The sequence below is a fragment of the Ovis canadensis genome, chromosome 12, assembly GCF_042477335.2.
Source record: "Ovis canadensis isolate MfBH-ARS-UI-01 breed Bighorn chromosome 12, ARS-UI_OviCan_v2, whole genome shotgun sequence".
Lineage (NCBI taxonomy): Eukaryota > Metazoa > Chordata > Mammalia > Artiodactyla > Bovidae > Ovis > Ovis canadensis.
In genome coordinates this window covers 81,657,398-81,729,486 of record NC_091256.1, presented here as the reverse complement: position 1 = coordinate 81,729,486, position 72,089 = coordinate 81,657,398, and the positions used below count along the sequence as shown (strand labels likewise).

Here is a 72,089-nt window from a genome sequence, read left to right as displayed (position 1 = left end):
TGAAGTTCTTAGCGTGTTCTTGGCACACAGGAAGCACTCAATGGCATAGTAACTATTAGTATTTTATTACTATTCTCTTGCAACCCACTCCAGTACTCTTGCCTGGAAAATCCCAAGGATGGAGGAGCATGGTAGGCTACAGTCCATGGGGTTGCAAAGAGGCGGACCTGACTGAGCGACTTCACTTTCTGCAAATAAGTTGATACGGTTATATTTCAACACTTATAGGGAAGTATTTTTGTAGCATTCTAGGCATATAGTGAATTCTGTTTGCTTTGATTTTTTGTGGTGCAGCTTGCAGAATCTTAGTTCCACGACCAGGGATTGAACCCAGCCTTGGCAGTGAAAGCACCGAGTCCTAACCACTGGACCGCAAGGGAATTTCCAAGTGGTTTCTTTATGTGCTTGTTTTAAAAACAAACTAAATTGTTTTTTTTTTTAATAAAAAAAAACCTAAAAAACAAAAATACATTGCCTTAAACAACTTTATAATTTAATCTATTAATGGCCTTTCACCTGACTTGGCTGCACTATTACTTCGTGGGTTGGTTTACACAATTCTTTCACATCATATTTAAAGGGAGATATGAAAGATAAAAGGGGTTGTGTTAGGGGAAAAAGTGATTTCTGAGAATTCTGAGACTCTGATCTGATGTATTAAACAACGAAGGGAACCACAGGGCTTATCTACACATCACGTAGACCATTCGAGGAAATATCTGGAGAGTCATACCTTCACAGATAAGGCGTGGTACACTTGGTCACGGTCCCTTTGTTGCCACACCTCATCTTTTTCCTCCTCTGCTTCCCCTCCCTCTGACTCTGACAACAGCTGGGAGGCAGGAGGGGCTCCAGGGCAGATTGTGCAGCCGATCAAGCCCTGTGTTTCAGGAAGGACCATCTCGAGATTGTTGGAAGTTGGAGGTGAGGCAGCCACACATCCATCACCCAGACAGAGAGAACACAATACTGATTTCTGTCTTTGGATTTTTGTTCCTTTTGATTGTGAAAGATGAAAGAAATGAGGACTCATTTTAGTACAGACTATTTCTAGAGAAGCAATCATTTGTCATATCTGAAAAATTCCTAAGCAGAATTCTTGGGTTGGGCTTCTAACAAAGAGAAATCAAAGTAAGTATTAAGATTTGCCTGTAAATGACAGGACTTTCTTAGGGCTCCATCATAGCTTTTGAAGCCAGACAAAGCAATGTCTTACAAGCAGCTAATTCCACAGAAGTCTCAAAACCCTTGAGTGTTACTTTCATCTTCCCTCTGGGAGTCTGGAACCCAGCAGCAGTACAATTTTGCCCCCAAACTTGGGGGCCCCTTTCCTTCTGCTCTCCTTTGTCACCTTGTTGAATTTCTGGCTGCCACTGACGTCTCTGGGAGCCAAAGGCAGATTGCTTGTGGGCAGGGTCTGTGCCTTGTTTACACACGTGTAGCCACACACCTTAGCACGGTGTTTGCATTCACTGAGTATCTGTAGGATAAAAGGAGGTGTGATTATGAAAAGTGATTTTAAAATATTGTTTGGAATGTGATTGGGAAAGCTCACAAGGCTCTGCAAATGGAATGTGTGGGACTTGGCCCCGAGGTGTCCTACAAACTGGTCAGATGGTACTAATATTATCCTACCCACCATTCATTTTCTAATGTCCACACACACCCTCAAAAGATCAGAGGTTGGCAGACATAAGTAGAGTATGATAAATCAGAGAGAATGCATACCCATGCTTATTTGAACCTTTTTCCCACCACGTTCTTTTCAACAGGGAAGGAAATGAAGCAAGATATGCAAGTCAAAGCCTCCTTTCTACTCTTCTTTCCCACCTTCTCCTATGGTGGAGATGCTTAGGTGTTAAATGACTCAAAAGAAAAGGAGCTTCAAATATAGGAACAGGGGACTTCCCTGGCGGTCCAGTGGTTAAGCACGTCCCCTTGCTATGCAGGGGACACAGGTTCCATCCCTGGAGGGGGAACTAAGATCCCATGTGCCTCAGGGCAACTAAGTTCACACATTACAACTAAAGAGTCCATACCCCCCAGTGAAAAAGATCCTGCATGCCACCACTAAGACCCGACACAGCCAAATAAATACATTAAATGAATATTTCTTCTTTAAATGTAGGAACAAAGGAAATCTAACACAAGAAAAGTCACTGAACCAGCTGGTGCTGCAAAGGGCAGTGATGGGAGAACCCAGGGCTATTGGCATGATGCAGGCAGCAAGAGCCTTGAAGGGGTAGGGTAACCCCCCAGTTGCTTCTTGGAGGAACTAAACCTCAGAAGAGTTTGAAGGAACGAAAAGAATGAAATGTCCAAGTCTCAGATACTTACGGACTGGTGAAGGGGAGTCCCATCCAGGTAATGCAAGGGGCAGAGATGGACAGTTAGCTCCAGTGCCATCATGGCAGAAGATGTGGGCCACAGAGGCGTCCTTAAAATCCATGACTAGGTATGAGCCCAAAGCCATGGGCCATTCTCTGAACTGAAGCTAGTCCAGGTGATGATACAGCAGCCTGAGCCTTCGCTAGCGCAGGATCAGCTGGAGCAAGAGAACCAGAGGAGCCAGGTTTTCTTACCCAGGCCACCTGGAAGTCAAGGACTGTAGCCAAAGGAAGAGAGGACCAGAGGGCAAATAAATCTGCTAAATTAAGAGACACTTGTTCCCTGGAAGGAAAGCTATGACAAATCTAGTCAGCTTATTCAAAGGCAGAGACACCACTTGGCCAACCAAGGTCCATATAGTCACAACTGTGGTTTTCCCAGTAGTCATGTATGGATGTGAGAGTTGGACCACAAAGAAGGCTGAGGGCTGAAGAGCTGATGCTTTCGAACTGTGGTGTTGGAGAAGACTCTTGAGAATCCCTTGGACTGCAAGGAGATCCAACCAGTCCACCCTAAAGGAAATCAGTCATGAACATTCACTGGAAGGACTGATGCTGAAGCTGAAGCTCCAGTACTTTGGCCACCTGATTCAAAGAACCAGTTCATTGGAAAAGACCCTGATGCTAGGTAAGATTGAGGGCAGGAGGAGAATGGGCAACAGAGGATGAGATGGTTGGATGGCATCACTGACTCAATGGACGTGAGTCTGAGCAAACTGGGAGACAGTGACGGACAGGGAAACCTGGCGTGCTGCAGTCCATGGGGTCACAAAGCATCAGACACGACAGAGCGACCGAACAGCAAGCACCAGGGAGTCAGTCTGAGGGGTGTGAATGCCTTCCTCTGCTCTGACACTCCCAGGGACACAGAGACTACACTTCAACAGTAGTAGCATGAAGACTCCAGAGTTCAAATTCAGGGGAGTTTCCCAGTGATTTGCCCTTAGGACTTTAAATTCCCCAGCCACCCACTGACTCCCCACCATACTCTGCCTCCTGCATAGTAAGACTATCTTTTAAAGTCATTTAAAAAAGAATATAAATACCACAAGTTATTAATGCCTGTGATTGTGATCTAGAGAAACTGACAAGTTAGAAATTTGCAATGTGAAATCACTCATTCACTTGGCTAATATCAGTAGAGGGTCAACAGGCTACAAACAACTTAAGAGATACATCAATGAATTATAGGAGGACTCCTTGAGCTTGAGGCTTCAAATGAATATAGTATTAATTTCCCCAAATCATTTCATATAAAATACCCAGTAACCTTTTAGTGGTTCTCTAGAAAGATTTTTTTTTTCTTCATTTTTGTACATAGAGACTTGATAATAGAATCTATTTGCAAAACAAATGGTCAGGGGGAGAAAAAAAAAAAAAAACTTCAAAGAAACCAAAACTAAAACTCTCAACTAAAAACAGAATCTTATCTGAAAAATACTGAGATAATGGAACTGAAACAACTGAAAGAAACCCCTGAAGTACAATTTATTTCTTAATTTTCAATGATATGAAGAAGAGAAGATAGTGGTGAAGATAACTCATATTCACTTATATTTGTGTTGCAGTTTTTAAATCATTAAAAATCAAATATATTTTTATGCAAGTATTAAATGTAAATAATTTAAAGAATCAAATCTGCAAAACTTATAGCAAAAAATATCAGTCCCTTGGCCCACTTTTCCCACCTAGATTCATCCACAAAGGTAACCGCTTTCCATTCTCTTAGCTACGTTTTTCTGGCATTTACTGAATAATATCCATCTTGGGCTATCTCTGGAGTCAGCTATTTCAGACACTTTGCATTTATTTTCAGTTGTGACAAAGACTTCACTCCCCAACATTCCTACTTCGTGGTTGATATTCAGATGGTCAGAGTGGAAACCGTCTGAGTTGTTTCAATACTGCAAAGTATGCCTGCTATACTGGTTGGTATAGGAGCTTTCTCAGCATCCCATCCTTGTCACCCTGGATGCTCCAGTTCCTGTCCTGGGAAACCCTGGACTTTCCCAGGACCCAGCAACTGCAGGGGCCTCCAGAGTCCCCACGCTAGTGCTTTGACCACTGTCTGTTCTGACGTCCAGCACTCATGCTGTACTCATTATTAATTGCCAATCCTCTTGCCTTCCCAATATAACTGTCTCAATTTTTTACTTAATTCAGATGTGGGTGCTCATTATTATGTCTGTGTAAGTATCACTGTGTATCCAACTATGATTACGTTTCTTTCCTTGTACAACTTTCTGCTTATTGTGGTGAATAATTTCCTGGTATTTTGACATGTTTCTTTGAACATCCACATACTATAAAAGATCTCCTCTATATAATTTTCCAAGCTGTCAGTTATATTTTCTCCTCCCGATAGTGTCTCTTTTGGAGTCTAATGTGTTCATATTCCAGCCTAACCTGACTGCTCTCTTCTCCAGATCTACTGAACTGTGTCCTGTGGAGTTGAATCTGCCGCTGTTTTGGAGCCTCTCTTTCCTAGACCCATGGGCGTCTTTGGTTTATACTTTGTAGTGGAGCACATGCTCTCGAAGTGTCCCCAGAAAAGATGCTTAGGAGATAATTTTTTTTTTTAAGGTTTTGCATTTCTGAGAATGGTTTTTGGCTAACCTCACACTTGATTATTTGACTGGGTATGGATGCCTAGATTTCAAATCATTTATACCAAGAATTTCCAAATTGTATTGCTTCAAGGACTCTTATTTAGTGATTTGATGCCGTTCCAGTTCCCTTTTCTTTATCATCTTTTCCTCTAGTGGAAGCTTTTAGGAATTTCTCTTTATCTAGCATTTCTCAGTAACCTACCTTGGTAGAGATGAGTTTTTTTTTTCATTCCTTGGGTTGAATACTCAGGTTTTATCTTCTAGAGTCTTGGGATCTGAAAATGGTTTTTTTGTGTGTATTATTCTTCTTTCTTTACTGTCTTTTAAAATTGAGATATACTTCACAAGCCATACAATTCACCCATTTAAAGTATACAGTTCAATGGGTTTTAGTATATTCACCAAAAAACCATCACCACAATCAATTTAGAACATTGTCATCACCCCTGAGAGAAACCTCATACCTATTAGTATCACTCCCCATTCTTCCCACCCTCTCAATCTAGTCCTGGGCAACCACTAATCCATTTTCTGTTTCTATAGACTTGCCTGTTATACCTGTAATACCATTTCATATAAATGGCATCATACCAAAGATAATCTTATAAGTGACTTATCACTTAGCCTGTTTTTAAGTTTCATCCACGCTGTAACATGTACCGTAACTCTTATTGCCAAATAATATTCCATCAAGTGGATGTACCACGTTTTATTTATTCATTTGTCAGTTGATAGACATTCTGTTTGCTACTATAAACAGTCATTCACACATTATTACACAGACATGCCTTTCATTCTCTTAGGTTTTGACCTCAGAATTGAACTGCTGGCTCATATGGTAACTGTATCATCTCTTTGATAATTTTGACTCCTTGGTTTTCTCTGCCCTTCCTTTCTGGAATGGCTATCAACTATCATACCATTCAGGTATGACCTAAATCAAATTCCTTATGATTATACAGTGGAAGTGAGAAATAGATTTAAGGGACTAGATCTGATAGATAGAGTGCCTGAAGAACTATGGACGGAGGTTCGTGACACTGTACAGGAGATAGGGATCAAGACCATCCCCATGGAAAAGACATGCAAAAAGGCAAAATGGCTGTCCGGGGAGGCCTTACAAATAGCTGTGAAAAGAAGAGAAGCAAAAAGCAAAGGAGAAAAGGAAAGATATAAGCATTTGAATGCAGAATTCCAAAGAATAGCAAGGAGAGATAAGAAAGCCTTCCTCAGCGATCAATGCAAAGAAATAGAGGAAAACAACAGAATGGGAAAGACTAGAGATCTCTTCAAGAAAATTAGAGATACAAGGGAACATTTCATGCAAAGATGGGCTTGATAAAGGACAGAAATGGTATGGACCTAACAGAAGCAGAAGATATTAAGAAGAGGTGGCAAGAATACACAGAACTGTACAAAAAAGAGCTTCACGACCCAGAAAATCACAATGGTGTAATCACTCACCTAGAGCCAGACATTCTGGAATGTGAAGTCAAGTGGGCCTTAGAAAGCATCACTATGAACAAAGCTAGTGGAGGTGATGGAATTCCAGTTGAGCCATTTCAAATCCTGGAACATGATGCTGTGAAAGTGCTGCACTCAATATGCCAGCAAGTTTGGAAAACTCAGCAGTGGCCACAGGACTGGAAAAGATCAGTTTTCTTTCCAATCCCAAAGAAAGGCAATGCCAAAGAATGCTCAAACTACTGCACAATTGCACCCATCTCACACCCTAGTAAAGCAATGCTCAAAATTCTCCAAGCCAGGCTTCAGGATACATGAACCGTGAACTTCCACATGTTCAAGCTGGTTTAGAAAAGGCAGAGGAACCAGAGATCAAATTGCCAACATCTGCTGGATCGTGGAAAAAGCAAGAGAGTTCCAGAAAAACATCTGTTTCTGCTTTATGGACTATGCCAAAGCCTTTGACTGTGTGGATCACAATAAACTGTGGAAAATTCTGAAAGAGATGGGAATACCAGACCACCTGACCTGCCTCTTGAGAAACCTATATGCAGGTCAGGAAGCAACAGTTGGAACTGGACATGGAACAACAGACTGGTTTCAAATAGGAAAAGGAGTATGTCAAGGCTGTATATTGTCACCCTGCTTATTTAACTTGTATGCAGAGTACATCATGAAAAACGCTGGGCTGGACGAAGCACAAGCTGGAATCAAGATTGCCAGGAGAAATATCAATAACCTCAGATATGCAGATGACACCACCCTTATGGCAGAAAGTGAAGAAGAACTAAAAAGCCTCTTGATGAAAGTGAAAGAGGAGAGTGAAAATGTTGGCTTAAAGCTCAACATTCAGAAAACGAAGACAATGGCATCCGGTCCCATCACTTCATGGGAAATAGATGGGGAAACAGTGGAAACAATGTCAGACTTTATTTTGGGGGGGCTCCAAAATCACTGCAGATGGTGATTGCAGCCATGAAATTAAAAGACGCTTATTCCTTGGAAGGAAAGTTATGACCAACCTAGATAGCATATTCAAAAGCAGAGACATTACTTTGCCAACAAAGGTCCATCTAGTCAAGGCTATGGTTTTTCCTGTGGTCATGTATGGATGTGAGAGTTGGACTGTGAAGAAAGTTGAGCACCAAAGAATTGATGCTTTTGAACTGTGGTGTTGGAGAAGACTCTTGAGAGTCCTTTGGACTGCAAGATCCAACCAGTCCATTCTAAAGGAGATCAGTCTTGGGTGTTCTTCGGAGACTGATGTTGAAGCTGAAACTCCAATACTTTGGCCACCTCATGGGAAAAGTTGACTCATTGGAAAAGACTCTGATGATGGGAGGGATTAGGGGCAGGAAGAGAAGGGGACAACAGAGGATGAGATGGCTGGATGGTATCACCAACTTGATGGACATGAGTTTGGGTGAACTCCGGGAGTTGCTGATGGATAGGGGGAGGCCTGGCGTGCTGCAATTCACGGGGTCACAAAGAGTCAGAAACAACTGAGCAACTGAACTGAACTGACTAACCAACTAGACCCTCTGGCCCTCTGAATTTATTCTCTTTATTCTTACTTTTCTTCCTAATTTGACATCTCCTAATCTTTTTGTTTTACTTTTGGGAAACACTCATATTATCTTACAGCCCTCATCCTGAATTTATTTCACCATTTACACTTCAACTTTTAATTTTTAAGAACTCTTTCTCATTTACTAAATTCTTTACTGGAGTTTTCTTAATGGAAGCAGTCTCTTCTCTTCTCTGGGAAAGCAGTAATTATTTTGTAACTCTGCCATGTATTTGTCTGGGTTTTTTGTTTGTTTGTTTTGGAATCCTAATTTCCCTTTGGTTTTTGTGTTCTTGTTTTCAGTTAACCAATACGCAGTGAGAAACCGCCATGTGCCCGCAGGCACTAGCTTTGGTACATCCGAACAAAGGTTCTTGCCTTCGTGGGACCTACAGTCTTTTGGTCTCTGCATTTGGAGGCTTCCTTCACATATCCGGTGAATTTCCACTTTTGTGCTTATTATTCTTTAAAATAAAACATATAAAATAAAATGAAGACATTTAAAGTGCATAGCTCAATGAAACTTTACATATGTATACAGCAATATAAGCACCAGTAAGATCAATATACAGAACATTTCTGTCACCCAAAAAGCTTCCCTGTGCCCATTCCCAGTTAGTATCTCCTCTCTCCGCACAGGCAACCACCATAGATTCATTTTGCCTTTTCTGCAATTTCCACAAATGGTATGTACTCTTTCGAGCCTGGCTTCTTTCATGCAATATAATGTCTTTGGGATTTATCCATATTGCAGTGAAGTCCCCTACATATGAACTTTCAAGGATGCAAACGTGTGTTCCATCAATGTCAAGTATGAGTGAAATTGAAGCTCACCCTCCACTTCTTGTCGTGTGGACCCTTCACCTCCACCATCTGCCACCTCTTCTCCCCCCTCCAGTTAGGGACTCTTCTTGCCTGTTCACGCGATGCCAGTCCCGATATGCCAGCTGCTATACTGCACAACAGGACTTTTCTAGGTGCTGTACTGTAAGACTTCAAATGTTTTTTTGTGTTTGTTGTGTTTTTGGTATGAAAGTATTATAAACCTACTACAGAATAGTGCTTTATAACCAATTGCCTTAGTTGGGTACCTAGGCTAACTCTGTTGGTCTTATGAACATATTGGACCTTCGAACTTGCTCTCAAAAGGGAACTTGTTCATGTGTAGGGGACTTACTGTACATGTATCAGTAATTCCAGTTTAAAATTCCTGTGTATTTCATTATGTGTATATGCCACACTTGTTTTTTGACTATTGATGGATATTTGGGTTGCTTCCTGTTCGTTCTTGTTCCACACCGTGCAGGTTGCAGGATCTTAGTTCCCCAACCAGGAATCAAACCTGGGTCCTGGCAGTGAAAAGTGTCAAGTCACAACCACTGAACTGCAAGGGAACTCTATTCATTTCAGAGAGTAAAATATATACAGAAATGTTTCTGGAAGCCCTGTGTGGATGGGTCTTAAGAGACAAAATGGCTCCACAGTAGAGCAATTGGACTGGTCAGCTGGAAATGTGCCTTGGGACCTCCAAGTATCATTGTCTGGAGCTCTTTTCTCTGGGTGGTTTTTCAATTTCTCTAAAGAAGCCCAGCCTAAGACGTGTGAGGCTGCCAGTATTCTGGAACTCCAAGTCTCACCACTCCAGTACGGAACTTCACTTTGCCCATTTTTTGCTCTGGGTTTCACTCTTCTCTCCAGGTCTTTATTTCAGTTTTTCAGAAGACAAACTCCTGTGGCATAATTACCAACAGTGAGTGAAGGGGGTAAGTCACCACCTCATTTTCAGGCTCCTCCATCTCACCTCAGACTCCGTGGTGTCCTCCATTCAACTGCCAAGTGATTCTGGGGGTGGGGGTGGGGCAGAATTGGGTTTCCCTTATCAATGTATCATTCTGCAGACACTTAGGTTTTATATCCCTCTGACTTGCTAATTCATTTCTCTTTCCTCCATACACTTTCCTTCTTCATCTGCTATGGTTTGGGGCAACCTACCTCCCGGTTTCCTCAAAAGATGAGTATGCTTCTCTTTCTTGTTCCTGCTATTTTGGGGTAAATGCCACAAAAGGGGGACCACAGATTCAGTGGACTTTCCACCTCCTTGCCCTTCCTGTGTTGACACTAATGGTGCCTCACCACCAATTCTGGGGAGGACAAAATTCTTAAGAGTTGTTCCTGCTTCTCTTCAGGTTCGCCTGTAGCAAGCCTCTTTAGACAAGACTCTCACAGAAAGACTTACCTGGGGGTCCTCCCGTGCACAGTGCTCCCTCTCAGCCACCTGCCCTGTTGGATTCTCTCACACTGCCGGGAAGCTTCCTCCCTCGAGACTGCTCAAATGTAGCCTCCTCCACAAAGACCTCCATGGCTTCTCACCAAGTTCCCCCACACACATCTCTGTACCATTTGCTGCACTGCATGATCACTGTTCTCACTGGAATATGAGACTCTTGACATTTTATCCCTTGAGTGTTTTCACTTCCTTTTCTGACAAACCAAGTAATAATAACGCTTATGGAATGCTCACTGTGTATACTATGTGCCAAGTACTAAAGACTTTATATTATGAACTCACTTCTCATAACACTGTAAGGTGGGTATTGTCATCCCCATGTTATATATGAGAACACTGTGGTACAGAGGTATCCTGCTCAATTCTATTTAGTAACAGTAGAACAGATACCTGAATCCAGGCGATCTGGCTCAGAAACTATGCTCTGAACCTGACTTTTGAACTACGTAGTGACTACCAGGTATCTGTTGAGTGGATTAATAAACGAATAAATGAAGGTATATAGGGGAAAACGGCCTTCAACAGAAGTCAGACAAACTCCGTTTTACAGATAGCTGCATTCTGAAGCAAAGTAAAAGTTTGATTTCATTGACTTTGTTCTCTATGCAGCCCAAGCCACGAAGGCCCAAGGAAAGAGGTCGAGGAAAAGATATGTTGCCCAGTGTTATGGACTAAAGTTTTAGTCCCCTCAAAATCCATATGCTGAAGCTCTAAAGTGAAAGTCGCTCAGTCATGTCCGATTCTTTGCGACCCCATGGATGAATTCTCCAGGCCAGAATACCGGAGTGGGCAGCCATTCCCTTCTCCAGGGCATCTTCCTAACCCAGGTCTCCTGCATTGCAGGTGGATTCTTTACCGTCTGAGCCACCAGGGAAGCCCATAATCCTGCCCCAAGTGTGGCTGTATTTGGAGACAGGACCTCTAAGGAAGTAATTAAGGTTAAATAAGGTCACAGGTGTAGCTTTCTAACAGGATTAATGTTCTTAAAAGAAAAGAGACCAATACTGCCCCAACCACCAATGTATGCACAAAGGAACAGAAACTGAATTTGCCTTGATCATGGGCTTCAAATCTCCAGAACCGTGAGAAATTAAATTTCTGTTGTTTAAGTCACCCAGTCTGTGGTATTCTGTTACAGCAACTCAAGCTGACTAATACAGTTTCTAATGCCTGATGTTTGGAAAACACAGATATTCCTTCAGTGTTTTCAGGAACTAGCTGCTTTAAATGTCCTCTGTCCCTTGAAACTGGATTTGACCTTCCTGTGTTTTGCTTCTTTGTCTGACTTTGGTTTTTGTTGAAAGGAAATTTAAGACTCCGTCCAATCTGGCCTTCTTTTTACCATAGGTATGTCACTATTTGATTTTCTATTTTTTCCTTCAATATTTCTTGCAACTATTTCCTTCAAGACTTTTTGACTTTTCATCACCTTAGCTAGCCAGTTCTCAGTCTATGCAGAAATTCAATTTATCTTTTTTAAAAAATATGTATTTGGCTGCACCAGGTCTTAGTTGCAGCATGCTGGATCTTTTTAGTTTCAGCATGTGGGATCTAGCTCCCTGACCAGGGATCAAACCTCAGCCCCTTATACTAGGAATACTTGAGTCTTAGCCACTGGACCAGCAGGGAAGTCCCTCAATTTCTCTCCTTAAAAATACTTATCAATAATAAATTACTGATATCAGCCATGTTTACCTTAGTTAATAATGCTAATATATTTTCTTTCCTAATGGTATTTCATTCAGATCTCTGCTATAACTGTGGAGTACCACTGTGAGCCCTCTAAAAGATTTCAAGTTTCAGCTGTTTGTCTGAGGGCTTTAAAAAGAACAAACTTTTTAATTATAGAAATTTCCAGACCCAGGAGTAGAAAGATTATAGCTTCACACAGATCTAACATTATCAAGATTTTTGCCATACTCACTTCTTCTCCTTTTTTCTTGGCTAACATATTGCAAACGAATCTAAGACATCAAGTTATTAAACTCTATGTATCTCAATATGAATCTCTTAAAAGACATTTTTTTTACAGAAATACAATTCAGTTATCTAACCTAGGAGAATTAACAATAATGCTTTTGTTTGCATGCTTTTGAGTGAAACTATTCATAGACCTTTGTACTGATATTATGAAAAAGCATGGCATTAGTATAGCAATATTCTGTAGACTCCAGTTTTACAGTGAAATTTAGTTACGTGCAAGGTGTTGACCTACCATCCAACTAAAGCTGAGCTCCACAAGGCCTGAGACAAGTCTCAAAAATACACAGGATCAAGGCTGCAGTCTTTGTACATTATTTTAATAAAAACACACTATTGCATACAAATATACAGATCTTAAGTTGTAACATTCAAATTCAGAATGCAATAAAGTAGCTTTGTAAGTTTTCTTCACTGAGACAGACTTTCTTATTCATGATAATTAAGACATAATGAACAAGAGAAGTACATTATTTTCCAACCTCGTGATTAGTAAATTCCTCTGTAAAGGAATGAAGGTATACAATCGTTTGTAAGAAAACAGCTGGCAAACTAGATGGCCCTGCCTACATTGTATTAATGTGAATAAGAGAAACAATAAGAGCTAGAGAAACTCTACTTAAATGTTTACGAGTATAGGCAATACTGCTTTCTCAGACTTCTTTCTACCAATGATTATATACTTGATATGTGAACATTCTCAAATGTAAAATATTTCAATATGATCATCTGTATTTCTTCCACAGTGACAATTTGTTTTATGTTTTAATCTGATATATATTTTTGAACTGGATTCATCTACAAAAAATAACGAGAAATCCTGAAATTATTAGTTCCAAGTCAACTTATGTTTAAAACTTAATCTATGAAAAACAAAAGTGTGTGTAAGAAACACCAGCTACATGGCAAGTTTTATTTCTAAGAGAAATTCTTACACAAATCATCTTGTCTTATAAAACAAAACCAAAAAAATTAAAATTAATCCCACAAATTCAAATTAATGGAACTTAGTGTAACAAAGTCAAAGCCAGTCTTGTCATCTGCATGTTAATTTGATAAATCAAACTGCTTTGGGGGAGGTACCCAAGAAAACAACGGTATCTGCTACTGTGCAGAAATGACGACTTTCAGCCCTTAAATAAACTGTTACAGCTCTTTTTTAAACAAAGATGTATATCTGGGAAACGCAGTGGGATATGTTACTTCTGAAATTCCACAAAAGCTGTAAGGCAGCCAAGTGTTGATGGCATTTAAGGACAGTAAAACTTTGTACTCTTAATGACTGTTGACAGGCTTTGTGTCAATATTCAAACAATATGCTTTTCATGGACTACAGATGAAAATATTACATCACACCCCAACATAGCATTACTATACTTGTATTAAGGAATCACTAGTTATCTGCTGTTTTAAACAAAGTCCTGTCCAGGCATTAGGCTGTAATCTAAATGTTGACAGTGCCTAATTTCACCTCTTAAAATGAACAAAAAGGGCTTATGTATCAAGATTAATTCTCTTTGGCTGCAACGGATACCATTTCCTCTGGGGGCAGTCTTTAGTTCGCTTTCTTCTCAGTACCAAGTCAGTAGTCGTCCTAGTAGAAGTCTCGGCTGGTGTGGCTTCTATCTGTGCTATAAAGCTCTCGGCTTTACCATCTGGTTTCCTACAGCAACTGGAAAAGACTTCCTGGTGGACTCTCTGGAGCTGGATAACAGGTTGCATCTTTAACACTTGGGAAAACCCATCTCCTTGTTCAATTAATGCAGGTAAGGACTTAAAAAACAAACAACAGTAATACGTAACGTTAATCTCAGGCTGAAACACAAAAACACAGAGGTAAGTATTTAAGTTGTTCAGGTCAAGCCTTTTTCTAAAACCTTATTTTTAGGTCACATAATTGGCATTACTTTAAAATACCAATTTTAGCTGAGGGATTTTAACAAAAAGCAAAAGCTAAAAAGATGTATTCTATTCCTATTTTATAATGCCTGGTAGTAACATAAAACTCTAGTAAAACAGGAGGTAACAGGGACTTCCCTGGCAGTTCAGTGGTTAGGACTTTGTCCTTCCAATGTAGGAGGTACGGGTTAGGAAGTTAGATTCCTAGCAGGGGAACTAAAGCCTCACAGCAAGGTGAAAAGATTAACACACACACACACACACACACACACACACACACACACACACACACACACACGAGGTTAACAGAATTTCAGAGGTAAAAAATCTAATGTCTGGAATCCTGTATTTTAGGACAGTACGTATTTTAGAAATCTTAGAGGCGGGATCAGCGCGTTTTCCCTATAAAGGCCCAAGGAATAAACATTTTAGGTTGTGAGGGCCTTTACATTTGTCACAAGTATTCTACTCTCCCTTTCTAGTGTTAAGAGGCCATGCACGCATACACGCTCAGTCACAGCCCACTCTTTGTGACCCCTTGGACTGAAGCCCACCAGGTTCCTCTGTCCATGGAATTTTCCAGGCAAAAATACTGGAATGAGTTGCTATTTCCTACTCTAGGGATCTTCTAGAACCAGGGATCAAAACTGTGTCTCCTGCACTGGCAGGCAGATTCTTTACCACCGTGCCACCTGTGAAGCCCCAAAAAGTCCATAGACAATAAGTAAACGAAAGTACATGGCTCAGTTCCAAAACAATTTTATTTACAAAAACAGGTGGCAGGCTGGGTTTTAGCCTGGCCCACCACAGCTCGCCAATGTCTGATTAAGAGCATGCTGTGAGAGAAGTGTGAGTACCAGAAAATCATGGGATCAATACACATCACAAAAGGTTACAGAAAGTAATCAAAACAGAGGAGATTCTGAAGGAGTTTAAAAATAATTTTCATGTACTAGATATCCAAATGGTTTTTGTTTGTGCAAAATACATGTCAAGAACATGGACAATTTTATTATAATAATATTAAAACTCCAAGTTGGATATGCAGTTGATGGAAGAAATTTCCACATACTGAGGTATGAGGAAGCCACTCTGGTTTATACATGATTTAGTTTGAACTGTATGCTAACTCAAACAGCCTGTCTTGTGGCCTGTCAGACATACCTTGTACTTCTGCTTTCACCATTAAAGCAAAGAATGTGCTCATCATCCAGTTACACAAAGGGGGAAGGCATGACCCACTGCAGTCACCCAAGACAGGGAGCCCAGAGGGGAACTCAGGATGGGAAAGCCGAGATGAGCATTCTGTGCTTTGGATACACAGGCTCCCAGATAGTTAAGATGCACATTTAAGGACAGATTTCAGCGACCCCAGATTCTTGCACCTTCCCATACACAGAAAAAAACACTAAAATCATTAACTTGAGACATCTGTTCTTCGCACTTAGCAGTAATCTTTTACCAAGTTGCAATCTTGACATTTCTTCCCCAGCCAAAAAATTCATATAGACTGGCTCCTCCCCTACCCTTTGGAGCAGTCCCATCAAAGCTACTGAGAAGCTCTTTCCTGGGCTATAGCCCTCGGTTTGATTCTAATAAACTTCTTCTGCTATTCTTCTTATATATTATTTATTGATTATTTGCATAAATACAGTATAATACAGTGGTTAAGAGTACATATTCTGGAGCTAAACATCCAGGGTTTAAATCCTGGCACAATGATATGTTTGGGCAATCTGCTTAGCCCCTCTACTTTCCTTATCTGTAAAACAAGGAAGCAGCAGTACTTCTCTCAGAGGGATAGAGTAAGGATTAAATGAGGTAATACAATATATATAAAACAGTTAGATGGGGCCTAATTCATAAATGCTGATTAAATGTTAGTGTTATTATCAAAATTGTTTGATGGATTTCTAACTCTCAGAACTCAAAAAATATAACCAACCTTCAAAGAAAGTTAAGTTAAAGTGTTAATCGTTCAGTTGTGTCCAACTCTTTACAACCCCATGGACTGTAGCCTGCCAGGTTCCTCCATCCATGGAATTCTCCAAGCAAAAATACAGCAGTGGCTAGCCATTCCCTTCTCCAGGGGATCTTCCCAATGCATGGATGGAACCCAGGTCTCCTGCATTGCAGGCAGATTCTTTACTGTTTGGGTCACCAGCGAAGCCCAACCTTTAAAGAAGCCAGGCATAACACTGGCACACAGTAGGTACCTAAAAAATGGTAATCATTCTGAATGTTACAGTCATTTAATAACTTCACTGAAGATCTATTTAAAAGACTACTGAGAATTCCTATTACAACAGACTAACACACATATGAATGCTAAAAGCAAATACCTAGCTACTCATGTTATTCACTTATAATTTAGTAGGCAGTTACCTTCATGGCTTCACTGATCTCCTTAGCTACTGTTTCTCCTCTGCATCTCAAGTTTTCCAACCGAGGGGCTGCAAAGAAACCACCAAACAATATTTTAGGTTTTTAATCTAATACCAAGTCATAAAAGACATGCAGGTGCTATCTGGACAATGATCTGTGAGGACTCTTCACCTTTACTTAACAAGAAAAGCAGAGGTTATTCTATATATAAAACAGAAGATCAGTGAAATAACATACTCTATTTATTTGAATATGACAACAGGGGAGGAAATAATCTTAAAAGAGTGTGGATAATATGCCAATACAAAGTACAGCATGTTGAAATGGTGAAAATTAGGAAGCACAATGTATCTACAAATGAGATGGCCTTATTAAAAGTGTTACATCAAAATAATTCCCTACACTAAAACACTGGAAAGTGTAGGGATTAAATCCAATAGAAAATATTATCTCCTACTTTGAAATTCCACCACAATTCAGATTACATTCAGTAGTTCAGTAATCACATCCATTTAAAAAGAATTCAGAGATCATACAGTCATACTGTTGAAAGGCGATGGGGAATATAGAATGGATAAGACAAAAACAGAAATATGAGAACTATAGAGAAGATGGCGTTTCCCAGGTGGCACAGTGGTAAAGAATCCAACTGCTGATGCAAGAGATGTGAGTTCAATCCCTGGGTCAGGAAGATCCCCTGGAGGAGACAATGGCAACCAACTCCAGTATTCTTGCCTAGAGAATCCTATGGACAGAGGAGCCTGGCGAGCTACAGTCCATGGGGTTCCAAAGAATCAGACACGACTCAGTGACTCAACAGACAGAAGATATGTAGTTGACCTTTGTGGACAGATTCAGAGTAAGAATCAGTGAAGTCTCTCAGTCGTGTCTGACTCTCTGACCCCATGGACAGTAGCCTGGACCAGGCTCCTCCGTCCATGTGATTTTCTAGGCAAGAGTACTGGAGAGGGTTGCCATTTCCTTCTCCAGGGAATCTTCTCGACCCAGGGATCAAACCAAGGTCTCCCGCATTGCAGACAGAACACTCTACTGCCTGAGCCACCAGGGAGTAAGAATAAAGACAAGCAATCTAATTGAGAATTTTAAATTCACATAATTTCTTATCACTATAAAAAAGTTTTTAATATACAATGTGGCAATAATAGAAAGTATTTAAAATAATTTTTATTAATAAAAATGAGATTCCTACATTTTGGGTGCTTCTGTTAATTCAGTAACATTTGGTTCTATTAAAAAGACAAATCTTCCATTACATATTTCCCATTAGCTTTGTTCTACACACTGTACCAAAATCCTTTGCAAATAAAAATGTTGTTGAAAATTTCTAAGTAATTCATCTTTTGAAAAAAGGGAGTATAAAAGTTGTAAGTGGATCTAAAACATTTCATAATCAGACTGATAAAATGCAACTCTAGTTGCAAAGACTTCTTTTTAGTTCAATTTACCTTTCCTGCATATGTAAATTAATAGAGATAGAAAGAATATTTGAAGAAATATGATGATTAAGTCAGAATGGTGGCTACCTCTGAGAGCAGCAGAATATTGACCAGTAAGGAATATACAGAAATTTTTTGGGGTACAGAGTGTCTGTAAAATTGGGAAGCAGAATAAATATGTGTTAGTTACACTTGCAAATAATATAGTCTATATCTTCTTCTTCAAGTTACCTTTTCAAGTAAAATTTAAAGCAACGGATCTAACTGTTAAAATGTAAAAAATGAAATAAATAGGATATTTTCCTGATGTTTCCAGATTTTTGGACAGTGTGACTATATTTACTGTACATATGAACACATAACAGCATATTATTTGAAAAGGTACTTTTTAAAAATAGGTTTATCCTATGTTAAAGAAGTTGTGGTACATATATGCAATGGAATATTACTCAGCCGTAAAAAAAGAACACATTTGAGTCAATTCTAATGAGATGGATGAACCTAGAGCCTATTATACAGAGTGAAGTCAGAAAAATAAATATCGCATATTAATGTATATATATGGAATCTAGAAGAATGATACTACTGAAGAATTTATTTGCAGGGAGCAGTGGAGAAACAGACAGAGAATAGACTTATGTACATGGGGAGAGAGGAGGAGAGGGTGAGAGGTAGGGAGAAAGTAACATGGAAACTTACATTACCATATGTAAAATAGATAGTCAGTGGGAATTTGCTGTATGTCTCAGGAAACTCAAACGGGGGCTCTGTATCAACCTAGAGGGGTGGGATGGGGAGGGAGATGGGAGGGCGGTTCAAGAGGGAGAGGATATATATATATCGATGGCTGATTCAGGTTGAGGTCTGACAGAAAACAACAAAATTCTGTAAGTAATTATCCTTCAATTAAAAAATGAATAAATTAAAAAAATAAATATATTTTAAAAACCCATAAAAATAGGTTTATCCTATGTTTCCCAACTCTGCAGACAATATCTAGATCCAAGTGGCAGTTACATACTTTAATATGTATATATGTATACAAGTTCATCAAGCTGCGCACTATATATTATAGCTCAATATATACAAACATACACATAATGAACGAAATCTCTTTTTCAGCATTTACTCTAGAAAGTTGTCTTCAGTTCAGTCACTCAGCACGTAGTAACACATATAACTTAACAAAAAACTTTCTTCTGCAAACACACACGGATGGACAATAGCTGTTTTCCATCTGTTGCACAAGCAATAACAATGAAAAATGTGCCAAGTAGTTTGGGATTGCATGTAAAATGGAGTTAGGTCCCAGGCTTGGATAACTGCGAACAGATTTTCATACATGAATGTTTGGTGGGACATTCTAAACTTGTGCTGGACTTACACTACGTTTAGCATTCTTGGCCCCTGACTATAAAATGCCAGCTACGCCCTCCCATTAGTGCTGTAACTAAAAATTTCCCCCTATTTTTCAAAGGACCGCTAGGGGGCAGTACGGCCCCCGCAGTAGGAACCATGGTGCTCCTATTTTTCAGAATTTCCTTGGGAACAAGAACCTTATTCTCTTAATCTTGGACTCCCTCCTGCTGAACACAGTGTCTGACTTGTAGAGCAGGTGCTTGAAAAGTATGATGGATGAAGGCTATAACAAAGTTTGCCATGGAGGCACAAAGGTGAGGTCAATCCAACAAGGGAATTGAAAGGAGTAAAAACTTTACAGATGTTATAAAAGCTGTTATAACATAGATGTTATAGACTAAGAAGATTTTGTACTGGGTGGCTGGGGGTGAGTGGAAGGAGGAGGTGGGTGGTAGAGGATGTGCTATACCAAAACAAGAGAATAAATCAAGAAAGAAGAAAACACAGGAACCAGGAAACATGATCCAAAACATAACAGAAGTAAAGGAAATCCCCAGGATGAGGAGGAAAAAACAGATGGAATGAAAGCTCTTCAGCAGGCCTAAAGAGCAAACAGTCCAGATTAGAACAGGAAGACAAAAGGCTCCCAGAGGAAAACCTCCAAGAAAAAAGGAAAGCGTTTTAAAAGTGGATTTGATGGAAGTGTTTACTATATTGAGAAGAATTTTACAGTTCTATTGAAGTGTTTGGGAAAGAATTAGTGAAAGACACATCAGCAAACAAAGTAAACAGAAAAATAAAGCATTCCGAAGCAGGGGGGTAGAAAGATGTTCAAGAAAGAAAATACACTCATAGTATGATTACCTGACTCATACTGAAGAATATTTACATAGTCATAACAATATCAATGCTTAATACTACTGATGATTTTTGACAAAAATGAAAGTGAAGCGGATGAATGTAGATTATTCTTTTGAGAAACTTGGCTATAAAAAGGAGAGTTCAGGTAAAAGAAACAGAAGGAATGGAAGTTTTCCCTACATGTGATCTTCTGATAGCGCATTTCTGTAGTATTATGGGCTGTCATACAATGCCAATCAATCCTATGTATTAACTTTAGCAACTCTGTGACGGAAGCAGGTTTCATCAGCCTCTTTTTTTTTAGATGGGAAAAAAAGGAGCTGTGACAACTGAGAAATGTATTTGAACTAAACAAATAACTGAATAAACACTAAACAGAGTTAGAAACTCACAGCACACACTCTTCTATATTCTATACGTAACTTTCCAAACTACCACTTTGTCAGGAATTATGCTATACTCAAATGAATATAAGTTAACAAACAGTCAAAAATTTTGCTACAGTAAAAATCTCTTAAGATAAAAACAAAAATAAATTATGCCTAGCAAAGAATTTTTAAAAGTCTAGAGTTAAATTTGTTTCAACTATTAACATTTAAGTACTGTTTTGTTTTTAGTTAAGTAAATTAAATTCCTTTCTTTGAAAACTAAGAAGCATCAATAATTTTAGGAATAAAACTAAACACACACAGATTTTAAAAAACCCAAAAAGGGAAAAATAAACACACAAATATGACCACTAAAAATGAAATATGTCATCTGTAAATGTATCAGAAAAGCATTCACCAACATTAACATCTGCTCAGGAATTCAAAATACACAAACTTTTCAATTTCTCACTTAAGGTTATTTTAAATGAATGTTCCACTTGCTGTAACTAGTAAGAGCTTACAGGTACTTGTGATCAACTGTCTCATGTCCAGATGGCTGGTCCTTGCCACACAGGAGATGGATGGGCTTCCTGCAGAAGCATCCTCAAGGGCTCTCTCCATCACCTTAATGGGAACACCTTCATGGCACCATTATTCACTGTCTCATCACAAACAAAGGTATCACTGAACCCAAAGGACTACCTCCAGATTCTATTTAAATGTCACGCAGTAGAACTAATGTGCATCTGAAGTGTGGTTTTCCTAATATTTTTCATCATAAATGTGTAGTATTTCAGCTACACTATATGTTACATGGGGCTTCCCTGGTGGCTTTGTGGTAAAGAATTCTGCAATGCAAGAGACACGGGTTCAACCCCTGGGTTGGGAAGATTCCTCGGAGGAGGGCATGGCAACCCACTTCAGTATTCTTGCCTGGAGAATCCCATGGAAAGAGGGCCCTGGTGGGCTATAGTCCATAGGGTCGCAAAGAGTCAGACGCAGCTGAATGACCGAGCACACACAGGTTTACACAGATCTTTAAAGGGTAGCCTAGAAAGTTATTTGTTTATAATACCATTTGCACATTTTTTCAGGGGGAAATACAGTTCAAATTTCAAAGTTCAGATTAAGTATAAATGTCTGAAATGTAACCATTTGTAAGTGGGTGACTACCTGTAAATATTCTAACAATGGCTTAAGCAAGCTGTCATTATTAGGAAAAAAGAGGAACTGTCTCTAAGTCCTCTGCTTGTAGGGTCAGCAAAAGAACTATCATAAAGTCTACTACAGAGAAACTTAAAATAGATCCTTGTCACTACTACATGTTTTGTGAAGGACAGGAAATAATAAAAAGGGAGCCTAGTCAATTAATTTCAAATAACTTTTTAAAAAAGTTGATGATATGGAAAGAATGATTAGTTTCACTAATAGGATCACAAAAGGTTATAAATGACAAATGAAAACTCATCCTATTGGTAGGGAGTTAATTAGAAGACTGCTGCAAAGATATATATATATAAAAGTTTGCTCTTAAAAATGTGGAAGTTAGGCACCCTTGAGTACACTGCCTTCCCTAGTCACTTGCTTTCTAAAACACAGGGAAATGAAAAAGTGGAAATGAAAGATTGAGTAATCAACCTTGTTTTGCTTTTAGGTCACTGCACTGACTAAACTAGGAAACATGAAATTCCAAAAGCATGCACAAATTCAGAAATTCAGCAAGGAAAAAAAGGCATTAACTGAGTGTTTCCTTTCCATTTCCACTGTATTTTTATGAACATGTATGAGCAAGCATGCATAATATAGGATGTTTGGCTTGTACTAGTTTCTAAAAAGGGTAACTAAAGGCATGAATAAGAACCATGAGTTAAAAAGTAGCATCCCCAGTGAAAAGGAAACCAAAAACTAAGCAGTGATATACGACTTTCTGGAAGATAACACTTTGCCACAATTTTAACCCATCTGTTTAACACACGTGCTAGGCTCCTTGGCCTCTACTCACACCTACACCTCACCAGCTCCTTCAGTACCCAAGAACTGCATCTGTCTTAAGGTACCACATATTTTTAAACTCCTAGCTTGTGTTATCTGGTCTCAGTCAAGACTCTAACCTTCTCCTATAATGCTCTTTCCCTCTATTCCTTCCACTACAGCCTCAGTAGTCCCTTGTTCTATGAATACTCAAGCTCATTCTTAGGAACCTTGTTCTAGCTTTTCTAACTGAAAAGTTCTTCCTCTTGATTGTCACAAGATAAATTCCTTCTTGTTACTTCCTCAGAAAAGTGTTTCCCATCACCTAAACACATCACCCTAGCACTGATGTTATTTATTTTTCTATTTGTTGATACCTGCCTTCCCTCATTAGAATGTAAGCTCCACAGAGCAAGGACCCTGTCTGTATCATTCACCATTACATCCTCCACAATGAGAATAGTTCTGGCATATAGTAGACATTCAATAAAAATGCTGAATGCATGGGTGAATAATAGTCATGTGGTAAGTATTTACTGAGCATGATGCTATATGCTGGTTTCACATAATGCAAACAAAAATGCAAAGTAAAAAGCTCATGAAGCTTTCAGTTTTGTGAGAAAAGGAACAAACAAGCACATGTCGTAACAAATGATATTATGGAAATAAACAAGTATTATGACAGAGAATTGGGGAGAGATTACTTTTACCAGGGTGAGTAGGAAAGATCTCTCTGCGGAGGAAGCATTTAAATAAGAAAAACTGAGAAGATGTCAACCTTAGAAGTACTGGGGGAAGTAAACTCATATACTTATGATCATTTTATCTATGACAAAGGAGGCAAAGATATACACTGAATAAAAGACAGTCTCTTCAACAAGTAGCGCTGGGAAAACTGGACAACTACCTGTAAAATAATTAATTAGAACATTCTCTAACACCATATACAGAAGCAAACTTTGTTAAAATGGATTAAAAATCTAAATGTAAGACTGGATACTGTGAAACTCCCAGAGAAAAACAGGCAGAACACTCTGACAAAAACCATAGCAGTATTTTTTTTTTTGGATTTGTCTCCTAGAGTGATGGAAACGAAACCAAAAATAAACAAATGGGACGTAATTAAACTTAAAAGCTTTTGCACAGCAAAAGAGACCATCAGCAAGACAAAAAGACAATCTGAGGAAAAAATACTTGCAAACTATGTGACTGACAGGATTAATTTACAAAATACACCATCAGCTCATATAGCTCAATAAAAAAATAAATGGGTAGAATACCTAAATAGATATTCCTCCAAAGAAGACATACAGAAGGCCACCAGGCACATGAAAAGATGCTCAACACTGCTAATTATTCAAGAAATGCAAATCAAAACTACAATAAGGTATTACCTCATACCAGTCAGAACAGCCATCATCAGAAAGGCTACAAATGATAAACCCTGGAGAAGGGGTGGAGAAAAGGGAACCCTTCTACACTACTAATTCGAATGTAAACTGATGCACCCACTATGGAGAACAGTATGGGAATTCCTTGGCAATTTCCTGATAGCTCAGTTGGTAAAGAATCCGCCTGCTTCCTGGGTTGGGAAGATCCCCTGGAGAAGCGATAGGATACCCACTCCAGTATTCTTGGGCTTCCCCTTGTGGTTCAGGTTTCAGTGAATCCGCCTGCAATGTGGGAGACCTGGGTTCGATCCCTGGGTTGGGAAGATCCCCTGGAGAAGGGAAAGGCTACCCACTCCAGTATTCTGGCCTGGAGAATTCTATGGACTGTATACTCATGGGGTTGTAAAGAGTTGGACACAAATCAGCAACTTTCACAGCAATTCTTTTAAAAACTAAAAACAGATCTCTCAGCAATTCTACTCCTGGGCATTTATCTGGAGAAAACTGTAATTTGAAAAGACACAGAGCCAACACTATGTTCATAGCAGCACTATTTTCAATAGCCAATCAAGACATGGAAACAAAACTGACAAATGAATCAACAAAGATGATGTGGTACATACACACAGTGGAATACTTCTCAATCACAGCAAAGAATGAGATGCCATTTGCAGCAACACTGATGGACCTAGAGATTATCATACTAAGTGAAGTTAGACAGAGAAAGACAAATATCATACAATATTGCTTATATGTGGAATCTTAAAAAAAATGATACAAATGAACTTACTGACAAAAGAGAAATAGAATCACAGCCATAGAAAACAAATTTATGGTTACCCAAGGGTAAGAGGGATATATCAGGAGTCATGGTTACCCAAGGGTAAGAGGGATATATCAGGAGTCTGAGATTAAAATATACACACTACTGTATATAAAATGGATAACCAACAAGGACCTACTTACTACACATTAATAGCATAGGGAACTCTACTCACTATCTTGTAATAACCTACAATGGAAAAGAAACTAAAAAACGAATAGACATACACACACACATACAGCTGAACCACTTTGCAGAAAGAGAGGGTCTACAGAGGGCTAGAACAAAAAGGAAAGCTTTTGAAATGAATCTGGAAGGGCCAGGTCACATAAAGGAATGCTGAGAAGGTCAAAGTCTATTATGTATTCTTTAAAATTGGGAGACTTTAGGATTTTAAGCAGAGGAATGAAAGTTGATTTGTGTTTTTAAGAGTATCCTAAATTTCTAGTCAAGCTGGTCTTAGAAGTTCATAAACTCCCCACTTTTGTCCAAAGTACCACTGGATAAAGACAGAAAAATTTTAAAGACAAATTCAAAGCATGTACAAAGTAAATTTCTATGAACCAGAAAAAAGTAGAAGAGAAAAAGCTTTTAAGTCAGGCTAAAGTTACAGACCGACTGGAGGGCAGACGGAAGGTAGGCAGTAAGTAACCAGGAATTTGCTACCCACAAGATAAAAAGGTGTCAACATGCACCAGAGGGGCAGGGAATGGGGAGAGCTGGCCTCATACATGAAACCAAGGGTTCAAATGGAGTTTTCCTACCCAGAAAAGGAGGCTGGGGGAAAAAACCAACAAACTGAGCTACTGAGCTGCAGCATACTTAAAGCTACACTAGTTGATGGCAGAAAATGCCTCAAAGCCAGGGCTGTATTAAGCTGCCTGCTGACTTAGTGACTAGATCCACTATCGCCAATATTACAGTGGAACAGAGGCCCTCCCAGTGTCAATTTAAGATGTGGTTCTTGCCTGGGACTGATCAAGGGCCAGACAGAAGGCAACCACAAAACTGCTAGACAGGAAGAGGGGAAAGCAGCAATTAGAAAGTAAGCACATGAAAAACTCAGTCAAGAAACACTTGCTAAGCAAAATTCTTAAATATATGAAGAAATTACAACCATGAAGGACAGCCAATATAACCAACGTCAAGGGGAGGAATTTGCTGTAGATAAAATAAAAATAGAGCAATCTGAAAATGATTTTTAAAGGTTTCAGTTCAGTTCAGTCGCGTCCAGCTCTTTGTGACCCCATGAATTGCAGCAGGCCAGGCCTCCCTGTCTATCACCAACTCCCGGAGTTTACCCAAACTCATGCGCATTGAGTCGGTAATGCCATCCAGCCATCTCATCCTCTATCGTCCCCTTCTCCTCCTGCCCCCAATCCCTCCCAGCATCAGAGTTTTTTCCAATGAGTCAACTCTTCGCATGAGGTGGCCAAAGTGTTGGAGTTTCAGCTTCAGCATCATCCCTCCCAAAGAACACCCAGGACTGATCTCCTTTAGAATGGACTGGTTGGATCTCCTTGCAGTCCAAGGGACTCTCAAGAGTCTTCTCCAACACCACAGTTCAAAAGCATCAATTCTTTGGCGCTCAGCTTTGTTCACAGTCCAACTCTCACATCCATACATGACCACTGGAAAAACCATAGCCTTGACTAGATGGACCTTTGTTGGCAAAGTAATGTCTCTGCTTTTGAATATGCTATCTAGGTTGGTCATAGCTTTCCTTCCAAAGAGTAAGCATCTTTTAACTTTATGGCTGCAATCACCATCTGCAGTGATTTTGGAGCCCCCAAAATAAAGTCTGACACTGTTTCCACTGTTTCCCCATCTATTTGCCATGAAGTGATGGGACCGGATGCCATGATCTTCATTTTCTGAATGTTGAGCTTTAAGCCAACTTTTTCACTCTCCTCTTTCACTTTCATCAAGAGCCTCTTTAGTTCCTCTTCATTTTCTGCCATAAGGGTGGTGTCACCTGCATATCTGAGGTTATTGATATTTCTCCTGGCAATCTTGATTCCAGCTTGTGCTTCTTCCAGCCCAGCGTTTCTCATGATGTACTCTGCATAGAAGTTAAATAAGCAGGGTGACAATATACAGCCTTGACATACTCCTTTTCCTATTTGGAACCAGTCTGTTGTTCCATGTCCAGTTCTAACTGTTGCTTCCTGACCTGCATATAGGTTTCCCAAGAGGCAGGTCAGGTGGTCTGGTATTCCCATCTCTTTCAGAATTTTTCAGTTTGTTGTGATCCACACAGTCAAAGGCTTTGGCATAGTCAATAAAGCAGAAATAGATGTTTTTCTGAAACTCTCTTGCTTTTTTGAAGATCCAGCGGATGTTGGCAATTTGATCTCTGGTTCCTCTGCCTTTTCTAAATATCTGCTGTCACACACCTTCAAATAGACAATTACTGTAACTGCTTGATATGTCTAATCTTAGATCTTTATCAGTACATTTGTATATGAGCAGGTAGGCACAGGGAGTTTTGAGTTGTTTATATATATACAATATATTCTATTCTGTGATTTTTTTCATTCAAGTATGTAACATATGGTTCATTTCTGTGGTTCTTACTGGTAATTTTTTTAATGCTTTTTTATACATACACATGGAGAAGGCAATGGCACCCCACTCCAGTACTCTTGCCTGGAAAATTCCATGGACGGAGGAGCCTGGTAGGCTGCAGTCCATGGGGTCTCTAAGAGTCAGACACAACTGAAGCAACTTAGCAGCAGCAGCAGCAGCAGCAGCAGCAGCACACATACGCACAATTTTATTTAAATAGAGTATACACTTTTTTTGTTTGTTTTTGAGTAGGGGGGATTTTTTTATTTGTTTTGCTTGTTTCCTCTTCTCATCTTCCACTTATAATTCCATGTAAATTTGTCTGAGGACTCTCATCTTCTAGAAAATCTTTAACTTAATCTTTTAACTTTGCTTCTTTATCATTTCTATTTTTGTACTATTCTTATTTTATTTCATGATTTATTTTTCTTCTGTAATGTCTGTTATGATTTCCTTTAGCTACTGCATGCATGCTAAGTTGCTTCAGTTGTTTCCAACTTTTTGTGACTCTCTGGACTGTAGCTCGCCAGGCTCCTCTGTCCATGGGATTCTCCAGGCAAGAATATTGGAGTGGGTTGTCATGCTCTCCTCCAGGAGATCTTCCTCACCCAGGGATCGGAACCATGTCTCTTAAGTTTCCTGCGTTGGCAGGTGGGTTCTTTACCAGTAGCACCTGGGAAGCCTTTCTTTGGCTACTGGAGGATCCTAAACCTTTAGGCAATGCCAAAAAATGTTCAAACTACCACACAATTGCACTCATCTCTCATGATAGTAAAGTAATGCTCAAAATTCTCCAAGCCAGGCTTCAGCAATATATGAACTGTGAAACTCCATATGTTCAAGTTGGTTTTAGAAAAGACAGAGGAACCAGAGATCAAATTGCCAACATCTGTTGGATCATTGAAAAAGCAAGAGAGTTCCAGAAAAACATCTATTTCTGCTTCATTGACTATGCCAAAGCCTTTGACTGTGTGGATCACAACAAACTGTGGAAAATTCTGAAAGAGATGGGAATACCAGACCACCTGACCTGCCTCGTGAGAAACCTATATGCAGGTTAGGAAGGAACAGTTAGAACTGGACATGGAACAGCAGATTGGTTCCAAACAGGAAAAGGAATACATCAAGGCTGTATATTGTCACCCTGCTTATTTAACTTCTATGCAGAGTAAGTACATCATGAGAAACGCTGGGCTGGAAGAAGCACAAGCTGGAATCAAGATTGCCAGGAGAAATATCAATAACCTCAGATATGCTGGTGACACCACCCTTATGGCAGAAAGTGAAGAAGAACTAAAAAGCCCCTTGATGTAAGTGAAAGAGGACAGTGAAAAAGTTAGCTTAAACATCAACATTCAGAAAATGAAGATTATGGCATCCAGTCCCATCACTTCATGGCAAATAGATGGGGAAACAGTGTCAGACTTTATTTTGGGGGACTCCAAAATCACTGCAGATGGTGATTGCAGCCATGAAATTAAAAGACGCTTATTCCTTGGAAGGAAAGCTATGACCAACCTAGATAGCATATTCAAAAGCAGAGACATTACTTTGCCAACAAAGGTCTATCTAGTCAAAGCTATGGTTTTTCCAGTGGTCATGTATGGATGTGAGAGTTGGACTGTGAACAAAGCTGAGCGCCAAAAAATTGATGCTTTTGAACTGTGGTGTTGGAGAAGACTCTTGAGAGTCCCTTGGACTGCAAGGAGATCCAACCAGTCCATTCTAAAGGAGATCAGTCCTGGGTGTTCTTTGGGAGGAATGATGCTGAAGCTGAAACTCCAACACTTTGGCCACCTCATGCGAAGAGTTGACTCATTGGAAAAAACTCTGATGCTGGGAGGGATTGGAGGCAGGAGGAGAAGGGGACGATAGAGGATGAGATGGCTGGATGGCATTACCAACTCAATGGACCTGAGTTTGAGTGAACTCCGGGAGTTGGTGATAGACAGGGAGGCCTGGCCTGCTGCAATTCATGGGGTCGCAAAGAGTCGGACACGACTGAGCGACTGAACTGCCTGAACTGACTGACTTCAGATAGACTGGGGAAGACAAATAGACTGGATTTTCATTTTCTACTATATATATATATATATACCATTGACTATTTACAAGTTAACGTTAAGCTTACATTTATTAATAGCATGAAACAAAAACTAATTATAAAAACATAACACAATTTAAAATATAATGTGAGATCTATGGTAGTTGAATTGGAGGATCTCCTATATATTTATAAGAGTAAGGTATAGATAATCTGAATACATAAATCACTTTTCTGTAAAATAAATTATGCTCCCCAAATGTCTAGTATGTATGTATTTCAATATGATTATATGAAAAGAGAAAAAAGGGTAAACGGCTTCACACCAGATTAGTGATGGATCTCTGAAGGAGCAGTAGATAGGAAAGGAGGAAGGAGGCCAAAAACAAGTTAAACACTATCCTTATTTTTTAAAATTTTTAAAATAACATGTATAATTATGTACTTATTTCATAAATATTTCCTGAGTGTACTATGTCAGATAACGCTCTTAAAGCTAAGGGATACAGAAGTAGACAAAACAAAGCCCTTGTTCACAGGGAGTTCATAGTACAGTGAGGGAAGGGATGAAGACAATAAAATAAAGAGAAATTACATAATGTCAGTAAGTAGTAGGGGAAATAAAGCAGGTTAGGGTGACAGAGTATGAGCAAGGGGGTCAGGAAGGGATCTGACACAGACTGTCAGGGAAGACCTCGCTGATGAGGTTACGCTTTGAACAGAGCTGAATGAAGGGAGAGTCAGGCAGATAGTTTCAGACAGGAACCAGGGAGCAACAAGTGTGAAAACCACAGGGCCAGTGCCTGTTTGGCACATTCTGGGTGAAACAGAAAGAATGCTAGTGTGGCTGGAGCTCAGTAGACAAAGGTGAGAATGCTAAGAAACTAGGGTCAGAGATGAAATCTGAGGAGCAGCCAGGGACCAGGTCAGAGAGGACCTGTAGACCAAGGGGAAGTATGATGCAGAGCCACTGGAGACTTTTAAGCAGGGACTGATGCACCCTGATTATGCTTCAGAAAGAATCCCCTGGATGCCATGTGGCAAACTGAACTGGAAGGAGACCAGCAGACTACTGCAGTAGTCCCACTAAGAGAATATGGAGACAATGACAACAGCAGTAGAGATGGATTTGATAGGAAGTAGTTGAAATTGAAATACGTTTTCAAGGTCAAGGCAGCAAGATCTGCAGGTGGACTGAAGAGGTAGCAATAAGCAATATATTATAATACTGCTACTGCTGCTAAGTCGCTTTAGTCATGTCCGACTCTGTATGACCCCATAGACGGCCTCCTACCAGGCTCCTCTGTCCCTGGGATTCTCCAGGCAAGAACACTGGAGTGGGTTGCCATGTCTTTCTCCAATGCATGAAAGTGAAAAGTGAAAGTGAAGTCTCTCAGTCGTGTCCAACTCTTAGCAACCCCATGGACTGCAGCCTACCAGGCTCCTCCGTCCATGGGATTTTTCAGGCAAGAGTACTAGTCACTGGTTAGAAACATGTTAATAGTGGTTATCTCGAGTACATGATTCCATGTGATTTAAACTCATTTCTTATGCTTTTAACACTTTGGGGATGTGAATACATTTTTATATATCAAGACAAAGCAAGAAAGTTATTTTCATTGTTGGAAAAAGTGTACCCTAAGCACCATGTTAGATAAATAAAAAATAAACACCTAACCATATTGTGCTAAAACTGTAGAACATTAAGAATACACAAAAAAATTATGAAAAATCAGGAGAGAAAATACAGATTATCCATTAAAGAATGGCAATTAGTCTCTGAGCAGACTTATCATCAACTATGAGTACCAGGCCTCCAGACTGGAAAGGAAGAAGTAAAACTCTGATTTGTCGATATAATCTTTTATGTAGAGAACTCTAAAGAATCCACTAAAAAACTATTAGAACTAATAAATGAGATCAGCAAGGTTGAAAGATACAAGATCAAGATATAAACATCAATCCTATTTCTATACAGTAGCAATAAACAAACTGAAACTATTTTTTAACTCCATTTACATTAGCAACAAAATACTGATACATGCTATAACATGGACCTTGAAACATTATGCCAATTCATAGAAGCCATTCTTAAAGGATGACATATTACATGATTTAATTTATATGAAATGTCTAGAATAGTCAAATCTATAGGGACAAAAGGCAGATGAGTGCTATAAAGTTCTAGACACAAATAAGAAGGAAAATTGAGGGAGGGATGTGCTTATTCAGTGGGTAAAGTATAATAAAGCCCTTTTCTTGCCTAGGAGGGAACCTGAAATACTGTATAACTCCTGACTATGTTAGATAATTTTAGAACTATAGTATGCTAAAATTTTAACAGGTAACACTAAAGGAAAAGAAGCATAGCAGATAGCTTTCAAACCAGAAAAAAAGGAAAATAAGAGATAAAAATCTATCAACATGGCAGATGGCAAAAAAGAGGAAAATAAGTAAGATTCCTACATTTGGAAATGAAAAAATATTTGGAGTTAAACTATGAAAGTTCTATATGTTGAGTCTTCAGGATATGGCTAACGCAGGACCTGGAGATAAATCTGTACTTATTTACTAAAAAATAAGACTGAAGTAAACTAATGAAGTGTTTAATTTAAGAAGTTAAAAGTAACACATAAAACTCAAGAAAGCAGGAAGACCACACTAAAGATAAGATCAGAACTCAGGGAACCAGAAAAGTGAAAAACAATAGAAAAACTCAGCAAAACTAAAAGATGACTCTCTGAAAAGACCAATTAAAAACAAAGAAATCTAGAGCAAGATATCAAGAAAAAAGAGAAAGCAAAAATGAACAACATTAAGAAATAAGCATATGTGGAACAGAAATTTTTAAAATTATAAGTAACTACCATAAAGTTTCATGCCAATATACTGAATACATGGATGAAACAGACTGTTTTTCAAACAAATATTACCAAAATTGACTTAAGAAAAAAAAAAACCTGAAGAAATCAATAACCATTAAATATACTAAGTCAGTTTATAACTAGGCTCAGACAGTTTTATACATGAATCTCACCAACTCTTCAAAGACCAAAAACCCTGTGACATTTAGAAACTGTTTTATGAGGGCAGCATAACCTTGCTGACAAAATTGGAAAGGGACAGGATGTTTTAAAACAGGTTTATTTTTTGTATGACTATGGATGCAAATATACTATAGTTTAACATAGTATACAAATATAAATAAAATATAGGTAACTTTAATTCAAGTATATAAAAGAAAAAATATACTAATGAGTAAGTGGGGTTTTCCGTGTGAATGCAATGATAACCATCAGAAAAATCTGTCAATGTTAATTCACCATATTAGCAGAGTTAGAGACAAAAAGCATAAAATTTAGGGGCATAAGGGAACTTCATGAGTGATGAAAAATTCTGTATTTGAATTGTGGTCATGGTTACAGAGTTGTATACATTTGCCAGAACTCAAACTGTATGCATAAAATGTACATACTTTTATTATACATAAATTATATCGCAATAAATTTATATATATTTTAAAAACTTATGTATATATAAAGTCATTATAAATAGTTATAAGACAACCCAAAACTGAGAGCAAATATTTACAGTGCTTATAACACTAATGTCTGTAATGTGTGTGTGCATGTGTCTATCTTCATGTGCCTGTGTATATGACTCTTAGAAACGAATAAGGAAAGCTGTAATACCCAACCAAAGAACAGGCAAAGAATATAAATAGGTAACTCAAGATGAACAACCTCACTTTAAAAACTTCTACATGCCCATCACATTGGCGAAAAAAAAAAAGTATAGAAACCCTGACAGCAATTAATTTTTGGCAAACTGTATAGAAGCAAGAACTTTCAAACACTGCTGGTGGAACCATAAACTGACATGACCTTTGGAGGGGGTAGTAAAGCTCAAATGTAATAAAGCTGAACAGAGACAAGCTCTCTGGACCTAGAAACTCTGCTTCCAGAAATCTGCCTCAGAAAATCTGCAACATTAAGTATGCCACAGTTTACAAGACACAGGTGTAAAAATATTCATTGTAAAACTGTTCATAACAGCCAAAAAAGGAAAAAGAAACCAAGTGTCCCTCAGTAGAGGAACGGACTTACAGAGAAGTATTCATGCTCAGATTATATAGAAACTAACTGAATGCAGATAATGTGTATACAATACCAATGGGGAAAAACAAGTTGCAGAATGATATGACTGGTATGATACAGCTTATGTAAAAATTTTAAAAGACATGCCACACAGTGTTTATGGATATACATCTATAAAGTAAAAGCACAAAAACATGGATAGGAAGGATCCTCTCAACTTGAGCACAGTGGTTATTCTGAAGTAAGAGGGAGTGGAATGGGATGGTAAAAGGGTAAAAACAAAGTTTCAACTGTATCCATACCTTTTAATTCCTAGGAAGATCTGACCCAAGTTTGACAAAATATGAATAGCCCTTAAAAGTAAGTAAATTCTCCAAGCCAGGGTTCAACAATACATGAATCATGAACTTCTAGATGTTTAAGCTGGTTTTAGAAAAGGCAGAGGAACCAGAGATCAAATTGCCAACATCTGCTGGATCATCGAAAAAGCAAGAGAGTTCCAGAAAAAACATCTATTTCTGCTTTACTGACTATGCCAAAGCCTTTGATTGTGTGGATCACAACAAACTGGAAAATTCTGAAAGAGATGGGAATACCAGACCACCTGACCTGCCTCTTGAGAGGCCTGTATGCAGGTCAGGAAGCAACAGTTAGAACTGGACATGGAACAACAGACTGGTTCCAAACAGGAAAAGGAGTATGTCAAGGCTGTATATTGTCACCCTGCTTATTTAACTTCTATGCAGAGTATATCATGAGAAATGCTGGGCTGGAAGAAGCACAAGCTGGAATCAAGATTGCCGGGAAAAATATCAATAACCTCAGATATGCAGATGATACCACCATTATGGCAGAAAGTGAAGAACTAAAGAGCCTCTTGATGAAAGTGAAAGAGGTGAAAAAGCTGCTTAAAGCTCAGCATTCAGAAAACTAAGATCATGGCATCTGGTCCCATCACTTCACGGCAGATGGTGAAACAGTGGAAACAGTGGCTGACTTTATTTTGGGGGGGCTCCAAAATCACTGCAGATGGTGACTACAGTCATGAAATTAAAAGATGCTTGCTCCTTGGAAGGAAAGTTATGGCCAACCTAGACAGCATATTAAAAAGCAGAGATATTACTTTACTGACAAAGGTCTATCTAGTCAAAGCTATGGTTTTTCCATTAGTTATGACTGCATGTGAGATTTGAACCATAAAGAAAGTTGAGCACTGAAGAATTGATGCTTTTGAACTGTGATACTGGAGAAGTCTCTTGAGAATCCCTTGGACTGCAAGGAGATCAAACCAGTCCATCCTAAAGAAAATCAGTCCTGAATATTCATTGGAAGGACTGATGATGAAGCTGAAGCTCCAAAACTATGGCCACCTGATGCGAAAAACTGACTCACTGGAAAAGACCCTGATGCTGGGAAAGACTGAAGGCAGGAGGAAAAGGGGACGACAGAGGATGAGATGGTTGGATGGTATCACCGACTCAATGGACATAAGTTTAAGCAAGCTCTGGGAGTTGGTGATGGACAGGGAAGCCTGGTGTGCTACAGTCCATGGGATTGCAAAGATTCAGACACAACTGAGCGACTGAACTGAACCAAACCAAACCAATGACAAAGTAAGTGCTACTAGGTTAATGTTTACTGTCAAATACAGTGACTGCTATGATTTTAACCAACTTCAGTCTACATTTGCTTCCCCCTCTCAGTTTATCCCATTGGCTTGGGACACTTTGAAAGGGCAGGGGACATGTTAGAAGGTCAATCAGAATTCAACAAGGGTGAGGTATTTAAAGCCATAAGTATAGAAATCCCATACAAATAAATCAAGATCTTAAGTGTTTTTACAAAGACTTCAAAATTGGTACGTTAGAGAGCCAAACGCAAATTCCAAAATGTCTCTTGGGAAAATTGTTACAAATTTTTAAAGGTAAGAATAGAGTTCTTTAAAAATACGCATGATCCACATTTTTAGCAATGTTAGTTCTGTTGCTGGATTTACAGTTTATATTCTTTTTATTTGTGTTTTACAAGATGCACCTAAGTGGAAAACAGAACTGAATTCCAAGGTGTAACAAGTGTACATATCTCTTAAGTTCAATATTATATTTTTATTGGATTTTATTCTGTAAATGATGAAAAACCAATGATGGTTATCACACGAAGAAAACATACTATGAGTGCTTTAACAGTACCACTTTGGCTGTAATGCAAAGAATGGATAATATAATAGTATTAAAGACAGGAGGGTATTATAGGAGAAGGTGGATGGAGAAGGTGTAACACTCTAGGTCAGGAGACCGCTTAACGGAAGTCCACATCCCTGGTTCCTGACCCTAGAAATTCTAAGATGGCAGGTTCAGAGCTAGTTCTCATAAACCTAAGTGAGAAAAAGACTGAAATGCTTATGACTGGGAGTGAGTTAGAGCATCAAAGGGAAGATACCCCTGATGCTAAAACCTTTAAAGGAATATCAGGAACTCCTAAAATTACAAGCTCATGCTTCATTTTTACCACAAATGAATACTGGGGCTCACCTGGATCAGGGTCATATTTTAGGTCCAACAGATGTACAACAGGGTGGTACTGCTTCTAAACATAAAATAAAACAGATTTAAATTAACAACTAGGTGACTTACAGAAACATTTTCTTTGGCTAATATAAACAAATATTAGTCAGCAGTATCATTCTTTTGCAAAAAAAAAAACAAAAAAAAAACCCAAAACAAAACAAATGTCCAAATCAGATCCTGTAGGGGAGGGAGGAGAAAAGAACAGATCAAATTAAGTCTGAATTATGCCTTTTAGAGTACTGCCACCTACTGCATACACTAAGATGCAGCATACAAGAAAGAAGCATAGAAGCAAAATAAAGGCACAGTGAAAGAATCTTAAAGTATAAGGTAGTTTTCAAACTATTAACGGACTGGTTTTCAAAAGTTCATTTTAGGACGAGTGGTTAGAACTCGAACTCATATTCACACAGAAATCTGTTTTTGAAAGTGTCAGCACACTAACGCCTACCTGTGATACACTGGGACTGCAGTAGCAGAACTCTAAGAACAAGATCCATAATTCAGGCAAAAAGGAAGTGGAAAATGTCCTTTCTCTTGCCCAAAGCAGCAGGAGCCAAAAAGGTTTTTTGTTTGTTTTAAAGCTGTCTTTAGTATCCTCATCTCATTCATTTTTGCATCAATTTTTAAACTTCCACAGCAACACCCCGTCTAGGTCAGCAACTTTCTTTAATGTAATACTGACTACAGGTTTTTTGGTAGGGAGGTGGGAGCAGGGAGGAAGGGTAGTAACAGGGAGAAAGATACTAGAAAATAAATATATTTGTAATGTTTTTCCTGAGAAAACTTTAAAAGTAGATGAGGGAGATGGGAGTGGGGTATTTCTTGGAGAACTGACATTTCTGTGGAAGAAATAAAAAAGAAAAATTTTGCTTATAACTATTTTTTCTCATAGAATGATAAGCAAAATATTTTTAGATAAAGTACCTGCTTTCACTCTCTGAAGCAATTCCTGAAAACTAAGCAACTGGAAAATTTATATGTGAAAGTATGCTAATTTCAAAAAGTAAGGACAAACCATTAAGCAAAGCTGAAAGCCACATGTATGTCTCACTCCAGAGGCAATGCCATTCCAACAAACCTCCTTCTGCCTCGTCATAATTTTTGGAGCAAAAGAAATTAAACACAATTCATAAAGCAAATTTTGGCATTATAAACAGGTAGTCTCAATCTTCATCACCAAAATATGTAACAAAGACAAGGGTCTCACAAAATACATAACTATATACAAATAATGTGCCACATACAAATCACAAATAGAAGGAAGAAGCTTAAAAAATAAATTTCTTTCTCCTTCCTAGACTCAGAATTAAGTTACTGTCAGTCTTCCATCTTCAAATTCTACTTTATTATCAGCTGTATTCAAAACCTAGTGTTACTTAGAAGGGGGGAAGTTTTATAATAGACAAACAGTAGTAATTTAGGCATGAAAAACAAAGAAAACATTTATCTCCTCTTGATCTTATACTTTAACTTTTTTACTGTGGTAAAACAGACATTACATAAAATTTACTATTTTAAAGGTAAATCATCTTACCAGAATCTCTTGTTGTGCCTTTATGATTTTGATGACATACTCAAGGATCTTTCTGGGATACTGCTTACGTTTTGTGGCTAAATCAACTATGATTTCATCAAACTGGTCTTCAAGGACTTTGATATCAGAATCTAATTCAAGGGAAAAAATAATATAAAAAATTCTTTAAAACACAGAGTTTATATTCTATATGAAAATGTAACATAAATAAACTGAATTTAGAAAACACAAAATTTAAGGAAAACAAATATGGCAAGTTAATGGATGCCTCACTTTGGTGACTGATTCATCTATTCATTTAAAAGTCAATTACTTATTGAGCCCCTGTGGGAATCCAACCCCAAATCAGAGAAATATAAAGATAATTAAAAAAAAAAAAAAAGATACGATGAGGGAAAACTTACAGGACAAAGGAATTAGAATAAAGTTATCAATTAAAGTGTATAAAGCAAATGAACTAAATTCTAATATAAAGTACAGCATACTGATTGGCATTAAAACAAAACCCAAAAACATAATGCCTAAAGAAGACACACAAAAATATATGTGGGCTAAAATCTACAAAATAATTTAAAGCATGCAGTATCTGTGCAAATGCATAAAGGAAAAATCTAGAGTTTTCTCTTATGGCAAAAAACTAAGAAAAATTAATAAGGTTATGATTATGTTAAATAAATTTTCATGAAGTCATATTAAGTAAGAGAATATCTAACAATATAATGTGTCAGTTCCAAACAATATAGTAACAATATATTCTGAAGAACTACTGATTAAAAATGAAAAATATAGTTGTACCTGGAAGCCTTATCAGTTTATAATGTCAAGCTTTAGAAATTAAAGATAAATACAATTTTAAAATCTGTATCAAATAACTAATGACATAAAACTAACCCTGTAGTAGTAAAATTTAATGACAAGAGAGAAAAACAACTTAAAAAAAAAAAGAGGGAAATACAAAGATGAATATAACACAACCCCAGTTCTCTAAAAGCTTATGGTTCACTGGAAGAAACTGACGGATAACTGCAACACAACTTCACGAATGCAACAGAGGTATGAACAAAATGCTACCAGGACAGAGAACAACCTGAACAATAACTATGCCTTGGGAATCTGAGACTTTAAAGAAAAAGTAACATTTGAGTTGGATCTTGAAATATTGATATAAATGTAAATAAACTGCATTAAAAAAAGGTAGGGAAAATATAATACGGAGAAGCACACGAGGCAGAGAAAACAGCATCGGCAAGATCAAGAGTCTTTAGGAAAAAGTTCTAAATGGCTGCAGGATAAAGTACAAGAAAAGAAGGATAATAATATAATGAAAGAACCACACTGAAAGCATTTAACATTTGATTTTAGTATTTCTTTGATTTGGCTAAAGCTATCTTATCAGTTGCTTTCCTGTGTTTTAAAATACAGTAGACCCTTGAAGAATGTGGGAGTTAGGGGCACCGACCCTCCACACCATCAAAAATCCAAACATAACTTTATAGTTTCCACATCTGTGTATTCAACCAACTACAAATCATGTAGTACTGTAGTATATATATGGTGAAAAAAACATCCCTATATAAGCGGATCCTTGAAGTTCAAATCTGTGTTGTTCAAAAGTCAACTGTACTGATTCTCAAACTCCTGGAGAATGAAAAATCACCTGGAGAACTTGTCAGAAGTAAAAAAAAGCTATATCGAGGTCTAACTGTCATACAGTGAACTGCACATATTTAAAATACACAATTTGATAAGTTTAGACATGTGTATATCCTTGAAACCACCACCACAGTCAAGATAGTGAACATAACCATCACCCTAAAAGTTTCCTTCTGTTCCCCTGTAATGTCCCCCTCCAGCTCCTTCCAAACTGCTCTCTATCCCAGGCAACCACTCATCAAATTTTCATCACTATATTCTAGTTTTCACTTCCTAGAATTTTATATAAATGAAATCATATAGTACACATTCTTTTGTAAGGAGAAGGGCAGAAATTTTGATTCTCAACAGAAAGTGAAAGAAACTGAAGTCACTCAGTCGTGTCCAACTCTTTGCGACCCTGTGGACTGTAGCCTACCAGGCTTCTCTGTCCATGGAATTCTCCAGGGATGAGTACTGAAGTGGGTTGCCATTTCCTTCTCCAGGCAATCTTCCCAACCCAGGGATCAAACCTAGGTCTCCCACATTGCGGCCAGGCGCTTTAACCTCTGAGTCACCAGGGAAGTCTCAACAGAGATCTCTGGAATGAGGCTCAGAAATTAAGCGCCTCAGATGAAATGAACGCAGGGAATACATTAACCTTATTTTGAAATTTATTCTTTATTTTTACTTATTTATTTGGCTGTATTGGATGGCATGGGGGCTCTCCAGTTGTGGCTTAGCTACCCCAGGGCATGTGGGATCTAAGTTCCTGACCAGGGAAGGAACCCTGGTTCCCTGCATTGCAAGCCACATTCTTATCACTGGACCACCAGGGAAGTCCCTGGAAATTATTTTTTAAAGTAGCAAACATTAAGTAGTTAAAAATACTAAAAAGCTATGTCCTCAGCTTAACTAATTTTGCATCCTGTGTGTTCTGCTATGTCAAATTCTATGGCAGAAATAGATCTATTTATCTTACTGAGTAGAGAGCTTCATTATGGAGAAGTCTGAAACATGTTAAACACATACTGGGGAACATTTTGAGACACTGCTGACATACATCAGCATAAAATACATATCAGGTAAAGATTAATGAGGTCATGTATGACCTTTCATTCATCAAAAAAATATTCACTAAGTCCAACTAAATTACTTCTGAGAGTATTATAAGATATAATCATTATTACTTTGAATATTCATTTAAATGAGCAGCCTTCCCTATATTTTAATTATTTAAAAAGTTCAATCACTAGCCTGAAAGGAATATTGTTACTATTTCACAATCAGCTATCAAAAACAAATCTCCCAGCTAAATCTTCTGTGTAAAGAAAATGGTTTCTTAGCGCCACCTAATGATAAAGCTAAAAACAGAAACGTATAAATTTAGTTCAGTTCAGATCAATCGCTCAGTCATATCCGACTCTTTGTGACCCCATGGACCGCAGCACACCAGGCCTTCCTGTTCATAACCAACTCTCAGAGTTTACTCAAACTCATGTCCATCAAGTTGGTGATGCCATCCAACTATCTCATCCTCTGTCGTCCCCTTCTCCTCCTGCCTTCAATCTTTCCCAGCATTAGGGTCTTTTCAAATGAGTCAGTTCTTCACATCAGGTGGCCAAAGTATTGGAGTTTCAGCTTTAGCATCAGTCCTTCCAATGAATATTCAGGACTGATTTGCTTTAGGATGGACTGGTTTGATCTCCTTGCAGTCCAAGGGACTCTTAAGAGTCTTCTCCAGCACCACAGCTCAAAAGCATCAATTCTTCAGCACTCAGCTTTCTTTATAGTCCAACTCTCACATCCACACATGACTACTGGAAAAACCACAGCCTTGATAGACGGACCTTTGTGGGCAAAGTAATGTCTCTGCTTTTTAATATGCTGTCTAGCTTGGTCATTAACTTTTCTTCCAAGGAGCAAGCATCTTTTGATTTCATGGCTGCAGTCACCATCTGCAGTGATTTTGGAGCCCCCCAAAATAGTCTGTCACTGTTTCCCCATCTATTTGCCATAAAGTGATGGGATCAGATGCCATGATCTTAGTTTTCTGAATGTTGAGTTTTAATCAACTTTTTTACTCTCTTCTTTCATCAAGAGGCTCTTTAGTTCTTCACTCTCTGCCATAAGGGTGGTGTCATATGCATATCTGAGGTTATTGATATTTCTCCTGGCAATCTTGATTCCAGCTTGTGCTTCATCCAGCCCAGCGTTTCTTATGATGTACTCTGCATATAAGTTAAATATGCAGGGTGACAATATACAGCCTTGATATACTCCTTTCCCGATTTAGAACCAGTCTGTTGTCCAGTTCTAACTGCTGCTTCCTGACCTGCATACAGGCCTCTCAAGAGGCAGGTCAGGTGGTCTGGTATTCCCATCTCTTTCAGAATTTTTCAGTTTGTTGTGATCCACACAGTCAAAGGCTTTGGCATAGTCAATAAAGCAGAAATAAATGTTTTTCTGGAACTCTCTTGCTTTTTTGATGATCCAACGTATGTTGACAATTTGATCTCTGGTTCCTCTGTGTTTCTGAATCCAGCTTGAACATCTGGAAGTTCATGGTTCATGCACTGTTGAAGCCTGGCTTGGAGAATTTTGAGCATTACTTTGCTAGTGTGTGAGATGAGTGCAATTGTGCGGTAGTTTGAACATTCTTTGGCATTGCCTTTCTTTGGGATTGAAATGAAGACTGACCTTTTCCAGTCCTGTGGCCACTGCTGAGTTTTCCAAATTTGCTGGCATAAATTTAAGCAGGGAAGAATTTGTCATTACTCTGGCTTCCCCACTGGCTCAGGGGTAAGGAATTCACCTCAATGCAGGAGACATGGGTTCAATCCCTGGGTCAGGAAGATCCCCTAGAGAAGGAAATGGCAACCTACTCCAGTATTCTTGCCTGGGAAATCCCATGGACAGAGGAACCTGGCAGGCTACAGTCTACAGGGTCATAAAAAGTTGGATACAACTTAGCGACTAAACAAATATGCACTGGGTTGGCCAAAAGGTTTGTTTGGTTTTTCCTATAACTGGCTCTAGTAGTGATTAATTGTCTTAAATTTCATTAAAAACAATTTTGTTAAGAGTGTACTGTGACAGCTGTCATATCAGTATTTTTTAAAAAAGCTTATCAATTGGTGAATTTTTGAGTAGCCATTTTAATACTGATCATGGAAAAAGAAAGCAACATTTTCAGCGTATTTTGCTTTATTATTTCAAGAAACATAAAAACACACCTGAAACAGAAAAGAAAAATTTGTGCAGTGTATGGAGAAGATGCTGTGACCAACTGAACGTGTCAAAAGTAGTTTGTGAAGTTTCATGCTGGAGTTTTCTAAAGGGACAATGCTCCACGGGTGGGTAGACCAATTGAAGTTGAGAGCAACCAAATTGAGACATTAATCAAGAATGGTCAACATTACACCATGCAGAAGATAGTCAACATACTCAAAATATCCAAATCTAGCACTGAAAATCATTTGCGCCAGCTTGGTTATGTTCATCACTCGATGTTTAGGTTCCGTATAAGTTAAGTGAAAAAACCTTATTGAGCATATTTCCATATGTGATTCTCTAATGAAACATAATGAAAAATATCATGTTTTTAAGGCAAATTGTGACAGGAGATGCAAACTGGATATTGTACAATAGTGTGGAATAGAACAGATTATGAGGCAAGTGAAATGAACCACCACAAATCACACCACAGGTTGGTCTTCATCCAAAGGTTGTATATATAGTGGGACTGAAAGGGAGTCCTCTATTATGAGCTCCTTCCAGAAAACCAAACGATTCATTCCAACAAGTGCTGCTTCCAAGTAAACCAACTGAAGGCGGCAATAGGTGAAAAGTGTCTGGAATCAGTCAACAGAAAACACATCATCTTCCATCCTGATAACACAAGACCACAATGCTCCTTTGATGACCAGACAGAAACCGTGACAGCTTGGCTGGGAAGTTCTGATTTCATCTACTATGTTCACCAGACACCGCACCTTCAGGTGTCCATTTATTTCAGTCTTCACAAAATTCTCTAAATGGAAAAAATTTCAGTTTCCTGGAAGACTGTAAAAGGAACCTGAACAGTTATTTGCTTAAAAAGATAAAAAGTTTTGGGAAGATGGAATTATGAAGTTGCCTGAAAAATGGCAGAAGGTAGTGGAACAAAACAGTGAATATGTTGTTTAGTGAAGTTCTTGGTGAAAATGAAAGACTGTCTTATTTTTTACTTAAAAAACCAAAGGAACTTTTAGCCAACCATATACTATGTGCCAAGCCAAGTACTGAAAACATAGTGATGAGAAAAATATATATATTGCCTGCTCTCAAGGAACTTTCTTTTTAAAAATATGTATTTATTTATTTGGCGCACCAGGGCACAGCTGCAGCATGCAAGATCTTTGATCTTCATTCGGGCATGGAGGATAGCCCTCTCAGAGGAGAGGGGCAGGGAGAAAGTTGGTTTCACTTGTATGTTCCTTCTTTCATTTGTTCATTCATTTGCACAATAATCTCAGTGAACAAAACACAAAAGCCTCTGCCCTTGTGAAACTTACTGATTCTATGTATTAGATCAGATACAAACCCTATTAATTCTATCTTCTGAACATCTCTCGAACCCATCTTTTTTTCCTCTTTCTTAGGGTGGTCTTCACCGTCTTTGGCTGTATTACTGCAATAACCTCCTAAGGTCTGAGAGGTTCTCACTTGAATTTCTCCCTCCTCCAATCAGTCCCTGACACAGTCAGCAGTTAGATTCTAAAACACACACTTTTTCTCGTTACAGTAGTGCACCCTTATCCGTGGTTTCACTTTCTGCAGTTTCAGTTACCCATGGTCAACCACAGTCTGAAAATATTAAATGAAAAATTCCAAAAATAAACAATTCCTAAGTTTTAAATTGTGTGCCATTCTGAGCAGCATGATGAAATCTCAGGCTGTCCTGCTTCACCTCACCCAAGACATGAACCATCCCTTTGTCCAATCTATCCTGCCCATTGGTCATTTGGTAGCCACCTTGGTTATCGGATCCACTGTTGCAGTATCTCTGTGTCTGTGTTCAACTAACCCTTATTTTACTTAATAACGGCCCCAAAGCACTAGAGTTGTGATGCTGGCAATTTAAACAGGGCAAAGAAGGGCTTCCCTGGTGGCTCAGTGATAAAGAATCTGCCTGCCAGTGCAGGCGACACTGATTCGACCCCTTGTCTGGGAAGATCCCACATGCTGTGGAGCAACTAAGCCCGCAACTAACTGAGCCTGTGCTCTAGAGCCCGCGAGCCGCAGCTACTGAAGCCTGAGCCCTGAGCCCATGCTTTGCAACAAGGGAAGCCATCTCAAGGAGAGGCCCACACACCACAACTAGAGAGCAGCCCCTGCTCGCTGCATCTATTAACAGAGAAAAACCCATGGAGCATCGGAGACCCAACACAGCCAAACATGATAAATGAACTATTAAAAAATCAAATATGGCAAAGAGAAGCTGTAAGGTGCTTCCATTAAGTGAAAAGGCAGAAGTCTGCAACTTAATAAGGAAAAAAATTGTAGGCTGAAGTTGCTAAGATTTATAGTAAGAATAAATCTTCTATCAGTGAAACTGTGAAGAAGAAAAAAGAAATTTGTGTTAGCTTTGTCGTCATTCCTCAAACTGCAAAGGTTACAGCCACAGTGCATGGTTAAGTCTTTAGTTCAGACAGAAAAGGCATTAAATTTATACAGTAAGATATTCTGAGAGTGACAGAAAGAGACCATGTTCACATAACTTTCATTACAGATTATTATAATTGTTCTATTTTATTGTTAGTTGTTATTAATCTCACTGAGCCTAATTTCTAAACTAAACTTTATCATAATTGTATATAGGTTGGATAAACAACAAAGGCCTACTAGCGCTGGGAACTATACTTAATATTCTGTGACAAACCATAATGAAAAAGAATACAAATATATGTATATTATTGAGTCACTTTGCTGTACAGAAGAACAGCAACATTGTAAACTAACTATACTTCAATAAAAAATTTTTTAAAATAGTATACACAGGGTTTGGTACTATCTGGACTTCAGGCATCGACTGGACAATCTGGATACATCCCCTTAAGGTAAAAGGGCACTATGGGGAGGTGGTTTAGGGGCATCACATATACTGTGCACTTTATTTACATATTATTACATCAGTTCCACCTCAGATCATCAGAGGTTGGGGACCCCTGATCCACAGGATAAAGTGCATATTCCTCAGCATACGCTACAGGGCTTTATGTGATTTGGTCCCAACTTGGCCTCATCTGTCTCAATTCACTTCTGCCATTTTCCAAACATATCACTCCTTTGTGCCTTTAGGGCTTCCCTGATAGCTCAGTTGGTAAAGAATCCACCTGCAATGCAAGAGACCCCGGTTTGATTCCTGAGTCGGGAAGATCTGCTGGAGAAGGGATAGGCTATCCACTCCAGTATTCTGGCCTGGAGAATTCCACGGACTATACAGTCCATGGGGTGGCAAAGAGTTGGACATGACTGAGCAACTTTCACTTTGTGCCTTTGCACATGATTTTTTCTTTGCTTCAAACGTCCTTCCAACCTCCTTTCTGTCTATACTTTTATTCATTAAATGCGTTTAATAGCAACCTACTCTGTTATGTCTTCTCCCACTTTCTGAGGAGTAATGTGTATTTGTTGATTTCCTTCCTTTAATGATGAGTTCCTAAATGGTAAGAATTGTATCTTTTCATTTATTTCCTCAAACTTGGTATGGTGTCTGACACTGATTGAGTGCCCATGAAAGAAGGTAAAACTGCAGTATTCTCTACTATTTCCCCTCAGAGTTATAAGGGGTAGGGAAAGGGACAGAGAACATCCAGGTTTCAGCCACACACTCATGCTGCCAACCTGTCAGAAAATATACATGTTGATCTATAAACTGATGAATCATATGCTAAAGGCAGTCTGGACCAAACAATACAGCAGTTCCAAACTGACTTCAGAGAACAACAGTCATAAAAACACTCAGTAAAGGCTGTCTAGTTTGAAAATACTCCTAGGTGATTCTCATATGCTGCCTTTCCCCACTAACTGGCAATCACTCTGCTAATAGGTGAAAAATCTGATGTTGTTTTTTCCATTTTAAAATGTAAGCCACAAAGTGAACTCTGGGCGTCTTTGAAGAGGTAATTATAATAATGCCAAGGAGTAGAGAGTAAAGTCTTCTGGGCAAATTGTCTTAATGCTAAGAAAAATTGTAGCCACAGAGAATTACTTGACAGGGCTTGGCATATGCTCAAAGGTTTAAGTGGTTAATCTTAACAGCGAGCAGAGACATCAGTCTACACTGGTCAGATCTCTGTACCATCACCATGGTGACCAAGAGGCACTCCAGTCCTCCTGTCAGGACAGCCCTTTTCCTGGATGTTGCTGGAGAATTCTGTCTCTCTTCCCACACTGATCATTCTTTTTCTACCATTTATTTTTCCTTCCTACACTGACCATTTTCTTTCTATTAAAACTTCAATTTCTTTAAATATGTCACCTTCATTAGGTAGGGTGCAATCTAGTCTGCCTGGACCAGCAAAATATTCTGTCTTTTTAAGGAGGTTTCTGCAAATATTAAACTCATTCTTTTTATGGTACTTACACAGTTTAACTTCACATTTCTAAGAGTATTTCACTAAATACCCAAAGGATCGCTTATAAATATATAACTTGATTTATAAAGTATTAAGCATAGGAATTCTCTGGGCCTGCTTCATCTCATGACAGTTCTACAGTATTTTCCAATAAGCTATTGACAAGGGTACTTTTGAAGACTGATCAAATGAAAGTCCTGTGGGAATGCCAGATAGCATATATAAAGGATCATGGTAACCACTACGTTGTTTGCCTCAGTGTATGACCTTAATAGTCTTCTACATTGATTTTCTCTTTTCTTCCAGTAAAGGGACTCTGCCAGTAAAGAGGTGACATGGAAAACAGGTAGGAATTCCCTGGTAGTCCAATGGTTAGGACTTCAAGCTTCCACTAAAGGGGCCATGGGCTTGATCCCTGGTTGGGGAACTAAGATCCTGGAAGGAATCTTCCATGTGACATGGCAGGAAATAAAATGGAATGGCTACAAAAATAACTCAGAAATGAATGACAGAGGGACAAAGTGAAGTCACATACCCATAAAGCAACTGTCTGAAGCTTCCTGCCATGCTTGCCCATTAATGCTGACATTCTCTTGCACAGCTGATTCGAAAGTCTGCAATAAAGTCACAAAAATCAAGTTACTAAAAATAACTTTAAATACTGAATTCAAACATTTGGACAATTCAGATTTGTGATAGAGAATATAAAAAAAGTAGATGACCAGATTACTGCTAAGCTTTTGCTTTTCAATGATGTGAGATTCCATTTCAATCATTTATTCTACCTACATTTTAGTTCCAACAGCCATTAAGCTACCCATGAGAAAATGTGATGAAAAGTTTTACTATATTGGTACAAACAAAAAAAATTTACTTCTTAAATGAAAGGAAAGTGAAAGTGAAGTTGCTCAGTCGTGTCCGACTCTGCGACCCCATGGACTGTAGCCTACCAGGCTCCTCTGTCCATGGGATTTTCCAGGCAATAGTACTAGAGTGGATTGCCATTTCCTTCTCCAGGGGATCTTCCCAACCCAGGGATCGAATCCGGGTCTCCCGCATTGTAGACAGATGCTTTACTGTCTGAGCCACCAGGGAAGTAAATGAAAGGAAAACAAGCTAACAAATTGGGCTCAAATGAATCTCAAGGGTGTAATACATTTGCTGCTGAATGAGAGTCAGTATTAACAAGTGGGAAAATACACAGGCTTAAAAGAAAGTGAAATTAATTTCTACTTTACAATGGACTGTATTTTTGGTGGGGAGGGGACTGCGTTGGGTCTTAGTTGCAGCACATGGGATTTTCGTTGCGTCACTGGAGATCTTTCACTATGGTAGATGGATTTACACAGACTCTCTAGTTGCGGTACTTGGGATCAGTGTTTCGGTGCTTGGGCTTAGTTACTCTACAGCATGTGAGTTCTTCTCACACTGGGGGTTGAACCCACATCCCTTGCATTGCAAGGCAGATTCTTAACCACTGGACCACCAGGAAAGTCCTAGGACTCTTTTTTTTTTTTTTGAGATGTACTTTGAAGTATATAACGATGAAATGACATGAGAGATGCAATTTGCTTTAAAATAGAAGTATAACATATTTTTGATAACTGCTAAATTTGGTGATAGACATATGGATGTTCACTGTGCTAGTCTATTTTTTGTAACATTAAAAATGTTTATAATACATTAAAAAGTAAAAAACTAAAGAAATTTGATGGTACATCCAAATTTTAAATGCACATTCCCTATAGCCTAACAATTTCACGTCTATCAACATAACCTAAAGGACCATTCTCATAAAAACATAAAGAAGATAAACTGAGAATGCTTATTTCAGTTCTGTTTGATATTATGAAATATTGAGGGAAAAATATCTAAATTCAAAATTAGGAGAATGGCTAAATATACAATATACCCATATCATATAATACTAATAGAATGAAATACATCTATATATAACATTAACAAATAACCAAATACATATTTGGTTTTTTTAAACAAAAAGCAGGATGTTAACAATTCATCAGCATGACACGATTAGTATTAAAAAAAAAACAAACACTTTTTAAAACAGAGAGACAGCTTTAAAGCCAAAAAAAAGAAGGATTATATCCTCCAAAATAATAAGTTATTTCCAAAAAGGAAGAGGGATAGGAGAGAGGAATTCAAAGATTTTTGCTTTATGCCATTTTTCATAAAGAGAATACATTTTATATAATTAAAAGCTTAAAATTATCCTTCTATTTAAAAATAAATTTTTTAAAAAGGAAAAAATAAGCTTAAGTCAAATGATAACTGATAATTATGAGTTAGAGTATGTATTCTACATTTTGAAGATTTTTATAAAGTAAAATCCTTACTCTATCCAGTTCTATTCAAGGATTATCCAAATTCTTTTTAATATTCATTGCATAGTTGTATCAATTTTTTAAAATGTTACTTTATTAAGTATTCAGTTCAGTCGTTCAGCCGTGTCCGACTCTTTGTGACCCCATGAATCGCAGCACGCAGGCCTCCCTGTCCATCACCAACTCCCGGAATTCACTCAAACTCACATCCATCGAGTTCGTGATGCCATCCAGCCATCTCATCCTCTGTCGTCCCCTTCTCCTCCTGCCCCCAATCCCTCCCAGCATCAGTCTTTTCCAATGAGTCAGCTCTTCACATGAGATAGCCAAAGTACTGGAGTTTCAGCTTTAGCATCATTCCTTCCAAAGAAATCCCAGGGCTGATCTCCTTCAGAATGGACTGGTTGGATCTCCTTGCAGAGTCTCCAAGGGACTCTCAAGAGTCTTCTCCAACACCACAATTCAAAAGCATCAGTTCTTCGACGCTCAGCCTTCTTCACAGTCCAACTCTCACATCCATACATGACCACAGGAAAAACCATAGCCTTGACTAGACGGACCTTAGTCAGCAAAGTAACGTCTCTGCTTTTGCATATACTATCTAGGTTGGTCATAACTTTTCTTCCAAGGAGTAAGCGTCTTTTAATTTCATGGCTGCAATCACCATCTGCAGTGATTTATGTATTAGAGAAATGCAAATCAAAACTACAGCGAGGTATCACCTCACACCAGTTACGTACCATAACTGGTGTGAGGTGATGGTCAGAAAGGCCATCATTAAATGATGGTCAGAATGGCCATCATTAAAAAGTCTACAAACAATAAATTCTGGAGAGAATGTACTGCACTGTTGGTGGGAATGCAATACAGACACTGTGGAGAACAATATGGAGGCCCTTTAAAAAACTAGGAATAAATCTACCGTATGACCCAACAACCCCACTACTGGGCATATGCTCTGAGGAAACCATAATTCAAAACGACACATATACCTCAATATTCACTGCAGCACTATTTACAATAGACAGGACATGGAAACAACCTAGGCGTCCATCGACAGACTAAAGGATGAAGAAGTTACGGTACGTATATACGATGGAATATTACTCAGCCATAAAACCAAACAAATTTGAGTCAGCTGAACTGAGGTGGATGAACCTAGAGCCTGTTATACAAGCGAAGCGAGTCAGAAATGAAAAATAAATATCGTATATTAACGCATACATATGGAATCAAGAAAAATGGTGCTGATGAACCTATCTGCAGGGCAGGAATGGAGACACACGTACAGAGCGGACGTGTGGACACAGCAAGGGAAGGAGGGGTGGGGTGAACTGAGAGAGCAGCCCTGACACACACCTTCCCACGTGCACAGCAGATGCTGGCTTAGAATCCCCTGGCACGTGCAGGGAACATGGGTTCAGTGCCGGGTCTGGGAAGATCGTACATGCCCCGGAAGCTGCTATATAACACACAGAGTTCAGCCTGGTGCTCTGTGACTTCCCTTGTGGCTCAGCTGGTAAAGAATCTGCCTGTAATGTCGGAGACCTGGGTTCAATCCCTGGGTTGGGAAGATCCCCTGGAGAAGGGAAAGGCTACCCACTCCAGTATTCTGGCCTGGAGAATTCCATGGACTGTATAGTCCATGGGGTCGCAAAGAGTCGGACACGACTGAATGACTCTCACTTTCACTCACTTTCAGCCTGGTGCTCTGTGACTTCCGAGAGGGGTGGGAAGGCAGGGGTGTAGTGTAGTGGGGTAGAGGGGTGGGAGGGAGATTGAACAGGGAGGGGATATATGTGTACTTATGGCTGATTCACTTATGGCTAAGCCACTCAGTGTGGTAACTTGTTGTATCAACAACAGGAGATGAATACGCTGTCCACATCCTCCATCTCTGTTGTTTTGGGATTGTTATTTTCAATCTCTGTCCCCAGCCCACTAACTACACCCATTATAAATAAATTAAAATATTAAAAGAAAAAAATACACAGGACTTTCCTAGTGGTCCAGTGGACAAGAATCCGCCTGCCAATTCAGGGGACACAGATTTGATTCCTGGTCTGGGAAGACTCCGCATGCTGTGGGGTAACTAAGCAGGTGCACCTCAAGTCTGTGTTAAGCAACAAGAGAAGCCACTGCCACGAGAAGCGCACCTGCCACTAGAAAGCCTAAGCACAGCAGTGAAGACTCAGGGCGGCCAAAATTAATTAAATAATTTTTGAAAGCCTTTAATAGAAAGTCTACAAATTTTAAATGCTACCCTCTTTCATGATTGGTGGGAATGTAAATTGATACAGCCACTAGGGAAAACAGTGTGGAATTTCCTCAAAAAATTAACAGTTGCCATATGATCTGCATCCTACTCCTGGGCATATATTGGGAGAAAAGTACTAAATAAAATTTGAAAAGATATGCAGGACTTCCCTGATGGTCCAGTGGCTAAAAATCTGCCCACCAATGCAGGGGACATGAGCTCAATCCCTGGTCTGGGAAGATCCCACATGCCATGAGACAACCAAGTCCGTGCACCACAGCCACTGAGCTTATGCTCTCGAATCGAGGAACTGCAACTACGGAGCCCACACACCACAGCTACTGGAGCGCATGTGCCCTAGAGCCAGGGCTCTACAGCAAGGCAAGCCACCACAAAGAGAACTCCGAGCACAGCAACTAAAGAGTAGCTCCCACTTGCCGCAAGTAGAGAAAGTCCTCGCGCAGCAACAAAGATCCAGCCAAACACAAAATTAAATAAATAACTTTAAAAATTTAAAAAAAGATGCAATTCCCAGTGTTCACTGCAGCACTGTTTACAATAACCAAGACATGGAGACAACCTAAATGTCCACCAACAGAGAAAGCATAAAGACGCAGCACATACACAACGGAATACTCCTCAACCGCAAAAAAGATGGGATAAAGCCATTTGCCACAGCATGGACGGTCTTGGACATTACCATATTAAAGTGAGGGAAGTCTGACAGAGAAAGATATATGGTATCATTTATATGTAGAATCTAAAATATGACACAGAAGAACATGTCTATGAAACAAAGTCACAGAGAAGAGACTTGTGGGTACAAAGCAGGAAGTGGGAGGGAGAAGGATGGATTAGACGTTTAAGATTAGCAGATGCAAACTTTTACGTGTAAAATGGATAAACAACAAGGTCCTAATGTACATCACGGAGAACTATATTCAATATTCTGCAATAAACCATAATGGAAGAGAAAGCATATATATGTATAACTGAATCATTTTGCTATACAGTAGAAATTAACACAACATTGTAAATCAACTATACTTCAATAAAATAGTTTTTAAAAAACTATCACAAAAAATGTTACTATATTATGTGGTTTTAGATAGAGAGGCAACATTACTGAAGCCTCCACCTTTTTATCTGTTTTCTTAACTAAAACACAAGTGAATTCCCTTGGTAGTTTAAATCTTCACATCTTTTATCTTCTAATTTACTTTCTCATCCATTAATAAAGTATAATCAGTTAAGCCACGTTCCTCTTTTCCTATAAGGAGAATTAATGTTCTAAGTACCTTAGCACTTCCTGGAAAGGGGTAAATTCTAAGATCATTACACAAACAAGTCTTCTCCCATCAAACTACTACTAAAAATGTCCTCAGGTATGTCTCTATCCTTCCCTTGCTAGCAAGGGGGGAATGATATAAAAGTCAGTGTATACAATACTGGAACACAGAATCACAACCCAGGGAGTGTTCTTACATTCTTCATCCACTTAACCTTTATTTTGTTTGCATTGTGGTCAGTAAAACTGTACTGCATTACAAACATTTTAACATTTTCCCCTGTATATAAATAGGTTGTGTGCTTTCTTCAGACTGGCACGAATCCCTCAATTTGTTGTGTCTTCCCACCACGCCCCGCACCTGGCCACCCCCCGCCCCCGCCCCCGCCCCCCCGGCAAAAAAACCTCATCTTCTACACAGCTTTGCAATATACTTGAGAAAGGAAGGGGAAACGAGTTATAAGGGTCAGTGTGATATTAGTGAAGTTTATAATGGGAAGCTTCCTTATCTACTTTAGCCTCATAGGGAAAATGTTTTCGCTCTTTTTACAAGATATTCTAAAAACAAGCAAAAAGACAAACCAAAAGCTAGCCTGGTGACTGACTTCCAGGATTCTCCTTTGAGTCTCCGTCTACACCCTCCAAGAGGGGACAATCCAGCCACTTTGTGGCTGTTGAGGCCTTAAAATTTAGTTAGTGGAAAAAGACATCAGGTTCAAGACAGATGTGAAAAGCCTGGTATGAACCAAAGAATGTAAACTAGCTGTTCCTTTTCTAAAAATTATTACAAGTTAAAATGGTATCTTGGACACAGTCGGTTAAAATAAATATCATTAAAATTAATTTCACCTATTTTCTTCCTTTAATTTCAAGTGACATACATGGCTCGCCTTGAATTTTTCGGTCGGACAGCACTGGCCTAAATTAACTAAAACACCTGGCTGCCTCCAGCATCTATCTCGTTCCCTCGCGTTCCCGGGCACCGTTAAACTCTGCCAAAGCCGGCCGTGGGCCCCTCCTGACCACTGAGACCGGGGTCTGGAGAAAGCGGGTGAAAAGACAAGAGATGGCTACTGGGCCCGTACCCACTGCGCATCTCGCAGCGCGGGCTCCCGAATCTCCTCAGGCAGCGCGTCCCCGAGCTTTTGCACGAAGCTGCTGCACAGTTCTAGCACTTCCGTCACGGCCCGCTTCGAGGTGCAGCGCACACGGAAGTCTTTTCGGTATGTGGCAGGGACCGAGGCCCTGTCTTCTGTCCTGGCCACTCTCCCCACGTCCCGAGAAGGAGAACGAGCCACCGACCGAAGGACCCGCTCCATTTTTCCAACTTGAACTGGGGGCGGGAATTCTGAGGGCGGAAGGGCGGGTTTCCCGGGAGGAAGGAGCACTCGTCCGGCCGGAAACTCAGCCCACCGCGGCACTTGGGTTCCGGCTGCGGTTCCGCCGGCGAGTCCAGGGGTTTCGGTGGCTGCGACGATGGGGGCGATGGGCGTAGGGCTGGTGGACTGTCACTGCCACCTCTCCGCCCCGGACTTTGACCACGTACGTGAGGACGAGGTCGGGCCCGTGGGAGCGGGGCAGCCCCCGTCCTTACCCTTCGAGTTATCCTCCCGGGGGGCGAAGTTCCACGCGTAATGTCAACGTGTTTTACCTGCTGCATTGGAAACCAGAGGCTAGTATTAGAGAAAGAAGAGGCGGTTCTGTTTGGTAAACCTCTCAAGAGGTGACGCTTAAATTGCGGAAGAAGAACAAAGCTGTGGGTGCATGGTGGTGAGGAAAGCAGGCGGGTTGCAGGCCCCCCCGACAGGACAGAATTTGGTTCATTCAAGCTGTCGAAAGGCTGGGTGGCTTCCGATGAGCTAAAAAGAGAGAAGCATAAAATCGGACTGAAGAAGTTTGCATAGGATAGGTGAGGCACGAATTCGCACTAGAATCACAATGGGGATCCTGTAGAACGGTTTGGTGGGTGGGTGGGTGGTTGAAGGAGAGAGATATGATCTGATAATCCATTTAAAAACCTTTCTGCTGATGTGTGGTAAATGGATAGAGGAAAGCAAGGGTTAGAAGTTAGAAAACCGGTTTGGAGGCTTTTGCAGTATTGAGACTAAAGATGATAGAGGTTACAGGGGAGTTGCAAGCGAGAGAAGCAGATGGATTCAAGTTATATTTTGGAGATCGATTCTAAAGTACATACTAAGAGGAACTGGATGTGCAGAGAGAGGGAGAGGAAGAACTTGAGGATGCTGGAGAGAGATGGTGGTGCTGTTTACTGAGATGAGGGAAAACAGGTTGGAGAAGGCAGGCAGAAGGAACAGATTTGTTGGGGAGAAAATAGTTATGCTTGGCATATGTTGAAACCTGATGTCCATCCAAGTGGAAATGTCATATGGTCATTTTAAAATGTGAATCTTGGGTTCAGAAGAGAATTACAGGCTGGAGATAAAAACTGGGGACTCACTGGCATAATGAGTATAGTAATGAAATCACTTAGCAGGAAGTACAGGAAGAGAAGCCTATGGTCCTGAAATCAGAGGAGAAAGAGCCAGTCAAGGAGACTTGATAAGTAGCCGACAGCTAGAGAGAAGTATTTGCAAAAGCCAAAAGTGGAAAATATTTGGGGAAGGAAAGAGTAGACAAGTGAGTTTCTAATGCTGCTGAAGGGTAGAGTGGGACAGAGAACTGTCTTTTATATTTGACAATAACAGTTTCTGTTCCAGTAGAGTGGGAACATAAGCCAGAATTTACGGAGAGAGTAAATGGAAGGTGCATCAGCTAGGCCCTTCTCACCACCCTGTTCCTTGCCATCATTGTCAGTCTTTATGGTGCCTCAACTGCATTGGTATACACAAGCAAAGGATAGTTACTTATCCATCTAAAATGATCATGATTACTTATGTTTATTTTAGGATCTGGATGATGTGCTGGAGAAAGCCAAGAAAGTAAGCCAATAGCTATACTTGCTCTTTTTTCGTTGTTTTTATCTTCCTACTCATTTTGATCTAAGATAGCTTGAAATGTTGGTATAATATGTTGATGTTGCTTCAGTAAAAAATGCATTAACAATAAGCAGCATCTATTGTTTGCTATGTGCCAGGCACTGAACTTAAACCCATTCTGTACATTATCTCATTTAATGTTTCTCAACAACCTTCTAAGGAAGCTACTATTTTATAGGCAGCCGTTACCTGTTTTATAGATGAGGAAGCTAAGGCCTAGATTAATTTTTCCAAAGATGCATCACTAGTAAAGTGATACAGACAAGATAGTCTGAATCCAAAACACATGCCCGCAGACACCAGGCGTGCCAGCTATATAGAACAGGTCAGTGCGTCTGTCAGCTCTTAAATTAGCATTATTCTGAAGATCTTGGAAAAATTATAAAAGTTTTCTGAAACATTTTGGGTTTGTTTGGAGGAAAATTGTTAATTTTGGGAAGCATTTATGAAATTCATTACAACTAGCATTTTGTGGTCTTCCTTCAAACTTATAGAAATGGTTGCCATTTTTATATGTAGCCATGTTTCACCATCGCAGTTTAATTAGGAGTGTGGTATTTGGAATAACACAGGCCTAATGATCTTGGGCAGGTTATTTGACTCCATCCAAATGTCTCTTGATCCAAACAATGGGTTACAGCAATGCCTATGTCAGAAGGGTGTGCAGATTAAATGGGGTAATATTTATACTCACTGAACATATGTCCAAAACATATGTAGCTAATTAGTGATGGCCATTATGATATTGATGGAGTGTGAGGGAGCAAGGATAACTAAAAGCACAGAAGACTTTAAATTGTTATTTAGTTGTATTGGATGGATATTGTTTGAGACTATAACTGAATTCTATTCATGTTTGTTTCAGGCCAATATTATGGCTCTTGTCGTGGTCGCTGAACATTCAGGAGAATTTGAAAAGATTATCCAGCTTTCAGAAAGGTGCTACTTCTCGTAAAGAAATAGAATTGCTGATAAGGATGCATATATGGTGTCATGTTTGCAATCTCAAAGATCATCCATTTTTAAAGAGAATGAGCAGGGAAAAAATTACATTAACAGCCTTAAAAAAATTCTTTCCTACTTGTTCTTCAGAGTAACATTGTCTCCTAGTCTAATAATCCTGCTTTTTTAATTCATTCTACATTTTTAGGTATAATGGGTTTGTCCTGCCATGCTTGGGTGTTCACCCAGTTCAAGGAGTTTCACCAGAAGACCAAAGAAGTGTCACATTAAAGGTAATAGTCTTATAAAACAGGAGCCATAAAAAATGGTATTACCCTTAGACTCAGTAATCCTCCTCTTTCTGATTTTTATTCTAAAGCAATAATCCAAAAGAAAGAAATTCTATCTTCTTTCACAAAGAGGTTTATTGCAGCATTATTTGTAATAGAGAAAAAGAGGGAACAGCCTAGCAGTTCAAAAATAAATAGTTAACTTATACAGTGTTAAATATGATGCTACAATGTTAAATATAACTTTATAGAAAATGTGGGTTATAAGGTATATGTGCACGAGTGCTAAGTCATTTCAGTCATGTCCAACTCTTTGTGACCCTATGGACTGTAGCCCACCAGGCTCCTCTGTCCATGGGATTCTCCAAGCAAGAATCCTGCAGTGGGTTGCCATGCCTTCCTCCAGGGGATCTTCCCCACCCAGGGATTGGACCCACATCTTCTGCATCTCCTGCATTTTGGGCAGATTCTTTCCCCACTGAGCCATACATTGGCTCCTGTCCCTACTTAACCCACTTCACTCATTTCTGTTACAAGCCTGACCCCGGTTCTAAAGGCTAAATATTTTCTTTATTAAATAAAAAATATTCTAATTATTTTAAGTCAGTCAGAATAAATCTCTCCTCCCTCCCCTTTGCCCTTCCTTTCCTTCTCTCTCCCTCCTTTGAACAGCATAGTGGAAACATCATGAGCTTTGAAGTCAGAGAGACTTGGCCTTCTCCCTTCTGCGATCTGTGGCACTTAACCTTGCCAGGTCTCAGTTTCCTCGTTTGTAAATGGTGAATCATTATTTGCTGTATTCCCAGTCATAGAGTATAAAGGTATAGAATATTTTAAAACCCCACAATAGAATCACTAGCTATTAAGGAACTTGAGACCTTATGAAGAAAGTAGGAATAGAGCTAAAGTCAGAAAGAGACCTATGAATGTCCTTTGAAATGTTTTTACATCTATTAAAATGATGAAGACCACATATATTTATACATATTAGTGGTATGAAGTAGTATCTCTATTAACAATTTACTATCCTTGACTTGCCAGAAACTTCCAAATTATTTCACAAGGAATTAAAATAATCTCATTGTAAGTTTGTTTTCCTTGTTTTTATAGATGATACATATACCCAGGAAGATTTTTTTCCCTATATCTGGTCTTCATCCAAATGTGTAATTTCTTTGTCTTAAGGTTTCTAAGTGTGCTACATTTCCTGGGTAATCTCTCCAACTTCTCCAGTCCCTTTGAGGTCCCAGACACACAGATTAGTTTGAACATTTGATACAGAAGATCTTTTCCTGACACTGACCTACTTAGCTATTGTCAGACACCTTCTCTGATAACTAGGGTTATGTACTCTTAGCTCCTCTTGACAACGTTAATTCTGCTCCATTGAGTCTACTGGAATTGTAAGGCCTTGATTTATCCTCCCTCATCTTCTTTTCTCTCTCTTGAGGCATAATTATAACGTCTTCTCCTGTTCCTCGACCATCTGTTTTACCTCCCTTTTCTTAATTCTCCTTTTTCTGATTATTCTCACTAGAAATACTTTGAATTTACATACTCTGAAATCCTCAAAGTAATTTAAAATATCTGGAACCAAGTTTTCCATATATTTGTTTTTCTCTTACAAGGAAACCCTTACAGGGAAAATTCTCTTTAAGTGGAAATAGTGATATGGAAACTATGGAATTAACTATTCAGTTACTTCAGTAGTTGACAAACAGCCATATACGTGATATTTAGTATTTATATGGTTGAAACTTTAGGACAAAAATAGGGTATGCAGAACTATAAAGATGAAATCAGTGAAAATAGTGCAAAAGATGTTTGGGATTATCACTGTTAATATTCACAAGTCATTCATCCGTACCCTAAGAGGAGAATATAACAGCGTACTCCCAGACTCCCCAAGGTGAGTGGCTTTGTTTTTTCTTGCTCAGCTATTCCAGGAAATCCAGATCACTCCTCCTAAATACCAGGAAATGCCTCCTAGACAGAAGGAAGTGTTGAAGTGGGAATCTTCATAAGAAGTAATGTTCTTATAACTAATTGGGTATGGGACATTTCTGCTCAAATTGCCAGCTAGAATTACTCACCATTATAGAAGGATTACCATTCCTAGCTCCTCAACTGGGTAAAGGATTTGTATGTAAAGGACCCAGCGTAGCATAGTGCCTGGCATATAATAGGTGTTGATACAAAACCTATGACATTCCTCTCTCCTATTTGAATGAATTTACTTTTTTTTTTTTTCATCCCAGGATTTGGATGTAGCTTTGCCCATTATCGAGAATTATAAGGATCAGTTATTGGCAATTGGAGAGGTAAATATCCACCAGCTGATCAAGTGATTTCTAATTCAGACCTCCATGTGATACATGAAGGCAGTCCCTAATTCAGTGTCAGTGATTAGAACAGACTTAGATAATTATGTTCACCCTGCTCAGCTGAATAACAACTTGTCAGTACTTTCTCAGTAAGCAAAAGCACTTAGGGATAAAACAATAGAATACCTCCCCATGGCCTTGTTAATGGATGCTTTATTAACATTTCAATATGCTTTGCTTTTTTTCCTTTTGCTTAAATAAGGCCATCTCTCTGGTTACTTGAAATAGTATGTACAAGCATACTTTAGATATTAATAGGTTAGAGTTTATAATAAAAAACTTATTAAATAATTTAAAGTTGTAAGACATTTTACCACTTGGTAATTCCACTTGTAAAGATAAAAGATAAGAATAACACATTCAGAATATAGCTTATAGCAGTGCATGCCAAAATAGTATCAAGGGAAGCAGTCCTTTATAATCATTACTGTCCAGTGTGGTGACCACATGCAGCTGTTGAGCACTTGAATTGTGGCTGGCCCAAACTGATGTGTGCTATCAGGATAAAATGCACAGATGATTTCAAAGTCTAAGTACCTCAAAGAAGGAATGTAAAATAACTCAGTAATTTTACATAGGTTATGTGTTAAGATAATAATATGAGTGACTGTAATATATTGATAATGTTTTAGGAATTGTGACAAAGTATATTAAAGTTAATTTCACCTGTTTCTTGTTAGTGTCTTTAACGTGGCTACTGGAAGCCGTAAAGCTGTGTGTGTGGCTTGTGTGTATGACTCGCGTTATATTTCTCTTGGACAGTACTGCTCCATCATCTGCCTTTGGGGGTTCATTAAACCATAAACGTGATTCTGTTTTATTTTTCTGTTATAGGTTGGACTGGATTTCTCCCCCAGATTTGCTGGCACTGATGAACAGAAGGAAGAGCAAAGACAAGTCCTAATCAGACAGGTCCAATTAGCCAAAAGACTAAATTTGCCTTTGTAGGTTAATTATCATCTTTCTATATTAATAGTTTTAAAGCACATTAGTGATAAATAATGATTCTCCTGAAATGGAGCTCTACTTTTCTTTTTCTCTTAACTACTTTAATAGATCAAAAATAATATGTTCATAGTAAATACTTAAAAGGAGGTTTTTTTGTTGTTCAACAGAAATGTTCACTCACGCTCAGCCGGAAGACCTACCATCAGCCTCTTAAATGAGCAAGGTATGTAGGTTCCTGAGAAAAATGTGCCTAATGTTTGACAATTCTAGTCCATGTTCTCATAGAAAAAGACATTTTTATTTGTTTTCTTAAAGAGAAGGGAGCAGGCCAGGGTAGTGATGGAAATCAATTAAGATGGTTTTGCAAGTCAGCCTACTATTTATAAGGTTTTCAGTGTGATTGTAATGTTCATCAGACGAGGATAAAGCGAATGAAAAATTAGATCAAGTAAAATAAGTTTTTTTTTAATTGGATCAAGTAAGAGCAGTACATATGTATGTGTATGTGTACTGTTGAATTTGTTAATCATTCAGTTCCTCATTTCTACTAGCATCCTTCTTAAGGACAGTTTAACCATTTAAAGACCTGTTAGGAACAATAATTTGACAGTTCACAAATTTCAAGAAGGTTTGGAATGGGAAGTTTAATTGTTTAAAATTTGTTTCAATGTTATATAATTTATTCTGCAGAATAAGAATTTATTTTTATTCTACTGGTTGAACACTGTACGTTTATCTACCCTTTAGAAACCACAGAACCTTCTAGTGACCAACATTTACTTAAAGTCTGTGTTGTTCAATTTGATTAGTGGGAAAACTTTTCATTAAGGAAATAAAATGCACTCTGATCTAATTTTTGAGAGGTGCTGACAAAGTGTTGCTGCATGCGTTTGACGGTCAGCCATCTGTAGCCATGGAAGGGGTAAAAGCCGGATACTTCTTCTCAATTCCTCCTTCCATCGTAAGAAGTGGGCAGGTAAAATCTTTCATTAAACTTGGTTCTACACTTTGTGACATAACACTTTAAAATAGGAACTTTCACTTTACTGCTGTGAACTTTTCCTGTTCAGTAATTTTTACGGTACTGTACTGTTATGTACTGTTCTGGTTTCATTACAAAAATTAATCTTAAGTCCATACCTCATACTTACATCAAGGGTAACTCATAAATGGATCAGAGACCTAAATGTAAGAGCTGAAATTACAAAACTTTTAGAAGAAAACGGATCCAAATCTTGGTGACCATAGATTAGGCAGTGGTTTTCTTTGCCATGACACTGAAAGCACTAATCACCAAAGAAAAAAAATAGATAAATTGGATCCACACACAAGAAAACTGGGCAGCTCATGCTCAAAAGACCTGACTCCCCGATAGCTTTCAGAAAAGCGTTTTTAAAGGCCATGTGAGGGAGGAGGCTGCAGGGCATGTGATCAGCTTGTACCCAGTGCTCGAATTGGTTGACATCAAGATACAGTTTTAAGCATCATCAGTCAATCTTCTGGTTTCAAATGGCCTGAGATCTACATGCTTGAGGTCAGCAGTTTCATCTGGTGACGGTCCGCTTCCTGTAAAAACAACTTAGGAATGTGTATCAGACCTCTGTGTGTATCTTTCAGGGAACTGGAAATTTGGTGACTCTCCTATATGATTGATTTGTACTCTAAGTTGTTAACCAGTTTTCCAACCCGACAGCTATTCATTACTTCTATATCTTCACATTTCCTTATCATTAACTCTTGAACCAGCCTTTTAAGACTCAGGGGAGGCAATAGTCCAAATTTATGTTTTTATTTACCAATTTAGCATTTTAGTTTTGTTTTTTAATTTTTATTGAAGTATAGTTGATCCAAGATTACTTTTATTTTTCCTACTTTTACCATTCATGGAGAAATTTCTTATTCAGTAGTACTTTTTAGCAGTGCTATCATTTCCGTTTCTAAACTAAAATGCTATTATTTTTTCTAAGTTTAAAGATAATATTTGTGCATTATAGAAAATAGAGACACTTCAGAAAAAGACAAATTTCCGGTCAACCCAACTCGTCCTACCACTGAGACAATCATTGTTAACATCTGATTCATATAAAATACGAAGATATCATATTCTTTTTGTTTTGAGTTAGCTTCATGGATATTTTTTGTATCTATAAACATAGACCTATTTCTCCTTTAAAATAATTACACAATATTTCACAATATGGATGTACCTAATTTAGCTAAGCATTACCTTAAGTAAAGGTTACATTGTTTCTAGTTTTCACTATTAACAGACAGCACTTCAGTGACTAGCTTTGCACATCCACAGTTGTTCACATAACTTTTGCAGTTACTGTGTATAAATGGAACCATTAAGAAAAAGGGTATGTATTTTTAGATATGTGGTTAAATAGTCACATTTCCTTTGAGGAATTTATACCAGTTTAATTTTTGTCTGCCAGCAGTGCACGAGCATACATACTCCTGGGCTTTTGCAGTTTTGCTCTTTCTTTTTTGGCTGTGCTGGGTCTTCGTTGCTGTGCTGGCTTTCCTCTCGTTGTGGGCGAGGCACTTCTCTTTGCTGCAGCCTGTGGGCTTCCCCTCGAGGTGCCTTGTCTTGTTGGGGAGCACAGGCTTGAGGGTGTGCGGGCTCAGCGGTTGCAGTTCCCAGGCCCTGGAGTGCAGGCTCCTAGCTGCGGTGATCGGGCTGAGTTGCCCCTCGCGTGTGGGATCCTACCGGACCAGGGATCAAACCGTGTCTTCTGCATTGGCAGGTGGTTCTTTACCACTGAGCCACCAAGGAAGCCCTGAAATTTTACTCTTAAAATAATTTATTTTATCATTGTTCCACTCTGCATCATGTATCTCCTTTCCATTTTTTATCTTAAAAAGTGCAGTGGCAACAAGAGAATTGCTCTTGGTGTAAAACTCACTGAGTTAATTGAAGTCCTTATAATCCAGGCAAAATCATAAACAGAATATAAAACTATTTCCTAATCTAAAATTCAAAATATGCACATGAACTTGGATTTATAAACATAAAACCTTGACTGACCTAAAGTGAACAGCAGGAAGAAACCCCGAGTACGGTAGTGGTGGAGAAACAATAGAAATCTCTCCGTGGATCTTTCAGTGAGCATGTGATACCAGATATTTGGTTTCTTGCTGGATGTACCTCATTTTCTGCTCTTGGTTGCTACTCTCTTGAGTTCCTAGAGGCTTCAGATAATTTTTGGCAAAGAATGTTTTTTTTGTTTGGCCACACTGCAGTGCTTGTGAGATCTTAGTTCTCCATCCAGGAATCAAACCTGGGCCCCCTGCAGTGGAAGCACAGAGTTCTAACAACTGGACCACCAGAGAATTCCCAAAAATGTGTCTTTTTAAATCTGTTAGTGTAGAATGATGAGAACATAGTGGACATTTATTAGTTGAATATTCAGGCATGAATTTTAAATTCCTGCCGAATAGAATGCATTGCCAGGTAGGTTGGTTTTTTTTTTTTGCCAGGTAGGTTTAATGCTTCTTATTTTATCTTTACTTCTCATGTTTTAAACTTACTAGCTTTCTCTTTTCTTTAAGAAGCAGAAACTTGTGAAACAGTTGCCTTTAACTTCAATTTGCTTAGAAACGGATTCCCCTGCACTGGGACCAGAAAAACAGGTAAATGATTTTCCTATTTCTACATTATTTAGTGTATCTTTCATTTGAAATATTTTCAATTTAGCTGTGTTTCTCCTTACAGAGTAAATACAATGGAATCTTACTGTAGTGCTAGGTTGAAAGGTTATATTGACTTAAATTTCATCAGGTCTTTTCCAAATATGGCAGTAGTGCTCCAAAGAATATTATTTGCTATGGGTCACAACCTAGTTTATGTAATATTGAAATCCAGACCAGTATAGTAGAAAAGCTTAGTGTCTACACCTGAAACTGCCACAACATTGTTAATCAACTGTACTCCAATATAAAAAAAAGTTAAAAAAAAAAAAACCCCAGTGTTTAGAGTCGGAAAGACCTGGATTCAGATCTGGTGTGTGATGGTACCCACTAGCTGTGTGACTTTGGTCAAGTCTCATAATCTCTCTGAAACTATTTCTCATTTATAAAATGTGGGTGAAATAATAGTAAAATGCTTTGAAGTATTACAGTGGGGATTAAATGAAGTTATGTATACGAAAGTGCTCAGTGTGTCTGATATATAGTAAATGCTCAATAAATGTTCATTTTCCTGTTTTTAATTAGCATGCTAAAATTAGCCTCAATGTCTTTCAGTACAAGTATGTATTGATATAGTCATAGATTTATGAAATTTTTGCTCTACATTTTGTTATTATAGGCCATAAAGAATCATATTTTCAATATTGCTAAGAATTCCCTGGTGGTCCAGTGGTTAGGACTTGGTGCTTTCAGTGCCATGGCCCAGGTTCAATTCCTAATCTAGGAACTAAGATCCCACAAGCCTTGCAGCACAGCCTAAATAAATAAGTAAATATTGCTACCATTATAAATTATATTTACCTGAAGGGAAGACACAGTAGGTACTCAAAAATATTTATTGAATAAATGAATTTTTAAAGTGAATATGTTTTTTGTTGAGTAAGATGTGTTTATCTTAGACTAATAGAAAACACAGAAAATAATAAGAAAATAGAACCATCTACCACTGAAAGGTTACCACTATAGTATACTGGTTAAAAGTATATACTCTGATGTCAGATTGCTCAGGTTGAAACCTCAATTGGGCTGTTTACTAGCTGTTTAGGATCCCTTCTTATCTGTAAAAAAGGATGGTAATAATAATAGTACCTATCTCCTAGAGTTATTTTGAGGATTAAATGAGAAATTCCATGGAAAACTTAGAACAAAACCTTGCCTACGATAAGCACTAAATAAATGCAGGTTCTTATGTCCTTCCACACTTTTTTATATTCGTATATGTACACATAAGATGTTTTTCATAAAAACAGAATTAACCTTAACACATCATCTCATAACTTGCTTTTATGTGGTGAACATATGTGTTCATCAATAAACACTTCTCCTCATCCTGGTTAATAACTATATAAATTTTAGCATGTGAGTATATTTAACCGGATATTGCCATGTAGGTTGTTTGTTTCCAACATGGTACAATTAACTCTTGAATAGCGAAGTGGTTAGGGGTACTGACACCTTCTCCAGCCCTGCGCCATACCATGGAAAGTCCGCATCTATCTGCCCTCCATGTCTTCAGTTTTACATCCCTGGATCCAGCCCTCTTTCACATGGTTCTGCATTCACAGATTCAACCCAAGTTTGGATTGTGCGGTACTGTAATTTTTATTGAAAAAAATCTGTGTTTAAGTGGGCCCACACAGTTCAAACCATGTTGTTCACAATATAAAAGAATGTCCTTGAACCTAAATCTGGGTGCACATTTTTCATTGTTTTTTTAGTAGCCTACATTATCAAGGCTTTTTGTTTTTTTTTACTCTTAACAGTTGTTGTATTCCTCGGAACATTATCATCCTGAGTAAATAATAACAACAGTAATATATTTCATCATATCTAAATGCCAGTGATTGAAGATGGACCACTATTTTGTGACCCTTAAGGGAAAAAACACTACCAATTATACTTTCACATGCCATTGGATGTCAGTAAAATATTTATCAGTTTCAGAGACGTTAAGATAGGGGAGAAATGCATCTTAGAATCAGTGAAATACGGGTGCATAACCCATTTAGTCTTCAGACACACGATGGTGTTGCTTGAATCAAACTGTACTGCAGCCTGTGGGGTGTGGTGGCCACGCAGCAGAGCACAGTCTTTATAAGCACTTGCTTGAGGAGCAGACCAAGGGACAGTTAGTGCTTCGGTCAGGTCACCAAGTATCCACTGTGCAGACTGCTTCACGTGCGAGGTTCTGGGACCTCAGTTGTTAATTCCCTGCCCTAGGGTATTGTGAGCCCTATGTTTCAAGAGCAGCATAGACTTAAAATCAGTGTTGTAGCCTTATCTTTCAGGCTGAAGTTCAGGGCCTTCTCCCCACCCCCTTAAAAAAAAAAAAAAAGGCAAGAACCCATCAGTTGTTTTAACCTACTCATTTTCATCTTTTATCGACAGTCTCCAAGGATTGCTTCTGTCAAGCGTCACGTTTGATTCAGTGTCTCTTTGTTCTGTTTCAGGTACGGAACGAGCCCCGGAACATTTCCATTTCAGCAGAATATATTGCCCAGGTGAAAGGGGTCTCAGTGGAAGAAGTTATAGAAGTGACAACACAGAATGCATTGAAACTGTTTCCCAAGCTTCAGCTGCTGCTCCCGAAATAGCCTCCGAACAAAACCACCTGCAGAGGGCAGTGTTTGAGAAAAATAAGTATCCTGACAAGTCTCAACTGCAGAAGCCACTGGAGGAGTATCAAGATAGAGAAGATTATGATTTTAGAGAAGAGTTTCTCTCAGAAGTAAAACTGGGCTTAGGTCCTGAAACCCTGGGTTCAGATTCTACCTTGCACTGCTTTTCAGTTAATGAACTCTTAGCAGGAGATTGGGAACACTGCTGCCTCTTTGCCCGTCAAGAGCAGCTACCGCATGAACTGAAACCGTTTCTTCTGGCGGGGGTGGCTCCCACAGATAAGAAACACGCGCTCCTGTGATGGCATGGAACAGGCCCCAGTCTGATTCTTGACCACCTCTTTGACTTCTCACAGGATTTATCCAGTAACAGAAGAGTATCTAGTTTCTTATCCTGTCAAAAGTCCTGTCTTTTCTGGGTTTGCAAAACTGAACTTTGCATTTTGAATTCTCTCTCTCTTTAAGAGAAGAATGATCATGGTTTTTATGTTGATCTTAGATTCTGACTTGGGAAGCCCGTGGTTTGTACAATCATCATTAAACACTAAGCCCCAAAGTTTAGTTAATAACTTGATTTTAAGTTCCAGGCTGAATTTTGTCACATGTTTAAAATGTAAATAGCTTCATTTAAAATGTATCTGACATTTTTGCATGCAGTAATAAGTTTTGAAAATCTCAGGAGTAAAGAGAGTCTTGTACCTAATGGTGATGGTAGCACAATAATGCAAATGTACTTAATGCCAATAAACTATACCCGTAAAGATTATTAAGATGGTAAATTTTGTTATGTGTACTTTACTACAGTTTTTTTTTAATCTTAAATATAGTTTGCAAGGTATTGTGATTCATACCAAAACCTGAGTATTTAATTTTGTTTAATTTTATAAGCAGCAAACACTGGAAAAAGTACCTGCCAGAGAAACAACTTCCTAAAAATCAAAGTGATTTTTACATAATCTTCAATATTTTGAAATGAATTCATTTATGGAGGAGTGGGGGTAGAGGGTCCCCAATCAAGCTAGACCATCTAAGAAGCAGAACAGGACCCTTTATGAGATATTCAGCCACTTATCACCATGATATCAGATGAAATTCCTACATTTAGTGGGAGGTTGTATTAAAACTAGATTTCTGAGTTCTCTTTTAACTCTATCTCTTTTGCCCGTTTCCTACCGCCATCTGCTCACAATCCCTTTGTCGGACGTCTTCTCACCTTTAAATCCTTTAAGAGCCAACTTACATGACTTTAGCCTACACAGCCACCCCAGCCAGACATGATCCTTGCCCTCTAAACTGTGTAGCCATTTCCTTCATGTATTGATCAGTTTCTTTCTTTTGTTATACAACTAGTTACTGAGCTCTTCCTACAGGTTGCCCGCTGGTCTTAGGTCTGTAGGCTAGGAACAAACACGGTACAGTTCTTGCCTTCAGCTCTCAGTTTAATAAAGAAGATTGACAAGTGGACAAATTGCAAAGCAATGTGAATAGTACTATAATCAAGGGAAAATGCAATGCTGTGAACACCAGTCTGATGACATGTAACCCATAAATCCTTTTTGCTAGGGTTACTTTATGTTTTTCACCTCCAGAGATTGTAAACCTTTTGATGGCAAACTACTTTTTTTGGTTTTGCATCTTCTTCGTGTCCTGAAGCAAGGTTTGCAATATCCATATGCTCTCACATACTTTTTAAATAAGTGAACAGAGATGGTCTTCAACAGGAGGGTGGGATGGCAGAACAGGAAGACCCTGAGCTCACCACCTCTCCCAGGCACACAGATAACAGCTGTTTACAGAGCAGGTAAATAGTTGAAAGACCAGAAAGTTGAGGAGAAAGACCAGAAGACTAGCAGAAAAGATCTACAACTAAAGATATAAAGAAGGAGCGCAATGAGACAGGTAGGAAGGGTGGAGACGGTATAGTCAAGACCCGTACACCCAGGTGGGCAACTCGTGCACGAGAGACGATTACAACTGCAGAGGTTCTCAAGGCATAAGGGGTCTGAGCCCCACATCAAGCTCCCCAGGCCCAGGGGTCCTCCACCAAGAAGACAAGCTCCCAAACTGTTTGGTTTTGAAGGCCAGGGGGGCTTACTTTCTGGAAACTGAAGGGGGCTGTGGGTAATAGAGACTTCACAAAGAGAGAGCACAAAATCTCATACACTCCAGGACCCAGGACAGAAGCAGTAGTTAAAAGGGAGCCTGGGTCAGACCTTCCTGCTGACCTTGGAGAGCCTCCCAGAGAGGCAGGAGGCAACTGGAGCTCATTTTGGGGACACAGGAACTGCAGCAGCAGATTTTAGAGAGCTGCTTCTACCTGGTGGACACTGGTACTGGCAAGTGCCAGTTTGGAATCCTCCTTCAAGTTTAGTAGCACCAGGACCTGGTCCTGCCTACCAGCCTGTCAGCCCCAGTACCAGGACACAGCTCTGAGAACCAGCTCGGGGGAGACACAGCCCCACCCACCAGAAGGCCTGCTGTCTTAAGACTCCTTGAACCCACAGTTACCCTGGGACCCAGCCCTGCCCACCAGGACACCAACACCAGCCTCATCCACCGGTGGGCAAGCACCAGCTTCATGATCACCTGGGCTGAAGCCCAGCCCTGTCCATCAGCAAACCATCTTACCAACCATAAGACCCCCAGGGCCCTGCAGCCAGAGATCCCAGGACACAGCTCCACTCAGCAGTGGGCCAGCTCTAGACCCAGGACCTGACTTCACTCACCAGCAGGCAGACACCAGACCCTGGACCCCTGCAGCCCCATAACCTTCCATGTCAGGATCCAGCCCATGCACTGGCAGGCTGACACCAGCTCAGAGACATCTTGGAACGCCTCAGTCAGCCACTCCAATATTTAGTCCCACTCACCAGCAGGTCAGCACCAGCACTGGGACAGCCTGGAACTCACAAGCAGCCATGTGGGTGGGTGGAAGCAGCCCCACCCACCAGCAGGCTGACACTAGATTGGGGAACCCCAGCCCCACCACCGGCAATCCCAGAACCTGGCTTCACTGACCAGTAGGCCAACACTAGCCCTGAGACCCCCCAGGACTCTGCAGCAAGCACCTCATGGCCTGGTCCTGCTCACTAACACCTAGTAGCCTCTACACAAGGCAGGGCCTGGCAGCCAACCAGACCAGGGGCCAGCCACACCTTACGACAGCTTCCCCAGTACTCAACTTCCCAAACAGAAGGGAGCACACAGTCCACATAGGGGGCACCCCTAGAGCACATAGCTCTGGTAGCCAGAAGGGATTGAGCAGCAGCTATGAAAGGCCAATTTTCCAAAGTTAGGAAATGTATCCAATATACCAAATACACAGAAAAACAAACAAACAAACAGAAAGTGAGGTAAAAGGAGGTAACAGAGGAATATGTTCCAAAGGAGCAAGATGAAACCTCAACAGAGCCAAGTGAAGTGGAGATGGGCAATCTACCTGATGAAAAGTTCAAGGTAATGATCATAAAGATGTTCAAAGAACTCAGGAGAGGATTGTAGGAACAGAAAGAGAGATTCGAGGTTTTTAACAAAGAGCTAGAAAATGTAACAAAAAATCAAACAGAGATGAAGAATACAATAACTGAGATGAAAATGCATTAGAAGAAATCAATGGTAGATTAAATGATATGGAGGAATGAATTAGTGAGCTAGAAGACAGAGTGGAAATCACTGACGCTGGCCAGATAAACGAATAAAAAGAAGTGAGGATAGTTAACCACTGGGACAACGTCATGTGTACTAACATTCACATTACAGGGGTCCCAGAATGAGAAGAGAGGGAGTAAAGATCATGTTTGAAGACATAATAGCTAAAAACTTCTCTAACGTGAGAAAGGAAACACATAGCCAGGTCCAGGAAGCAGAGAGTCTCAAACAAGATCAACCCAAATAGGACCACACTAAAACACACTGTGATTAAAATGACAAAAATTAAAAATAAAATATTGAAAGCAGCAAGGAAAAACCTACAAGTTGCATACTACAAGGGAATTCCCCTAAAGATACCAGCTGACTTTTTACCAGACACTTTTGATCACTTGTTTGGGAAGATCCCCTTGAGAAGGGAATGGCTACCCACTCCAGTATTCTTGCCTGGAGAATCCCGTGGACAGAGGAGCCTACAGTCCATGGAGGCTACAATCCATGGGGTTGCGAAGAATCAGACATGACTGAGAAACTACCACTTCTGGAGGCCAGAAGGGAGTGGCATGATATATTCAAAAGAATGAAAGGGAAAATCCTATAACCAAGAAGACTCTACCTGGCAAGTGTTTCATTCAGATTTGATAGATCAAAAGTTTTGCAGACAAGTGTAAGCTGAAAGAGTTCAGAACCACCAAACCAGCTTTACAAGAAATGCTAAAGGGACTGCTCTAAGTGAAAAAGAAAAGGCCCACAGCTAGGAACATGAAAGTTACAAGAGAAAAAAGCTCATTGGTAAAGGCAAGTATGCAGTAACAGTGGTACATCAACCATGTATAAAGGAAGATTAGAAGACAGAAGTAATAAAATTATCTATACACACAACAGTTAAGGGATACACAACACAAAAAGATATAAAATATGATGTCAAAAACAGTAAACATTGGGGGAGTGGCGTTATAATTCTGGGTTGTAAAAATGAATTTGAACTTAAGAAATCCACAAATTACAACAATCACATTGAGAGATTGCTATATATAAAACTCATCGTAACCACAAACCAAAAATCTGTAATAGACACACACCAAAAAAGAGAAAGAAAAACAGATAAGAAAAATAAGTAAAATAAAAAAGAAGAAATTATTAAGAAAAGAGAAAGGAAACCAAACATAACACTGAAGGTAGTCATCAAGTCGCAGGGAAAGAAAGACTGCATAATTTCACTTATTGGAATCTTAAAAAAAAAATTAACAGACATAATAAAACAGAAACAGTTCTAGATACAGAGAACAAATAGGTAGTTTCCAGAAGGAAGGGGTTTGAGGGAGGAAAAAAATAAATTAGAGATATTAAGAGGTACAACTTTCTAATTGCAAAATAAATGAGTCATGGGTATGAGATGAATAGTGTGGGGAATTTAGTCAGTAACCATGTAATATCTTTGTTTTGTGGCATATCATAACTAGACATCATGGCGATCAGTTTGAAATGTATAGATGTCACTGTGTGTAAAAGGAACCAACATAGTGTTGGAGGTCAATTATACTTTAAAAACAAACAAACTCATAAAAAGAGATTGTATTTGTGCCTGGAGGTGGGTGTGGGGGAAGGCCAAAGTGAAGGTACGAAGTTCCAGTTGTAAACCAGCTTAGTACTAGGAATGTAAGGTACAACATGATAAATTTAATTAACCCTATTGTGTGTTATATACATGTTAGTCTTTTAGTAAATCCTAAAAGTTCTCATCATAAGAAAAAATGTTTTTCTCTTTAATTTGTGTCTATGAGATGACGGGTGTTCACTGA

At 39.1% G+C, this 72,089-nt stretch overlaps 2 protein-coding genes across 14 annotated transcripts; one reads left to right on the top strand and one right to left on the bottom strand.

Moving 5' to 3' along the window:
* Window positions 1–12,598: 12,598 nt before the first annotated feature.
* On the bottom strand, window positions 12,599–54,496 carry NSL1 (NSL1 component of MIS12 kinetochore complex). Its single transcript, XM_069544198.1, has 6 exons — window positions 53,854–54,496; window positions 47,414–47,492; window positions 37,625–37,755; window positions 36,052–36,106; window positions 16,579–16,646; window positions 12,599–14,067 (listed from the first exon to the last, which is right to left on the bottom strand). The coding sequence occupies exons 1-6, from the start codon at window positions 54,085–54,087 to the stop codon at window positions 13,789–13,791; spliced, it is 846 nt and encodes a 281-aa protein (XP_069400299.1). The 5' UTR covers window positions 54,088–54,496; the 3' UTR covers window positions 12,599–13,788.
* Window positions 54,161–67,418, top strand: TATDN3 (TatD DNase domain containing 3). Of its 13 annotated transcripts, none has more exons than XM_069544185.1 (10): window positions 54,161–54,310; window positions 55,675–55,707; window positions 56,630–56,703; window positions 56,915–56,999; window positions 59,255–59,317; window positions 60,215–60,324; window positions 60,496–60,551; window positions 61,192–61,304; window positions 63,884–63,964; window positions 66,472–67,418. In XM_069544185.1, the coding sequence occupies exons 1-10, from the start codon at window positions 54,245–54,247 to the stop codon at window positions 66,613–66,615; spliced, it is 825 nt and encodes a 274-aa protein (XP_069400286.1). In that variant the 5' UTR covers window positions 54,161–54,244; the 3' UTR covers window positions 66,616–67,418. The 13 variants fall into 13 exon arrangements, with proteins under 13 accessions (XP_069400286.1, XP_069400294.1, XP_069400288.1 ...); XM_069544187.1 differs by having other exon boundaries at window positions 54,181–54,310; window positions 63,887–63,964; XM_069544192.1 differs by having other exon boundaries at window positions 54,199–54,677; window positions 63,887–63,964.
* Window positions 67,419–72,089: the final 4,671 nt, after the last annotated feature.

Bases quoted from the DNA above. Each gene is read 5' to 3' on its own strand.
- NSL1 (XM_069544198.1), bottom strand. From the start codon at position 54,087: ATGGAGCGGGTCCTTCGGTCGGTGGCTCGTTCTCCTTCTCGGGACGTG. The intron at 36,107-37,624 runs GTAAGATGATTT...TTTTATGTTTAG, and splicing joins AGGCACAACAAGAGATTCTG to AAGCAGTACCACCCTGTTGT. The intron at 16,647-36,051 runs GTGAGCCCCAGT...GTTTCTTTGCAG, and splicing joins AAAATATGACCCTGATCCAG to CCCCTCGGTTGGAAAACTTG.
- TATDN3 (XM_069544183.1), top strand. From the start codon at position 56,495: ATGGCCATTATGATATTGATGGAGTGTGAGGGAGCAAGGATAACTAAA. The intron at 56,704-56,914 runs GTGCTACTTCTC...CTACATTTTTAG, and splicing joins ATTATCCAGCTTTCAGAAAG to GTATAATGGGTTTGTCCTGC. The intron at 60,325-60,495 runs GTAGGTTAATTA...GTTGTTCAACAG, and splicing joins AAAAGACTAAATTTGCCTTT to AAATGTTCACTCACGCTCAG.